The sequence below is a fragment of the Ictalurus furcatus genome, chromosome 19 (genome assembly GCF_023375685.1).
Source record: "Ictalurus furcatus strain D&B chromosome 19, Billie_1.0, whole genome shotgun sequence".
Taxonomy (NCBI): Eukaryota; Metazoa; Chordata; class Actinopteri; order Siluriformes; family Ictaluridae; genus Ictalurus; species Ictalurus furcatus.
This window is the reverse complement of record NC_071273.1, coordinates 1,173,894-1,245,982: the sequence shown is the minus strand read 5'-3', so window position 1 is coordinate 1,245,982 and position 72,089 is coordinate 1,173,894. Positions and strand designations below refer to the sequence as shown.

General features: G+C 40.7%; 2 protein-coding genes across 4 annotated transcripts; both read left to right on the top strand.

Annotated features, from left to right (window-relative positions):
• Positions 1–23,964: 23,964 nt before the first annotated feature.
• LOC128623043 (gastrula zinc finger protein XlCGF26.1-like) lies at positions 23,965–35,421 on the top strand. 2 transcript variants are annotated; one of them, XM_053649901.1, is made up of 3 exons: positions 23,965–24,481; positions 24,572–24,666; positions 31,568–35,421. In XM_053649901.1, the coding sequence occupies exons 2-3, from the start codon at positions 24,598–24,600 to the stop codon at positions 33,014–33,016; spliced, it is 1,518 nt and encodes a 505-aa protein (XP_053505876.1). In that variant the 5' UTR covers positions 23,965–24,481; positions 24,572–24,597; the 3' UTR covers positions 33,017–35,421. The 2 variants fall into 2 exon arrangements, with proteins under 2 accessions (XP_053505876.1, XP_053505877.1); XM_053649902.1 differs by having other exon boundaries at positions 23,965–24,525; positions 24,608–24,666.
• Positions 35,422–46,848: 11,427 nt separating this feature from the next.
• Positions 46,849–57,191, top strand: LOC128623048 (zinc finger protein 239-like). Of its 2 annotated transcripts, XM_053649909.1 has the most exons (4): positions 46,849–46,942; positions 47,033–47,121; positions 55,503–56,277; positions 56,934–57,190. In XM_053649909.1, exons 2-4 carry the CDS (start codon positions 47,059–47,061, stop codon positions 56,939–56,941), a joined length of 846 nt encoding a protein of 281 aa, XP_053505884.1. In that variant the 5' UTR covers positions 46,849–46,942; positions 47,033–47,058; the 3' UTR covers positions 56,942–57,190. The 2 variants fall into 2 exon arrangements, with proteins under 2 accessions (XP_053505884.1, XP_053505883.1); XM_053649908.1 differs by having other exon boundaries at positions 55,503–57,191.
• The last annotated feature ends 14,898 nt before the right edge of the window (positions 57,192–72,089 follow it).

The following is a 72,089-nucleotide window of genomic DNA, read 5'->3' as shown; positions in this document are numbered from 1 at the left end:
GTAAGGCCACCTCAGCGTTGGTGGGCAAAGCCTATGAGGCAGCGGGTCTTGCTTGTGGGTCACTGCATACAATGGCAGTGTTGCAGGCCTACCAAGCAGACCTGCTGAGTGAGCTCGATACTGGGGACGGAATTAGGCCCGAGGCAGTGGCAGAGCTGCGCCGTGCCACAGATTTATCTCTCCGGTCGACCAAACAAACAGCCCGTCATATTGGCCGTTTAATGGGTAGCCTGGTTTTGGCGGAGAGGCACCTATGGCTCAACCTCTCAGGGATGGGGGACAAATATAAGGTCTCCTTGCTGAGTGCCCCTGTTAAACCTTCTGGCCTGTTTGGCGGCATGGTTAATGCCATCGCCGACAGGTTTCATGAGGCAAACCAGCAAACGGTGGCGTTCAGCCAGTTCCTTCCCCATCGTGTCGAGTTTGCCCAGGCCTCCATGAGTGGAGCCTGGGCCAGCGCTAGTGTGAAGGAGGCGCAGAAGGCGAGTGTGGCGGCCCGCCTTACCCCGTAGAAAGCCAGGGGGACCGGGCAGCCACAACCACAGCCTGCTAAGAGGCCTGATCTAAGAATGATCATAAAAGCAAAGCAGGCAAGGAAGGAAAAGTCCTGATGGGCCACGGAGGGACGTATCAGGGGACATGAGGTTTTTAGGGCAGATATCAACCAGTGCTACTGTAGGGCCTGTCCTGGCCAAGGCCATCTCACGTTTTCAGCCTTCTCTGGTCAGCGAGCGGTCACAGGGCGAAGGAAATCTGATGCTTTCCCTCCAACGAAATGTGGAAAAGCTAACATCACTGAAAGACCATGGGTTCTGTCTACCATAGAAAAGGTTTACCAGGTCCAGTTCAGAGCTCGACCCCCCCGGTTCAGAGGTATGCTCACCACAGTTGTCAGCACAGAGCAGAGCCCAGTGTAAGCACAGGAAGCAGGTTCCCTTTTGGACAAAGGGGCCATAGAACATGTACCCCTTTCTCTAAGGGAGGGAGGTTTTTACAGCCGTTATTTCCTTGTCCGCAAAAAAGATGGGAGTATGCGGCCAATTTTAGATCTGCATCATCTGAACCGTACTCTTCGGACATACAAGTTCAAGATGCTGACGCTCAAACTTATCGTGCCACAGATTCAGTCCAACTACTGGTTTGTGATGATAGATCTGAAAGATGTGTATTTCCACATAGGAATATCGCCCAGTCACAGGAAGGTCCTGAGGTTTACGTTTGGAGACAACACACACCAATTTTGGGTTCTTCCCTTCGGGTTAGCTTTATCCCCTCGCACCTTCACAAAGTGCATGGATGCTGCTCTGGCTCCCTTGCGACTCCAGGGCATCTGTGTACTAAACTACCTGGATGACTGGTTAATTCTAGCCCGATCCAGGGAACAGGCGGTTCAACATTGAGATAGTGTTCTCGCCCACATAAGGAGCTTGGGGCTCAGGTTGAACCTCAAGAAAAGTATGTTTTCTCCACTGCAGAGGACAACTTTTCTAGGGGTTATATGGGATTCTACTATGATGAGGGTGTTTCTATCCCCAACACGTGTAGGATCAATCCTATCAACTTTGAGCAAGATAAAGCTAGGTCTGGGCATCCCCTCCTGTGTCTACGAGAGACTGTTGGGCCTTATGGCAGCAGCAGCCAACGTCATACCGTTAAGCCTATTGCACATGAGACTGTTTCAGTGGTGGCTGAAAAGTCAGGGGTTTCATCCAAGGATGAAACCTCTGAGAGTAACCTCTGAGTGTCACGCAGCGATGCCTACTTGCTCTGAGTATTTGGAGGTGCTGCTGGCTCAAATTTTGCCTATTACCTGAAGACACTTAACACAGAAACAGATACTCACATATTCAATTGGAGCAAAAAAAGAAGACACCAGCCGTGAGTGAGAAGAAGCAAGGGTCCAGGTTTATTCATTCCGTTCCACCACACAAGATCCCCACAGTTTGAGATGTCCCAAAATGCGATTTAAAAAAACCAGAGCTGAAGCTCTTCTATTTATACAGTTTTCTTAGGGTCAGGATGACCCAGACACCAATGTGTTTTAGAAAGAGCCCTCCCACAATAACATTATGTTTTAGAAAGAGCCTTCCCCGAACACCATTAGGTTTTCGAAAGAGGACTTTCCGAATACCATTAGGTTCGAAAGTGGAGAGAGACAAAAAAATTTAGAGAGACCTTGGTCTCACTGTTATCTCGCGGGGGCAGGTTGACTCAGCTACCCTTATAAATGGCTCCTCATGGTTTTCTCTTAAAATTAAGGCCTTGCGAGACAAGAATCTTCACCATCTGAATTATGAGTAAGTTACATTTTTCTGTACTTCTGGTTTATAATTTATTTTCATATTTGCTCTATATCTCTATTTTATATATAGTTATACTGCTTGCAAAATGGTTTACTGTACTTCCTACTTAATATCATTGTATTACCCTTCTACTATCCTACATATCCTACTACTCTTTATTTTTATAGAGTATATATTTTATTATTGTAAGATATTACCCTTATAATATCTTAATACTCCTTTTTATTATTCTTATAAAGTTATAATGTTATGTGTGTGTGAGAAAGAGAGACAGAGAGTGTGTGTGTGTGTGTGTTATGTCTTCATGCCTGCCCTTGACTGTACGAGAGTGTGTGTGTGTGTTTGCACTCCCCAGCTCTTATACTTCTTTTTAACTAATAAACCATAGTGTGTTACTCTTAAAAGATCTTAAAGTGTGAATCCAATTCGTCAATATCCGCCTAATACCGCTTCTGTGTGTCTAGGTGCCCATCGTCATTTTTCCTTCTCTCTGGATTTGAATCTGACCATTCTTCCCTCTTCTCACCAGTCAGTCCGCCGTACTCTCAGTGGTCTCCTTATTTCACCTTTGCTGACTATCCCATGTCCCCAGGACACACCCCATTTTCTTCCCCCTACCGCTCTCCTCAAGATTACGCACCCACCAGTCCTGTGAATTATCAATAAAATTACATATTACTCATACTAGGTCTCCCTCATGTTTATGTCATGTCATTTTTATCCACAACAGTGCCCACAGTTTCTAGCCTCGGGTCACACTCTAGGGGCGTCTCTTTACGGCAAGACGGTAATGACAGATGCGTCTCTCATGGGCTGTGGTGCAGTCTTAAATGGCTGTCCAGCTCACGGTCTTTGGAGCGGCCTTCATCTGGATTGGCATATAAATTGCCTAGAGACGTGGGTCGTATTCCTAGCACTGAAATTCTTTCTTCCTCAGTTGAGAGGTCACCATGTGCTAATTGTGTCAGACAACACAGAGGTGGTCTCATATATCGACCACCAGGGAGGGTTACGTTCACGCCCCCTGTTCAGGCAGGGGCAACTAATCCTTCTCTGGGCAGAGAGAAAGTTTTTGACAGTGAGTGCAATTTATATTCTGGGCAGCCAGAATGTAGGGGCAGACATCCTTTCGAGGCAGAGGCTGAGGCCCGGGGGTTGGAGGCTCCATCCACAAGTGGTGGAGTCCATATGGCGGAGGTTCGGACAAGCGGAAGTGGATGTGTTCGCCTCCGAGGAGACAACACACTGCCCGCTGAGGTTCACCCTCACATCTCCCGCACCATTGGGGCTGGACGCCATGGTGCACACATGACCCAAGTCACATCTTTATGCTTTCCCCCCGATCGCTCTGCTCCCACAAGTTCTAGTGAGAGTTCGCCAAGACCGTCTCCATCTGCTGCTAGTAGCACCTTATTTGCCAGCTCGAATATGGTTCTCAGAGATAATTCCCCTGCTCGATGGTATTCCTTGGGAGATTCCCATTCGTAGGGATCTACTGTCTCAAGCCGGAGGGCTGATTTATCACCCTCGGCCAGAACTATGGAAACTGTGGGTCTGACCCCTGAGGGGCACCAGCTCATAGATTCTGGTCTCACAACTCAGGTTGTAGAGACCATGTTAAATGCTAGAGCACCATCCACAAGGAAATTGTATGTGCTTTTTGTCTTAGACCCAGTGAACTGCGCAATAGCTACAGTGCTGGAGTTCTTACAACAACGTTTCTCAGCAGGGTTGGCTCCTTCTACAATCAGGGTTTACGTGGCCACCGTTTCGGCCAGCCACGCCCCTGTTGATGGAGCCTCTGTGGGGCAACATCCTTTAACTTCGAGGTTCATGCGTGGTGTCAGACGGCTGAGGCCAATCTGCAGGCCGTGCATACCTTCCTGGGACCATTCTGTGGTCTTGGAAGGTCTGTCAGGTGCCCCATTTGAACCCTTAGAGTCAGACTCTGAGAAGCTTCTGACTCTAAAGGTAGCTCTTCTACTGGCCCTGACATCTCTCAAGTGAGTGGGAGATCTACAAGCTCTCTCTGTTGACCCTTCCTGCCTTGACTTTACCCCTGGATTAGTCAAGGCGTTCCTGTATCCTAGGCTGGATTATATTCCTAAAGTGCTTACATCGGCTACCCACCCTGTGGTGCTGCAGGCTTTCTACCCTCCTCCTTTCCTCACACCGGAACAAGAGAGGATGCACCTGCTGTGTCCAGTAAGGGCTCTCTGTACTTACGTCCACTGCTCCGGCCAGTGGCGTAAGTCGGAGCAGCTGCTGGTCTGCTTTGGCGGCAACAGTAAAGGTGATGCTGTGTCAAAGCAGCACATCTCTAATTGGATAGTGGAAGCAATCTCTACGGCTTATGAGGCGTGCGGTCTCGCCACGCCTCTGGGCATAAGAGCTCATTCCACTAAGGCGGTCGCCTACTCGAAGGCTTTGTCCAAAGGTGTATCCTTGCAGGATATGTGTGCTGCTGGAGGATGGTCTATGCCACACACATTCATTCGTTATTACAGCCTGGATAATCATTCCACCCCGGGCTTGAGTGTCTTACAGTGACCCTCGGGCTTGGGTCTTTTTGAACAGGCTGTAATCTCGGTATGACGGAGTGGGTATTCCCGTTCCCATACTGTTATGCTAAATGCAATGTTGAAGTTCCCTTTGAAAGGGAACATCAGGGTTACGCATGTAACCCTGTTCCCTGAGAAGGGAACGAGACGTTGCATAGCTTTGTCATACCAGGGCAGGCCTGTGAATTGCGTCTTCGCTTGAGATAATAGAGGCTGGCGGCGTGGTTCACAGGTGCCATATATACATCATGTGACGCGGTTAATTGCCATGTCACCTGATCATGGCAGGCCTGTAAGTAGAGGCATGATTTTACTCAAGCTTCCGATACCGGTCACGTGCGCAAGGGCACTTCCCATACTGTTATGCTAAATGCAACGTCTCGTTCCTTTCTCAGGGAACAGGGTTATATGTGTAACCCCGATGTTTTTTTCCAACCGATCAGACATTTGTTGTTGATACTTTGAAGTTTTTTTTCTTCTTGGGAACACACACAACCAGATTCTCTTCCAGAAACAACCCTAAGCGGAGATGAAGTTCTTCTGGTGTTTGTGCTTTCAGGTCAACAAATAAATACCCATAAGGTCTAGAGATGGCATCGAGAAAGCATTCTAAAAAATACTTGCTGTTACCCCGATACATTTGACAAGCCAGTATGCTGATCTGTAATTTGTCTCTAGGGTTTTTAAAAAGAACCAAAGAATCAGGGATTCCTTAAAGAAATTTTATATTTATTCTGATAATCAATTCATCGTACAGAGGTTGCCAACACGCATAACACCAGACAATGTTTTCGGGAACTACCGACATTGCCTCTTTACAGTTTTCCAACAACATTTTGATAAAACAAGATTTTCCGCTATTACTCGATCCACATACGATACATGAAAAGGAAGTTGCATCCTAGAGTCAAAAGCAGTTACGTTCATATTTTCCATTACAAAACACATCAGCAGAAACAGTACGCATATATATATATATACATACACACACATACATATATACACACACACACACATATATATATACACACACACACACATACACATATACACACATGAATAGTCTTAATTACTCTAAGGGAGAGTTGTAAAATCAGATAATAAAACACGCTTATCATACACAACCCTGAACCTTTTTAACTGCGATTTGTTTCTCAAATGAAAGCCCTTTTTATCTCTTACGATTTGGTTATGCATGGTTACGAGTTGACCGGTTTGATCCGGATTTTTCCCTCGCTCATCCACCAGGTCTGTCAGTGATTTCAAATGGACAATTTCAGAATTGATACAATTTAAATTAATGCCTTTAGCTTTCATAATTGCTTTTCCTTCTACGGTTTTGTAACCATAGGTTTTAGGGCCTGAATTTACGAATTCTACGATTTGATCACCACCATCTAGTTCGCTGGTATGAGCACCCAAGTAATCGCTTAAGGGCGGCATCCAGTCACCTTCCTTACTTTTAAAAATAACGCTGTCGGTGTCTGTGTGCAAACAACCAATTCAATCGATCCATCAAATTGTACAGTTCATGTGGGTTTAAATGCTCAGGAAAGTCAAAGTCTTTCAGAAAGTTTAACACACACTTGTCGTTTTTCTTCAGTTCAATCCACTCATGTTCCCACATCAATGTGTCTTGCAAATGCTTCATTTTCTCCATCAATTTTTGACAGACATCTCCGAAGGTAGCTTTGGATGAGCTAAGAGGATGCAGAGTCATTGAGGGAAAAACACTTTTCACACCCGGGATAAAACATCCAACAAACTCAAAAGCCTTACATTTTTGTCCATCTTCACAGTAACCATCTACGTAATAGTTATCAAACCTGACTTCACCTTCGTTCAACATGTGTCGAATGGGTAGGTTTTGCGTGTTAGAAATGTATTCGGGCCATTGTATGGAAGGTGTTGATAAAGATTTCTGTCTGGTGAAGTAATTATCAAGCGGCGGAATAGCTAAAGTGTCTTTACGCAGGAACTTTGTTCTAAAGATTTTCATGCACACAGATGTGATTGTTATGCATTTAAAAGGATCGACCTTTGTACTTTTCAGAATTTCATCTCTGAAAGCTAAACAGTCCTTTCTCAAAACGTCTACGTTGTTCACACAGTATTCGGCCATCTCTTTCTTGAAACCAAAGACTTTTCAGAAACCGTTCTGTACCACTTAAAGAATTCTTCTCCATCCTTAAGCATCATGCCATCTACACCATAAAACTTAGACTCAGGATACAGTCCTACGTAATCCTTATGTTCTACAGTGTTCCAGCCTTTCTTGGTTTCTGAAAAAAGCCCATGGCTTTCGGGATGCTGTTCAACTTCATGGGTAAGAACGATAGGCCATCAATGAAGGACTGGCAAAATTCTGCATCGATGAAACATAAAATTTTACTGCAGTGTGCTATGATTTCGGGCGTGATTCCTTCTTTCCCTAAATGATATAAAAAAAAAGGTATGAATCGAACCCTTTAGCATTATGCATGATAAACGTATAACCCTTGTATGTATTACAATGAAACTTCTAAAGAAGGCACTGATGCAATCATCCCCTTCAGCCACCCACTCCTCTCCCTCAAAATCAATACAGCATATAATCGCATTTATGTTTCCATAAAACGTCAAGCCCCGAGTGACAACATGATTCGTTTCTAAAAGTCCGGTGATACTTTTAACCCGATGATAGTGGTTGCCATGCAAAAACAAGTAAATCGTTTTTCATGGGGAGTTTTGCTAGTTTGGGGAAAAAAAAAAAAAAAAAGGATCCTGCTTTGCTGGCAGAAGTGTGTACTATTACGATTTTACAATTCAAATGTCTCTCAAATCTCAATAGGTCAGCAAAGCTGACTGCGGTGTTTACAGATAATCCCACATCATGTAATTGTCTAGCGATTTGTTCAGTTTCAAAATCGTTTTTTTTTTTCCACAATTCAAAAGTTGGGTAACGCACAAGGCAAAACATGTCTCTGTTGTGAAAAATGTGTAGATGCTTCATTTTCTTCTGTATGGTTTCTGATTTGAATATACAGTGCATCTGGAAAGTATTTACAGCACTTCACTCTTTCCACATTTTGTTATGTTGCAACCTTATTCCAAAATGGATTAATTCATTATTTTCCTCAAAATTCTACAAACAATACCCCATAATGACAACGTGAAAGTAGTTTGTTTGAAATCTTTGCAAATTTATTAAAAATAAAAACCAACAAAAGCATATGTACATAAGTATTAACAGCCTTTGCTCAATACCTTGTTGAAGCACCTTTGGCACCAATTACAGCCTCAAGTCTTTTTGAGTATGATGCTGCAAGTTAGCACACCTATTTTTTGTCAATTTCTCCCATTCTTCTTTGCAGGACCTCTCAAGCTCCATCAGGTTGGATGGGGAGCGCTGGTGCACAGCCATTTTCAGAGCTCTCCAGAGATATTCAAGCGGGTTCAAGTCTGGGCTCTGGCTGGGCCACTCAAGGACATTCACAGAGTTGTCCTGTAGCCACTCCTTTGTTATCTTGGCTGTGTGCTTAGGGTCATTGTCCTGGTGGAAGATGAACCTTCACACCAGTCTGAGGTACAGAGCACTCTGGAACAGGTTTTCATCAAGGATGTCTCTGTACATTGCTGCATTCATCTTTCCCTCAATCCTGACTAGTCTCCCAGTTCCTGCCGCTGAAAAACATCCCCACAACATGATGCTGCCATCACCATGCTTCACTGTAGGGATGGTATTGTCCAGGTGATGACTGGTGCCTGGTTTCCTCCAGACATGACACTTGCCATTCAGGCCAAAGAGTTCAATCTTTGTCTTGGTCTGAGAGTCCTTCAGGTGCCTTTTGCCAAACTCCAGGTGGGCAGTCATGTGCCTTTTACTGAGGTGTGGCTTCCGTCTGGCCACTCTACCATACAGGCCTGATTGGTTTAGTGCTGCAGAGATGGTTGTTCTTCTGGAAGGTTCTCCTCTCTCCACAGAGACATGCTGGAGCTCTGTCAGAGTGACCATCGGGTTTTTGGTCACCTCCCTGACTAAGGCCCTTCTCCCCGATCACTCAGTTTGGCTGGGTGGCCAGCTCTAGGAAGAGTCCTGGTGGTTCCAAACTTCTTCCGTTTACGGATGATGGAGGCCATTGTGCTCATTGGGACCTTCAATGCTGCAGAAACGTTTCTGTACCCTTCCCCAGATCGGTGCCTCGATACAATCCTGTCTCGGAGGTCTACAGACAATTCCTTGGACTTCATGGCTTGGTTGTGCTCTGACATACATTGTTGACTGTGGGACCTTATATAGACAGGTGTATGCCTTTCCAAATCATGTCCAATCAACTGAATTTACCACAGATGGACTCCAATCAAGTTGTAGAAACATCTTAAGGATGATCAGTGGAAACAGGATGCACCTGAGCTCAATTTTGAGTGTCATGGAAAAGGCTGTGAATACTTATGTACATGTGCTTTTTTTTGTTTTTTATTTTTAATAAATTTGCTAAAATTTCAAACAAACCTCTATCATGTTGTCATTATGGGGTATTGTTTGTAGAATTTTGAGGAAAATAATGAATTTAATCCATTTTGGAAAAAGGCTGTAACGTAACGAATGTGGAAAAAGTGAAGTGCTGTGAATACTTTCCGGATGCACTGTATGGCCTGTTTTCCTTCTAATTGCACCACCCCGAGGTGGTCGAACGATTTGGATGACTATTTCAAGAGTATTATCCTTAAAAATTTTGCGTTTACTCTAAATTGCATTTACAAACATTGTCAGAAAAGAATGCAAATCAATGACACCATTGTCTAATTGAACGTGTGATGAAACATTGATTGTATCACCCGATTTAAAAGGTGACAACATCCTCAGAAGTAATTACATTATTAGCGATTTCAATCCCGCTGTTTAAAATCTCTAAAACATAATTATAAAAATCTGCAAAAGCTGTCGACATTAGCGATCAAAGAAAAATTCACTCTCCTCCTAATCTCAGTGTTGCTGAATCTTTCATGATTAATTATTCTAATATTAGGATCTAACCCATCACCATCGTGCTCATCTTGGATATCAGGCAATTCCATGTTTTCCATTGAACAGTTGTACTCATTATCGTTTCCCGAATTTTGTGGAATATTGGCAGGGGATTCGATTAAGTTAACCAGACTGTCATTTATCCTCATAAGACTTTGATTAAGTTCGTATAACATATCATGAGAAGATAACGGTCTAGGTTCCTGAGCGATTTCTGGAGTTGAGATGATTGTGATCGGGAGATAATGCCATATTTTCATTGAGTTGATTCACTGCATCTATTAAACAAGGATGTATCTGCATGAATTGTCTTTGTTCATTTAGGTTATTTTGTAACTCTAACAGACATTGATTTAATTTGAAAAATATGTCGTACGATGTCACTGGCGTTCTTGATACAGTTTGACTGGAATTTCGGCTGGGATTATCATTGAGTATTGCTCTGATCTGACGATCTTATATTTTCATTCAACTGGTTGACTGCATCAGGGTTTAATTGTACGAAATGACCGTGTTTATTTAAGTTAATTGTAACGCTAACAGACATTGATTTAATTTAGAAAATATGTCGTATGGCATCACTGGTGTGTTTGTTATGTTGTAATTTGGACTCTGAATAGGGCTCTATTGACTAACAACCTGGTGTGATGGAATTAAACTTTCATTCAGCCGGTTGATCGCTTCAGTTAAACATGGGTTCAGAGTTGTGTACGGATCATAATGTAACAGACCATTTGAAGAACTCTGGTTTCCATCATAACACAAATCATAGGGTAATGGAGTATTTTCGGTTCTCATTTTTTTAGGCTCTGTATCTGAACTGCATTTCGGTCGGTTCTGCGCCGTATCTATCATACAATTTTCTAACCAACTTTATGTTTACTGTGAGGCATCTATTCAAATTTTCAAGTATATTGTACAGTAAAGGGACAAATTCCATACCTCAATCAGATTCAAATGTATTATCAAGCTGTCCAAAGTTTTCCATTAAAGCAGTCTTTACTCTGAAGAATTCATGCCACGCTGTGAAGATCTCCTCTAATTCGAGGTCGAGTTGAATGTCAGCTTCCGAGTTGAATTCCTCTTGTTCTTCTATAGCACCACCATTTTCGAAATCACTCGTCTCTATAAGTCACAGAACATATGAGAGAGCTTTTGTCGCCGGGGACAAATAGAAGGTAAAATATACGCTAACCAGTGATGCTGCAGCAATGTGCAGCTGAGGACCTGCAGGTTATAAACTGCTACACAGTGGTCCAGATGGTCCAGGTTCGATAAGGAGGTGGGGATGGGTGTCAGCATTCACAGGAGACAAGAGAAAGGTAAAAGTAATTGGCTTTACTGATATAAAAGAACAAACATAATATAATTATACAATCATGTGCATGAAATGGCTCAAGGTCAGTTTCAAACTTTACTTCCTATTAATTAGACTATTATATGAATTATGAAATTGGACTCACCCCTTTGTGCCCCATAGGTCTGCATTAGCTGACGTCACCAAACTGTGGACCACAAGAGCAGAGTCTGCCATTTAGGACAGAGCAAAAATTGAACACAGCTGAAAGCTTCACGTCATAATTGATGACATCATTACAGGAAACCAACACAATGGCGGTTGGCATCACTGGGTTGTGACTGAAGCCATGATGGTCTGAAATGGCATAGAGGCCAGAAGTGACTCAAATATGGAGGAAAACATAGATGGTGGGGAAAATGGAAGAAACTAAAATAGCAAGTGGACTTTAGTTGAAAAGTGCAAAAGAAGGAAAGATTGGAGTCAAACATCAGGTACGCAAAGTGAGAAAGATGATATCCAGTCTATAAGAAGAAAAGAGTATTATAAGGTATTGGTGAAGTTTGTTAGAAGGAGTAAATAATGCGAATCCTTTAAAATTTACAAAAACATTTAAAGAAGCCATTGTGTCAGGTTACAAAGTTGGGTACAGATGCAAGTGTGGATTTTCAAACACTTAATAACAAATAAACAAAATACTAAACAACAACAAACATATAAAACACTGTGGCAAGAATTAAACACAGCAGCATAAACAAAAGCATAGAAAGTCGACAACGTGACACAAGGAAGCAGTGCAAAACAGTGGCTATATATAAGCGTGCTCGTTAAACAGGAAGTGACTACAGGTGCAGGTGATCATGTGACTGAAGTGTGTGGTGCAGTGGCTGCTGAGAACTGGAGTCTAGAGTTCCTTCCCTAATACATGACACATTGGAAACATTGAAAGTGCTAAGATGTTGCAAAATGGTAAAATGATCCTATTCTGTAAATATATCAACAACAAAAGGCAGCTTTAGGGATAAAGACCTTATTAGGAAAAAAATAACATGTAATGTTAGGGGAGGAAAGAAATGGATGAGAGGAGTAATCACAGGAATACCTACTAATGTTTCTATTGATACAATTAAGAAAAGCTTGTCAGGAGCAAACGTGATGGATGCAAGCAGAGTGAAATATACTTGAAACAAGGAGAAGATGGGTAGCCTATCAATGATGTTACATTTTGATGAGCAAAAGTTGCCAGATTTTTAGGAGTTATGAGATACACAGTTCGACCATATATCCCACCCCCACTGAGATGTTTCAAGTGTCAGAAGTATGTTCATGTGGCAACAGAATGTAGAGAAAAACAAAGATGTGCAAGGTCGGGGGATGGGGACCATGAATATGGAAAGTGTGAGGAAGGTACCAAGCCAAAATGCTGCAACTGTGGGGGAGAATATAGCATGGGATACGGAGGATGTCAAGTAAGGAACAATGCTACTAAGGTACAAATTGTTAAGATAACAGAAGGATTAACATATGCCGAAGCAATCAAAGGATTTCAGATGACAGAAAAGAAAGAAGTAGAGAAGATAGATGCAGTCCCGAGGATGAGAAACAAATGTCTGAACCAAGAAAAGGCAAATGAAAATAATATCATGGCAGATAAGTTTGCATTCATTACTTTTATTGCTGAAGTGAACTGCTCGGGCTAAAGTGTGTAGAACAGAAAAAATAAAAATAATCATACGAGCAGCAGATAAGTATTTGAATGTAGATGGAGTAACAGTTGATCAGATAAATGAAAAGCTAAAAATGCAAGTTACTAATACCCAGACTGCATGTGGAGGCTCATAATGGTGATGATTATCTTGCATTGGAATAGAAGAAGCTTAATATCAAATGGGCAAGAATTTAAAATATATAGATAATTTCAAGACTAAACCTCATGTAATATGTGTACAAGAATCTTGGTTAAAATTATATTTAAACTTTGGGGTTCAAGGGTATTTGGCAGTGTGCAAAGATAGGATTAAAGGAAATGAAGGGGAGTAGTAACTTTTATTAAATAATGAGTAGCATACTGGGAAGTGGGTGTGAATGAGGAATTTGAATTGGTAGTGGTTGAAGTATGAGCTGGAAATCAGAGTATAAGGGTGATACATTTTTTTTATAATCTGTGTAAAAGATTAAATAAGGACTTAATTAAAAACATTGGAGGAGAAAGAAACTTTACATTAGTGCGGACTTTAATGCGCACAGTACATTGTGGGGAAGTGAATATAGTGATCAAAATGGGAATGCTGTAAAACAAATGTTAGATTGTAATGATCTGGTGTGTCTTAATGATGGAAGTAAGCTCTGCTTCAGCACCACAAGTGTTTTGGAAAGCACAGAAGCACGTGGCTATGAGGCGGGGCGGCAGAAACACACACAGCTAGTTCGAACTCGGAGTTCGATGGAGTAAGACGCGAAGTTGGAGGCTCCTGCTGATTTCAATTAAAATTGTAATTAATTAGCGCTTTTTGGTCATATGGTATATTTTGACTTATTCTACTTCTTTTCCTTGTTTACACTTTTAACTTTGTGGCTCGTTAAATGTCTGGAAAGAACACGAAAACCCGTGGTAGCATTCAGACACAACTGAGGCCTAGGGTGCGCGCCGTGAGCGAGCCCCCTTCTCCCCCTGAATCTGCATCCGCATTGCCGAGCAGTGACCCTGACTTCGCCGCACTCAAGCTTGAGTTGCTGGCTTCACTGAGGAAGGACATTGCTGATATTTTTAAAAAGGAGTTCCAGGAGATTCTCAGGGACGCACTGTCTACTATCCAGCTTGACCTGCAGGCCGTGAAAACACAGCAGGCTAGTGATAAAGTTGCTACCAAGGCTACCATATCAACACTGAAAGGTACTGTTGGGGAAATGGAGCACGCGCCCTCCGGTTGCACCAATGACATAGTTCACATGAAGACTACTATCGAGTCTCTCACTGCGACCGTGACTCAATTACAGAATAAATGTGAGGATTTGGAGTCGAGGTCACGGCGCAATAATGTTAGGATAGTGGGAGTTCCAGAGGGCGCTGACACCTGTACAACTGCTGCTGTAGCGGCCTTGTTAAAAGAAGCGTTTGGTCTGGAGAAGGAGCCGCTTTCGGACCGGTCCCACCGGACCCTTCAGCCGAAGCCCAAGCCTGGTGAACGACCACGAGCTACTGTGTGCAGATTCCACTATCACAGTGACTGTGTTGACATTTTACGCCGTGCGAGAGAGATCCAGTGGATTAAAATGATGGATTTGACCATCTCCGTTTTCCCTGACTACACATCCAAGACAGCCCGGGCCATGTTTAACGAGGTTCGGCGTCAACTTCGTGGTATTGAGGGCGCTCGCTATGGAATACTTCACCCAGCTCGGCTTCGCATTACATATAACGGTGTCCAGAAGGACTTTATTTCAGTGGAGGAAACAGGAGACTATGTTAAACTCTTGATATTGGGGTTAACTGCATCACCTATGTAGTGGAGTATTTTTTTTACTTTTCTTTTATTATTTTTTTGCACTCAGCCTTCCAGCTCTACAGAATTCGGATTCTTATTAAAGATATTGTCGAGGAATTACTTCGTCTAGATTTTGCGGTCTCACTCCTCTTAAATCTACTTCTGTATTAATGTGCTTCTCTGTTTTGTTGCTCTGACTGGGTTAGAGTTTCGGTTTATTTAACTTTATTAGTGTTATTTCCTCAACTTTACGTGCTACACTGTTATATTATTTGTTACAAATCTTTAATTGGTAAGAACATTATATTTGTTAATGTGTGCAGACTATTTATCAGATTTTAAGTCAGTAGGGGTCTTTTCTCTTACTGGAATTTTTTTTTGTTTAGGTAATTTTGTTTGTTAGTTCAGCTTACTCTTTGAGTTGTTTTCACATTGTGGACAACTCTTGGTGGGAAACACTGCTGTCTCCCTTGTTTTATGGAGACTTTGGGTGTGTGTTTGGGGGGTTGGGGGGAGGTCCCACTTCGGCTCTAATTGGCTATTTATATTCCTGTGGTTTACTTTATTTAAATGGTTAGTAGTAATATGGACAGGCACACCTTTAAGATTTATTAGTTGGAACGTCAGAGGTATGGGTAATCCTGTCAAGAGATCTAAGGTTTTTACACATTTGAAACGTTTAAACTCCAATATAGTATTTTTACAGGATACGCACCTACGTATTAAAGATCATCAAAGGTTACACTGCCCTTGTTTGAGTCAAGTCTTCCACTCGAACTTTAATTCAAAAGCAGGAGGGGTCGCTATTTTAATTGACAAAAGGTTACAGTTTTCGGCCACTAACGTTATCGCTGATGTGAACGGTAGATATATTATAGTTGCCGGTACTCTAATGCAAAGACAGGTATTGATGGTAAATGTATATGCTCCAAACTTTGATGATGTGGAATTTGCTAATAGAATGTTGAGCAATCTCCCTTTCTTAAATACTCACCTGTTGATTTTCGGTGGGGATTTAAACTGTGTAATTGACCCAAACTTAGATCGGTCTAATCCCCATACTCTGAATCAATCTGCAATGTCTAAAACATTTTCCGATTTTATGTGTCAGAATGGTCTCGTTGATCCCTGGAGATCCCATAACCCCTATCTTAAAAAGTTTTCTTTCTTCTCCCAGGTGCATCATTCCTATTCGAGGATTGATTATTTTTTTTATAGACAGCACTCTTGATTCTTGTGTAGTTTCTTCTGACTATTTGGGTATTGTAATTTCTGACCATGCGCCTCTACAATTAGATATTCATTTTTCTATTTATAAATGTAGCCCACCGCCTTGGAGATTTAATTCTCTTCTTTTAGCAGACAGTGAATTCTGTGAGTTCATTTCTACTTCTATTGATGACTTTCTTTTTTTCAATCAGAATGACTCCACCTCTTATTCATTGTTATGGGAGACACTTAAATCCTATATCAGAGGGCAGATTATTTCTTATTCTGCTCGCTGTAAGAAAAAATGCACTGCTAGGGTTAATGAACTTACATCTGCGATCAGTAACCTCGATCAAAGATGTGCATTGAACCCCTCTCCAGATCTTCTTAAACAGCGTCTTGACTTGCAGGCAGAATTTAATCTTATTTCGACTATAGAGGCGGAACGCTTATTGTTACGTACTCGTGGTTCATACTATGAACGTGGCGACAAGCCGAGTCGTTTACTGGCACATCAGCTACGGCGACAGGCCACTTCCCTACCCACACCTAGTATAAAAAACACTTATAATATTGTCACTACAGATCCCATGGAAATTAATGCTACTTTTAAATCGTTTTACACTTCGCTTTATAAGTCCGAATTTCCTGCAGACAATACTAAAGTGAATGCATTTCTTCAAAATCTTTGTAACCCTGTTATTGATTCGAATACTGCTATGCAACTGGACTCCCCACTCTCTCTTGAAGAAATTTTAATTTCAGTTAAAACGATGCAATCTAACAAAGCTCCTGGACCAGATGGGTTTCCAATTGAATTTTTTAAAATGTTTATTGGAAAATTAGCTCCATTGCTTTTGGCTATGTTCAACGAATCTTTGGAATGTGGGTCTTTGCCTCCAACACTGACACAAGCCACGATAGTTCTGCTTCTCAAGGAGGGTAAGGATCCATCCTCCTGCGGTTCTTATAGACCGCTGTCTCTACTTAATGCAGATGTAAAGGTGTTGGCGAAAGTAATGGCATCTCGTTTAGAGAATGTACTCCCTTATATTATATCTGAGAGCAGAACGGTTTTACAAAGGGACGTCAATTGTATTTTAATACCCGCACACTCTTTAATATAATTTATTCAAAGCATTCGTCTGTGCTCCCTGAGATTGTGATTTCATTAGATGCTGAAAAAGCATTTGATAGGGTTGAGTGGGAGTATTTGTTTGCAGTCTTGAGGAAGTTCGGATTTGGGGATGAGTTTATTTCTTGGATTAGCCTCCTTTACTTATCCCCTAATGCCAGGGTTCAGACAAACAATATTTATTCGGATTATTTTGCTCTCGGACGAGGGTGTCGTCAAGGCTGTCCTTTATCCCCTCTGCTTTTTGCTGTTGCTATCGAGCCTCTGTTTATTGCACTAAAATCTTCTCCCTTGTTTAAAGGAATAGTTCGATACGGGGTAGAATACAAATTGTTGCTATATGCTGATGATTTGTTATTGTATATAACCGATCCTATTGCCTCTATGCCAGCTGTCTTGGGTGTTCTGGAGTCCTTCGGTGTTGTCTCTGGTTATACATTAAATTTAGATAAAAGCGACTGTTTTCCTGTCAATACTGCAGCATTTTCTCTCCAACAGTCAAATCTACCATTTCGATTTAGTCAGTCAGGTTTTAAATATCTAGGTATCAACGTGACACATTCTTTATCTAATCTTTCATAAGCTAACTTCACTCCCCTTATCTCAAAGGTTAAATCTAACATTTAGAGTTGGGGTAACTTACCCCTTTCTCTAATTGGCAGGATCAATGTCATCAAAATGAATATATTACCGAAGTTTCTTTTCTTGTTCCAGCAAGTGCCTCTTTCTCTGCCAAAATCATTCTTTGATTCATTGGATAAGATAATTAGTACATTTATTGGGGTGGGAAGCCACCAAGGGTTCGTAAATCTTTATTGCAGAAATGTAGACTTAGTGGAGGACTTGCATTACCCAATTTTCAATTCTATTACTGGGCTGCGCACATTCATAAACTTTGCTACTGGGTTAAATCTCCTGGATCTTCTTGGTCTAAATTGGAACTATATTCTTGTAGGGAATCCTCTTTACCTGCTTTGCTTTATTCCTCTTTACCTACAAAACTCTCCCTATATACTGATAATCTAGTTGTCCTCAACACACTTAGGACTTGGTGTCAATTTAGACGGCGCTTTAAGTTTGTAGGTGCATCCTCTTTGAGTCCTTTAGTCAACAACCATCTATTTCCTCCATCGTGTTTGGACTCCACATTTTCAGTATGGTATGACAAGGGTATTAAACAAGTTAGAAATCTGTATGCCGATGGTGTGTTTGATAGCTTTGCCAATCTGGCATCCACTTATGACCTCCCTGTGATGCATTTTTTTTCGGTATTTTCAAATTCGGAATTTCGTTTCTAGATGTTTTCCTGATTTCCCCTCTGCACCTCCTGAACAGGCTTGGGAAAGCTTGTTTTCAAACAATCCGCATCAGAGAGGAATGATTTCTAGGATTTATGATTTTATTCTGGCGCTAGGTAGTGAGTCGAGTAACAAAATTAGGAATGTGTGGGAAACGGAGTTAGGAGTACAGATAAGTGAGGAGTGTTGGGAACATGCTATAGGGAGGGTACAATCTACCACTTCTTGTGCTCGTCTTGGACTTATACAGTTCAAAGTTTTAAATAGAGTCCATCTATCCAAGTCGAGACTTTCTGTGATGTATCCGGACGTAGAGGACAAGTGGTAGATGTCGTAGACGTGTTCAGCAGAAATGTTCAGCAGAAATGTTTAGTTCAGCAGAAATGTTCGGCAGAAATGTTCAGCAGAAATGTTTAGTTCAGCAGAAATGTCTAGCAGAAATGTTCAGCAGAAATGTTTAGCTCAGCAGAAATGTTCAGCAGAAATGTTTAGTTCAGCAGAAATGTTCAGCAGAAATGTTTAGTCCAGCAGAAATGTTCAACAGAAATGTTCAACAGAAATTTTCAGCAGAAATGTACAGCAGAAATTTTCAGCAGAAATGCTCAATAAAAATGAAACTGGAAAAAAAGAAAAACACACACAGCTGGCAACCAATGAGGGGAGCGACCTCACGTCCTCACCTTCCCTATTCCTACACGTACTAAAATCAAAGTATTTCCTGTTTTACCTGTACTCTGTCTGCACTGTTAGACATTTTGTTGCATTTTTGCGGTAACTTACTGGCAGCACTATTGCCAGTAATTTACTGTAACTGCCCCTTTACAGTAGCTTACCTGTAAATGTATTTTACAGTATGAGGCCCTTACCGCAAGATAATTTTACAGTATGAGGCCCTTATTGTGCTCTCACCAAAGCAGTTTTTTAAAAAGGACATAATACAATGGATTCAATCATAAGCCTAGAATCAGAAGTTAGAAAGGCAATGGTGAATAAATAAATCTTTAGTAGGAGTGTTTTTGAAGTGGAAAAAGCATATGATATGCTATAGAAAGAGGGACTCCTAATCAAATTAGATAAGATGGGAATTAAAGGTAAACTATATAATGGATAATGGATTTTCTAATAGACAAGACCTTCCAAGTAAGGGTCGGTACAAAGTATTGTAAGATATATAATATTGACAATGGTACACCACAAGGAAGTGTTTGTAGCCCAGTTATTTTCGACATTATGATAAATTAAATCTTTTCAGGAATTGGATAAGGAATGGGTAAATCCCTTTATGCGGACGATGGTGCATTGTGGAAAAGGGGAAGAAATGCAGCATATGTGGAAAGTAGTATGCAGAAAGCAGTTAACAAAGTAGAAAAATGGGTGAATAATTGGAGCTTCAGATTGTCAGTAGAAAAAAAACAAAATTGATGTGTTTTTCAAAGAAAAAGAAATCACCAATAATTATGTTCAAACAATATGGTCAAACATTGGAGCAGGTTCAAGAAATTTTCTAGGAGTATGGATGGATTCAAAACTAACCTTTGCATCTTATATAAAGAAAGTAGTAGATACATGTAAAAGGGAATATATATACTAAGATGTCTGACGGGGTAGATTGGGGTGCAACTAGACAGTCATTGAAAAGAGTTTATTGTGCAATGATAAGATTAATAATAGATCATGGTAACATGGTGTATAGCTCAGTGCCAGAATCTATACTAAAGAAAATAAGTGGCATACAGTCTCAAGCCCTAAGAATAGGATGTGGGGTGTTTAGAACATCTCCCATCTCAGCTATACAGGTGGAAATTACAGAGATGTATTAATTATTAAATGAGTGTGGGGAACATGAGTATGTCAATTGTAGGATTTTGGAAGGCATGCTGATAAAGACACAAAGAAAATAGGAATTGACTGTATAGAATGAGCCCTACGGTGGTTATACCTGTGATTCCTCCTTGACTGTTTCAGATGCCAGTGGTTGAGTTCCAGCTGCACAGTAAAATAAATGATAAGGAAAGGATTTTGCCTAAAGATGAAATAGTGACACAATATCTGAAGCAAAACTACTACTATGGATTGAAAGAACCAAGTATGAAGCGATTATTGACCCAGGCGAACAGTAACTGGTAAGTGTTTCTTTCTGGATTTTTTAGTTGAAACTAGTTTTAGCACCGATTGTCAGATAGAAGCTGTAACTGTGCTTCCTTGTTGCTACGAGCTGTACACTTGTTGCTAGATTAAAGCAAATTCCGGTATTCAGTTTCGGTTTCGGTCGGGAGTCGCTCGTTCACGGGACTAGTCTTTGTTTTGCTAATTAAAGAGGCGTGCTCAGCTGAAACACATCAGTATTTATTAATTAAGAAAAGCTGAGGCAGAAGCGTCAGCCCTTGTCATGTGAAGACCGAGCTCGTGTAAAGACCTGCGAGTCTACCTGTGCGAGTCCATCGAATAAGGACACCGACAAGACACCACACGTGCTGCTAAGTATACTTTTTCTCCCATTATTCCTCTTGCTGTTACCTGTTTCCACACACTAACATGTGTCATCAGTTCATTCCTGTTATTTGCCACAGGCACAGACCGTGGCATTCTCCCAGAAACGTACGCAACTTGGACAACCTACGCTCTCTGAATGCGGCCTCTGCAGGTTCCATCTCATTCTCAGTCGGACTTTGGAACTGCCAATCTGCTGTCAACAAGGCAGATTTCATTTCTGCATTTGCAACCCACTCCAATCTCAGCGTGCTGGCTCTGACTGAGACCTGGATCCATGCTGAGAACACTGCCACACCCGCTGCCCTGGCCTCCAACTTCAACTTCTCCCATACCTCACGCCCCAACAGACGAGGGGGTGGTACAGGTTTGCTTCTCTCCAAAACATGGAAATTTACCTGTCTTTCTCCCTCTTGCTCATACATGTCCTTTGAATTTCATGCTGTTACAGTCACTGACCCTGCCAAAATGCACTTTCTTGTTGTTTACCGTCCTCCAGGTCAACTGGGGAAGTTCATTGATGAATTTGATACGCTACTGTCCACCATCCCAGATGATGGAACTCCTCTTCTGGTCCTTGGTGATTTCAACATTCATCTAGACAAGCCACATGCAGCTGACTTTCTTGCTCTTCTTCCCACATTCGACCTCAAGCAGTTCACCACACCAGCAACCCACAAAGCCGGTAAACAGCTTGACCTCATCCTCACATGTAATTGCACTACACATAATCTTCTCATTACTCCTCTCCACACCTCTGACCATTTCTTTATCCAGTTCTCTATTTCTCTCCCCTCACCACCATCAATGTCTCCTCCCTCTATCTCTTTTCGTCGCAATCTTCGTTCCCTTTCCCCCTCACATTTCTCCTCCGTTGTCACAACCTTACTTCCCTCCGAAAGCCACCTTTCTTCACTTGACTTAAACACCGCAACCGGCATGCTATGTTCCACTCTAACATCTTCTCTTGACAGCATATGCCCCCTAACCTCCAGACCTGCTCGTACATCACCCTCTAGTCCTTGGCTCTCAGAAGCTCTGTGTAACAACTGGGCCAAACTAAGAGCATCTGAATGCTCTGAATGGCGCAAATCAAACAACCCAATTGACCTAACCAATTACCAGACACTTCTCTCTTCTTTTTCCAATAGCATCTCCATTGCTAAAGCCACATTCTACCAAGAGAAGATTCTTAGTTCTCCCAACACCCGCATTCTTTTCAAAACCTTTTCCTCTCTACTCTGTCCCCCTCCTCCCCCTTCCCCTACTTCCCTCACTGCAGATGACTTTGCCACTTTCTTTACCAACAAGGTTACATCAATCAGGAACCTGTTCTCAGCCCCAGACTTGCATAGACTGACTCCTCCATGTAACTCCCAACTGACTTCCTTCTTTCCCCTCTCAGAGACTGATGTCTCTAATCTCCTCCTCTCTAGCCATCCCACAACCTGTCCTCTTGACCCTATCCCTTCTCACCTTCTTCAGTCCATCTCTCACACACTATTACCTGCACTCACACACATCTTTAACACATCGCTCTCTACTGGCACATACCCTACCTCATTTAAGCAAGCCCGGGTTACCCCACTGCTTAAAAAACCATCGCTCAACCCTGGTATAGTTGACAACTACAGACCTGTTTCCCTACTCCCTTTTCTTTCGAAAACTCTTGAAAGAGCCGTTTTTAATCAACTCTCAAATTCTCTCACAGAGAACAACCTCCTGGACACCAAGCAGTCTGGCTTCAAGAGCAACCACTCCACGGAGACTGCTCTGCTTTCCGTCACTGAAGCCTTACGACTAGCAAGAGCAACCTCTAGATCATCTGTCCTCATCCTACTTGACCTCTCTGCTGCTTTCGACACTGTGAACCATCAGATCCTTCTGTCAACTCTCTCCAGCCTGGGCATCACTGGAACGGTTCTGCGCTGGGTGGAATCCTATCTCTCTGACAGATCCTTCAAGGTATCATGGAGGGGAGGTATTTCTGAAACTCAGCAACTCACAACTGGCGTTCCACAGGGGTCAGTTCTGGGTCCACTCCTCTTTTCTATCTACACTACATCTCTAGGGCAGGTGATTGAGTCTCATGGCTTCTCATATCATTGCTATGCTGATGACACCCAGCTCCATTTGTCCTTCCAGCCTGACGATCCATCCGTCTCTGCACACATCTCTGCTTGCCTTTGGGACATCTCGGTCTGGATGAAGGAAAACCATCTTAAGCTTAACCTGGCAAAATCTGAGCTTCTCGTGATCCCGGCCTGTCCCTCAATCAACCACAACCTCACTGTACAGCTCGGCTCACTCACACTCATGCCAACCAGGACGGCCAGGAACCTTGGGGTGATTCTTGATGACGGCTTGACCTTTACAGACCATATCTCAGCAACTGCAAGGTCCTGTAGGTTCATCCTTTACAACATCAAGAAAATCCAACCCTTTATCACCAAACAGGCTACACAGATACTAGTCCAGGCTCTTGTTATCTCTAAACTGGACTACTGCAACTCACTGCTTTCAGGCTTCCCAGCCAGCTCCATCAAACCCCTTGAGATGATTCAGAATGCTGCAGCGTGCCTCGTCTTCAACCAGTCCAAGAGAACCCATGTCACACCCCTCTTCATCTCCCTCCACTGGCTTCCTGTAGCTGCCCACATCAAGTTCAAGGCCTTGATGCTCACCTACAAGACCTTGTCAGGAACAGCACCCTCCTACCTCAACTCTCTCCTGAAGGCCTACGTTCCCTCTCGCAATCTGCGATCGATTAGCGACCGACGTTTAGCAGTTCCAACTCAGCGTGGCGCAAGGTCCCTTTCCAGAACCTTCACACTAACTGTTCCTCAGTGGTGGAATGCACTTCCAATCTCAATCCGGACCGCAGAATCTCTCACCATCTTCAAAAAACAGCTAAAGACCCACCTCTTCCATGAACACCTAACCAACTCATAATAAAAATTAAAAAAAAAAAAAATGCACTTACACCTCTACTCTGCACTTTGCTTCTTCTGGAATTCAATTAATAGATCTTGTATGGTAGCACTTCTTGTATTGTTCTTTGCTTGATATATCGCTTTGCTTGTATCTTTCTCATTTGTAAGTCGCTTTGCATAAAAGCATCTGCTAAGTGAATAAATGTAAATGTAAATGTAAAGTATGGGATCAGAAGGGAAGATACTCTAATATCCAGGCTCTGTATAGGACATACTCTCTTAAATTATTATTACATTTTAATTTCACATTTTACATTAATAATACACTATAGGAAAAAGTGAGTCAGATCGATGTATACATTGTGAAATGTCTAAAACAGTTGAGCATGTGATACTGCAGTGTGAGGCATGCAATATAGAAATAATACAATTTGTGGGAAAATTAAGGGATCTCGGAATATATACAATAACATTAGAAAATATATTTCAATGTACATTGAGAAAGGTAAGAGTATACTGCATTATCTTTAAATACTTGCGGGACACAGGTTTGATTAATAGGTGGTTTAATTTTTTTTTTTCTCCAGCTAAACGTTACACTCCATCCCAGTAGGTGGCGGTAATGCACCTTAAGCTGGTTTGCCAACCGCCATAAAACAATAAAAGAAAAAGACGAAGGAAACTCACACACACACTTGGTCTCGGAGCTTCCTTGTCTACACGGGCTTGGAAGCTCTGTTCTTCTCTGTGACATCACTTAAGGTGAGTTCATCTGAAACTTACCACCTGACCTATTCGGTTAACAGGTTAGTGGAGATTCTGGAGTCATGAATCTCTGTATTTTTCTTCCAGTGTCCTGATTATTAACACCTCTTATAATGAAATCAGAGTCCAGACGGCGCTCTTTAAGAAAATCTCCACAGACTCCTGCTGCTACTGGCTCAGAGGTAAAGTTTAGTCATGTGTCTGATTTCTCTTTTCATTTTTAAACTCTGAGAACTTGTTTATAATTAAGTAACGATTACAACGCTATATACAACAAGCAGAAAACTTCCCCGCAAACACCGCGCATTCTGATGACGTCACCAGTTAGTCTCTTTTTGTCAGTTTAATATTACTTTATGAAAACGTTGTTACTTTACCACGTCTTGGTAACGTTTATTTTTTATATATAATCTTGGCTAACGGTCCAGAAACGTCGTGGCCACGTCCTCAAAAAACTCTCTAACTAGTCTCATTAAGAACAATGTGAAGACGTGTTTTTATTTATTGTTTACAACAAAATTGGCAACTTATTCATGAGCTTTTTTATATAACAGTCTGAGGACACAATCATATTTGCATAATTCAAAACAAAAGTAGAAAAGAAACAAAAGAAATCAATTAAAATAAGAGATAATTTGTAGGGGTTTGTTATGAGTTTAATCTTGTCTAATAATGAAACAGGTTTCTGGCTTGGGGAATAATCTAGTTATTATTTTCAGATGAGTCCACATATGTAGATAGTTCTGTGCAGTGTATAAGTATCATTATCCTTGCCTGTAATCCATTTTCCAAAAAAACTTGTTTATAGTTTAAACAACGCATAATTCTTTTAAAATGTCTTTTAAAATGTCTTTACCTCCTAAAAAACCCTATTTAGAAGGTATAATAAATATTTTTCATTTCTTTGGACATGGACATAGTCTCCGCAAAGAATAACCCAGATGGTTTAAGTGTTCTTGGTTTTATTTCAGTAAAAGACAAAAACGGTATCATAACATCGAGGGACTGTAGAAATTTTATACACATCAATGTTTTCTCAACAATATAATCAACAAATCTTTCAATTATTTCACAAATAACATTCTGTTCATTTATGTCCACAATTCTAATACATCTACCACATCAATCATCATGTATTTTCTAACAGCATAGTTACACAAAACGGATCGACCGCATTAATACAAACGCATCATAGCTAACCATTCGATACACTTTTCTTACATCATCCATATTCACCCAAACCATGCTTAAGCTTCAAATTAAAACAATACTTGCCACAAAAGGTAATTTCAGAAACAAATTCACTTGTACCACAAAATGCATACATTGTGTGTGGATTAAAACTGTAAAAAGTAGGGTTCACACCACATTCATTAGCAGACACATCCTAAGCATTTTCTGGTCAACAAAACCATGAAACTCCATTATGTCACACACACACAGGCAGTGGCCAGTAGCACACACATACGTTGAGATCCATAGGTCGTAAATCACACGCCCCTACAGAACTGTCAGTCAGGGGGACATGGAAGGGTCATAAATCAAACAATTTAACAAAGTTCATACAGCTCTGCCAGCAAAGAGTACGATCACTTCCCTGTGACGATCAGAAACCCATCTTCCCACATGGTGCACGATATCTACGGCCTCACCATGATTGCAGCATAATGCGGGGTTATTTTTGTAAGAAGTTGAATTAATTTTTCCCTTATCTGTTCTTTCGGCTTTTTTCCACCCTTTTATATGAAGACACTATCTTCTTTTGTATGTTTCTTGGTCCAATATGTGACCTTTCAACTCACTGTTTTCTTTTATGACCATTTCCTTTTCATTATCAAACACTTTGTTCTTTTCTTTGCATCCTTTTATTTCTTCAAAATTATTAGTTCAGCTTGGGCTACGCTTGCGATCATGGCACTTTGCTGTTTCGTTTGTGAGTTTAGCTCCTTGTGTCGCTCTTCGGCTTTGGCACCAAGCACTTGGATTGTCAAGATGGATTTACACTCCAGCTCAGGAGGTGTTTTTTTTTTTTTTAAATAAACATTTTACAGTTTTTTTTTTGTTTGTTTGTTTTGTTGTGTTTTTTTACAGCAAAGAGAAAAGTGGATGTTTAAAGACATTGTTCTACTTAACATCCTATGGGGAAAATCCTTCACAGAAAAACAGTGATTAAAGACTCCCTAATTTACGATAACATAACCTCAGTAAATCATTTAAATCAGCACATCATGTAAAAAACAAAACAGAACAAATCACAACATTTGATCCAGCTATTTTGATGATCAGCAAACTTGCTATCTTGTGGTTACAACACATGTCAATAACATGTTACTTGTTAATTCAATATAACAAAAAACTAGTTCAGCTTTACAGTGTCTCTCGCCATTCATGATCCGAAAGGTCTGAGATTAAGATGAAGACTCTTGGGTTCACTGGAAGTCGCTTTTTGTTCTTCTTCTCCTCTACTTTTGTGCCCTTCTCAGGATTTATGATGAAAAAACATATTGGAAAAGAATGAATGATTGTGAAAATTCTGTAAATGAACCTACATAGTAAATGAACCCCGCCTCCACCCAAATAAAAACTTCTTTGCCTTTCCTTTACAGGAACTCGATCACTGAGGCCAGTTCTGGGGCCACTGAGGCCAGTTCCTCCTCTGGCTAATACTGGCAAAAAGAGAGAGAAGGGGGGATGGACATTTTAGTTATCAAACACTGTCTGACAGTGACTAATAAAACAGTGCTAATAACAAGGGCGTGCACTCCTAAATGCGTGCACACACACCCCTTATACTCTGAATGCAAGCATTAATTTAAATTCACTGATTTTGTGGCAGGCCAAAAAGATTTATTAAAAGCATGAACATTTGAGTAATTATTAGTGACATTAGGCTACATTTAGCTGACAGGACACGGGCTGAATGGCGATGCATGGTGGCCCATTAGGAGGTAGTTTATAACATTGCAATGCGTTCGCGTCGTTAACAAATAACTGGCTATCGCAAATGTTACATAACGTTAGCTGGTTTCACGGCTACAATGCCAGCTACCTAAAACAAACATAATATAGGACCGTCTTTCAGGTGCTTCGCCAAATTCCAGGGGTTTCCTCGCTTTGAAATGAACGATAGCATCGGTTGCACACCGGCAACCGATGCTACCTTTCCTCTCAACGAGCTTTCCTCGCTCTGCCTTGTAGGCGTTCTTCGTCGTCTTTACCACTTGTGGACCGACTAAAACACTTGCGTGTATTTGCTGCCCCCATCAGTTCTGGAAGAATTGCCACCTCTGTACCTTCATAACCAACGGTACCTAAGCAACTGCAGAAAAACAAGTACTGTCACGTTTTAAGAATGTTGGTATCAACTTGGTACCAAAGTGTCGGTTCTCGTGACATCCCTACTAAGCACATTTTCTGTCTTTACGTTACATTTTATTTTATTTTTTTTGTTTCAGTTGTTCTTTTTAGATGGGTTTCCCAGTACAGTGTTGCCTTGTCTGCTGATAATATTGAGTTATTTTGGGGGATTAAACCAAAACTTGGAAACTGGAGTTGACCTTTCTAGTGATATCTGGCAACCGTGAGTTTAAATTAGTGAATGCGCTGTTAGTTAGTGAATGAAGAGCGGCAGTGTACTGTATGTTTACAGACTTAACAGTTGCTACTCTTGATTATGATTGGTGAGGAATTATTTAATAAAGAAGTTTGAATTAAAACCCACCTTGTAGTATTAACATTATTATTATTATTATTATTATTATTATTATTATTATTATTAATATTAATATTCCGCTGTGTCTACACAAGCAGGTCGCAGTCGCAGGACATTTTGCGGGATTAATAAAAGATGGCGGTTGTGAGATCGGAGAGTTGAGAGAAGTAGATGATTTACAGAGTTACTCTTGTCATCATAATGGCTTCTCTGCAGTATTTACACACTTGTTCGGTTGACTGAGTAGAGGAAACGCAGTGTGAAAGTAACTGGAGTTTTAGTTTCTATTCCGATTATATTGTACAACTATGAACAGGTCCCTCGCACCGGTGCTCCTAAATATTTTTTCAGTCGCACAAAGAATTTTTCAGTCGCAAATGTGAGTGAAATGGGCACACTGTAGAGCCTTTGTTGTCACCTGCAATACAAAAAACAGTTCCTTTAATTGTGTTTTCTGCCACAGTAATGCCATTTGTCATGGCCAAAGTGTGTAAAATCTTTTTCTCGACACATTACAAGTGACATGTGATCTGTATTTGATCTTATATGTGGTGGTAAATTAGGCAGAGAAAGATACACAGCTCGTACTTTGTGCTTGCGTTTTGCTGGGCCTAATGGGTTCACCACCTCAAAAGCATCTTGATATAGAATTAGTTTAAGATATGCTGGGTTTTGAAGGAAAATCTTGTTGTTTTTGTATAGCTGACCATCACCGACATCACAAAACACATCTGCACATGGCACATGTGTATGCTGTGCAGCATACTTCTGCCATAGGTCAGACTCCAATAAACATTCAAAGTCTCCTTTACAGGAACATAGTAGGCAAACCTCACTGACCTCTCTTCCTAAGTAAACCTTTACAGGTACTGTGTATTTGAACATTTTTTGTAAAAGAGTTCTTGAATAAATGGTTCCCAGACCTTGATGACAAATGGTGTATAGGTCAGATTCACAATCTGATTCACTTCACAGCATCACATATTCTACCAATGGCATCATCCATTAATGATAAATCATGTTTCAGAAGTACATTCAGTTTATCCATAAGTGTATGTCTGTTCCAGTTCATGTATGCTCTGCATCTCAACAATATTTTGTATAGTTGAAGCTGGCAGAAGAAACTGCCGAGGTTCGAATTCGGTGTTCGATGGAGTAAGACGCGAAGTTGGAGGCTCCTGATGATTTCGATTAAAATTGTAATTAATTAGCGCTTTTTGGTCATATAATATATTTTGGCGTATTCTACTTCGTTTCCTTATTTGCACTTTTAACTTTGTGGCATGTTAAGATGTCTGGAAAGAACACGAAAACCCGTGGTAGCATTCAGACACGACTAAGACCTAGTGTGCGCGCCGTGAGCGAGTCCCCTTCTCCCCCTGAATCCGCGTCCCCGAGCAGTGACCCTGACTTCGCCGCACTCAAGCTTGAGTTGCTGGCTTCACTGAGGAAGAACGTTGCCGATATTTTTAAAAAGGAGTTTCAGGCGCTGTCTACTATCCAGCTTGACCTGCAGGTCATGAAAACACAGCAGGCTGGTGATAAAGTCGCTACCGATGCTAACATATCAACACTGAAAGGTACTGTTGGGGAAATGCAGCACACGCTCTCCGGTTGCATCGATGACATGGTTCATATGAAGACTACTATCGAGTCTCTCACTGTGACCGTGACTCAATTAGAGAATAAATCGGGGTGAACTGCATCACCTATGTAGTGGAGTTTTTTTCACTTTTATTCTTTTTTTGCACTCGGCCTTCCAGCTCTACAGAATTCGGATTCTTATTGAAGATATTGTCGAGGCATTACTTCGTCTAGATTTTGTGGACTCGCTCCTCTTAAATTTACTTTTGTATTAATGTGCTTCTCTGTTTTGATGCTCTGACTGGGTTAGAGTTTTTCATTTTATTAGTGTTGTTTCTTCATCTTTATGTGCTACACTGTGTTATATTATTTGTTACAAGTCTTTAAAAGGTAAGGACATTATATTTGTTAAAGTGTGCAGACTATTTATCAGATTTGAAGTCAGTAGGGGACTTTTCTCTTGCTGGAATTTTTTTTTGTTTAGGTAATTTAGTTGGTTAGTTCAGCTTACTCTTTGAGTTGTTTTCACATTGTGGACAACTCTTGGTTGGAAACACTGCTGTCTCCCTTTGTTTTATGGAGACATTATGTGGGAAAGGGAAGGGAGGAGAGAAGAGAAAAGGTAAATGAATCACATGAAAATGAATAAATAAATTAAAACAAGGAAAAAAAAAAAGAAGAAGAAACTGCCCGTGTAATTTCAAGTAGAAAAGACAAATATTTCTGAGAAACAGATCACTGAAATTTTCTGAAAGATGTACTTCGCCTTCATCAATCTCACTACATCTCTCTTTAGGGCTTGTAACTTCCGGTTCAGTTACAGAGAAGTAGGAAACTGTCTCCTTATAAAGGTCACTTATATTGTGCACAGAATACTGCCTGTGCTTCCTGGACATGTAGATAGTAAATGATGATTTTTACAGTGAAAGTACTGCTGCATCCTGTCACTGGTCAGTTTACAACATGTCCTTCCACAGTATCTTCCTTTAAATGAGTCGTTAGTGCTTTGACATCGTAGTACTGGAGTTGGCACATAGATATATTACATGGAAACACTGCAAGTACATCTTTGGTAGCAACGTGTATCTGTCTTGTTTACCTTTCATTAAGTACCCCAGACTGATTCAGAGGTGAGCTCCGAAAAGCCACTGCTAAATTTTTAGATTGGGAAACATTACGGCGTGCTGCATGTGATTAGTATTAACCAATCAAACTCCTTGCCCCAGAATGCTGCTTAATGGGTGTCATTTATTCCACTCCATTCTACTTCCACAGACAAAACAAAAGAATAATGCCAGCAGATGAAAAAAGTCAATACTTTTGGCCTTAACAGTTACAAGAAACTCTGTGAACTTCTGTACGGATTAATTATATCGAACAAGTCTGGGGATCGCCATACAAGTCCCCAGGGATGCGGTGTTAGTGGAATTTTAAGAAGAATGCATGTGGCATGAACTATAACTTCACAACTGACAGATATTCAGATTCTTTTTTCAACAGAGAACATGTTTTGATTACATTAATGCTTTAAACCATTGTATTTGGAAACACAAAGTTCTATGTTGATTTCCCAGAGTCTAAACACATTCAGTGCTTCACCTTGAAAAAACATTGACGCCCAGAGTAAGGTTATCTTTGTAGAGCTAGTCTACAGCCATTAAAGGTGGGTGATTGGGTGGTCAAACCGTATTACAATATTGTAGGAGGCGTTTCCAAAAACAATTCCATAAACACATGGGGACAAAATCTAAAATACGCATCTTGAATAATTTTATTGTGTTTTCCAGATGTACCACTGCTCAGATTGTGGGGAGAGTTTTACTAAAGGTCATCAGCTCAAAGATCACGAGCGGATTCACACAGGAGAGAAGCCATTTTACTGTGGACAGTGTGGGAAGAGTTTTACTTTTCAGAGTAATCTCCAACAACACGAGCGCATTCACACAGGAGAGAAGCCGTATCACTGTGGACAGTGTGGGAAGAGTTTTACCCAACCATGGACTCTCCAACGACATGAGCGCATTCACACAGGAGAGAAGCCTTATCAATGCTCGCAGTGTGGGAAAAGTTTTACTTTACGGTGTAATCTCCAACGACACCAGCGTATCCACACAGGAGAGAAGCCGTATCACTGTGGACAGTGTGGGAAGAGTTTTACTTGCCAGCGTACTCTCCAACGACATGAGCTCATTCACACAGGGGAGAAGCCGTATCTCTGTGCACAGTGTGGGAAGAGTTTTTCTTTTCAGAGTAATCTCCAACAACACGAGCGCATTCACACAGGAGAGAAGCCGTTTCACTGTGGACAGTGTGGGAAGAGTTTTACTCAACCATGGACTCTCCAACGACATGAGCGCATTCACACAGGAGAGAAGCCGTATCACTGTGGACAGTGTAAGAAGAGTTTTACTTGCCAGAGTAATCTCCAACAGCATTTGCGCAGTCACACAGGAGAGAAGCCGTATCACTGTGGACTGTGTGGGAAGAGTTTTACTTTTCGGAGTAATCTCCAACAGCATGAGCGCATTCACACAGGAGAGAAGCCTTATCACTGCTCGCAGTGTGGGAAAAGTTTTACTTTACAGTGTAATCTCCAACGACACCAGCGTATCCACACAGGAGAGAAGCCATATCACTGTGGACAGTGTGAGAAGAGTTTTACTTGCCAGCGTACTCTCCAACGACATGAGCGCATTCACACAGGGGAGAAGCCATATCTCTGTGGACAGTGTGGGAAGAGTTTTTCTTTTCAGAGTAATCTCCAACAACACGAGCTCATTCACACAGGAGAGAAGCCGTATCACTGTGGACAGTGTGGGAAGAGTTTTACCCAACCATGGACTCTCCAACGACATGAGCGCATTCACACAGGAGAGAAGCCGTATCACTGTGGACAGTGTAAGAAGAGTTTTACTTGCCAGGGTAATCTCCAACAGCATTTGCGCAGTCACACAGGAGAGAAGCCGTATCACTGTGGACTGTGTGGGAAGAGTTTTACTTTTCGGAGTAATCTCCGGCAGCATTTGCGTATTCACACAGGAGAGAAGCCGTTTCACTGCTCGCAGTGTGAGAAACGTTTTCGTGACCAGAGGACCCTCCACAGCCACCAGCAGAGACATACAGGACAGAAGCTGTACCTCTGTGGACAATGTGGGCGGAGCTATACACTTTCAAGTTCATTAAGGACACACAAGTGCTCTAACATAAAACCATCAGACATTAATTTCTCAAATTAAGATGTGTTTTTAATTTTCATTTTTTTAAAGGGAGGTAAAGAGACATTCAGGCATTAAACTATAATATTATATTATTTGTCATGGACTGTAGTATTCTGTTCCATGGGACTTTATTGCTTCCTCCCTGGATTTTAGCAAAATTCATGACTTTATTTTGTTTTCCTGTTTTTCTCCAAATGCTACAGTGAGCACTGGCTTGCTTTATACCGGAGAAATTTTTGGCTCGTACGGAAACCCTCCAGACTACGACCTCTTTCTTCACTCGATTAATTATTTTTTGACAAAGAACTGTTGCAAAATAAAATTTAACCCTGTACAAGTTCAAAACTTTACTTCCGTTTGCTGAAAAACAGTGTTTTTTCTGTCACAAAGCTAAAGGTTATTCGTTTATCCGTATTATGTCTATGTATAGCAAAGATTTATATAGAAATGATAATGTTGTCTTTTTTTTTGTTTAAAAAATGTACCTTAGAGTAAATAAAAAGCATTCCTTTACTTTTGTACAATGTGTTAACTCTCTAGATATGTTTCATTTGCATGTGTAGTGGAATATTAAATGACAATGCTTCACAAGAAAATTGTTGATGCAAAGTTATTTTATTGAAATAAAGGGTAACACAATATAACATTCTTTGTCCCTCATCATTTCTAAAACCAAACCAGTCAGAACTGTTAAAAACAGGAGATTTGAAAATTGGCTCAGAATCATAGTCTTTGCTTTTAGGTGGGGGAAAAAGATGAGCGATATCTTTAGATCTTTTTATGTCAGATATTTTGTGTCGAACACCTCAGTTAGGTATTGCTGGAAAGGGTATATTTAGGTTGGCTATTTTCTGTAAGACCTCTTTCCAGCCTAAAGGCCTCCAATCGTCGGATACTCGATATGGTGCCGTGAGATTTTTTTAAGCAAATCCACCATGTGAGATCCTTTGATAGTGTTTCCTTTAAAAATAAATTCACCGCTTTTGTTACACAAAGCACCGGCTTTTAAAAGTTTTTCCATAACGTACGAAGCATTTCTTTTGTTTCTCGCAGAAATGCTAGCAAGCACCTCTTGTACGATCTCGTCTTTGGGCGGTTCGATCACCATTGCTTCCGTTTTGCTTTCCAGTATTTTAGGTAGGGACAGGTTCAGTTGAGCAGTTTCCTGTTCTACTAGTTTAACCAAGTTCAAAAAATTTTGCAGCACCGGCGTGTAGAGTTTCGCCTTATCATAATCATTCAGATCAGTCCTTGACAAAATACCTCGTATTGCATCGTCCAAGTTGTTTTTGACAGTCTTTCTTAAGCTTTCCTTCTCTGTGGTGATGTTTCTAAGTTTATCGAGCTGATGTTGAGGGACTAAATACATTTTCTCTGCAGTCTCCATGTTAACTGTTGCGGGATGCGATTAAGCTGCTTATAAAATAAATGGCTACACAGAGCAAAGGCAGAAGAAATCCACCGGATTGATTAATAACTTTCCTTTTTCTTTCTACAGACACTCTTTTATCCGCAAATAATTTGATCCATTGTTTGTTTTTTTAAAACCTGGTATTGTTTTGTCGTCAGCGGTATGTTCCCTCTGAGTACGTTTAAAGCTAGTTCACATATGCTCAGGATGAGATCTGTGGGCACATCACGTAATATATCCTTTCTCCTTCGGGGTGGCGGCTGGTGTGATGAATTCAGCAATGGGAGGGTTTTTTTTTTTTTTCCAATCGATCAGACATTTGTTGTCAATACTTTAAAGGTTTTTTTTTTTTGTTTTTTTTTTTTTTTTTTTCCAGAACATACACAACCAGATTCTCCCGGAAACAACCCTGAGCAGAGATGAAGTTCTTCTGGTGTTTGTGCTTTCAGGTCAACAAATAAATACCCGTAAGGTCTAGAGACAGCATCGAGAAAGCATTCTAAAAAATACTTGCTGTTACCCAGATACATCTGACGAGCCAGTATGCTGATCTGTAATTTGTCTCTAGGGTTTTTAAAAAGAACCATGTAGTTGGTGTTCAGGTTGATTGTTCTGCTAGTCTTGCCTTGAAAAAACAAGTTTGGAATGAGATAGATGATGCTCAGTCAGGTGGGTGTATTTTGTAAAAACCTTTTCTACTTCGTTTTTACTTGCAGATTCCATCAACTCATCGATTACCAACAAGTTTATTTTATTGGGAGGAAATAGTTCGTCATCACACAAAGAAATCTTCCTTGAAGAAATTTTATATTTATTATGATCATCAATTCATCGTACAGAGGTTGCCAACACGTATAACACCAGACAATGTTTTCGGGAACTACCGGCATTGCCTCTTTACAGTTTTCCAACAACATTTTGATAAAATAAGATTTTCCGCTATTACTCGGTCCACATACGATACATGAAAAGGGAAGTTGCATCCTAGCATCAAAAGCAGTCACGTTCATATTTTCCATTATAAAACACATCAACAGAAACAATATGCATATATATATATATATATATATATATATATATATATATATACATGAATAGTCTTAATAACCATAAGGGAGAGTTGTAAAATCAGATAATAAAACACGCTTATCGTACACAACCCTGAACCTTTTTAACTGCGATTTGTTTCTCAAATGAAAGCCCTTTTTATCTCTTACGATTTGGTTATGCCTGGTTACGAGTTGACCAGTTTGATCCGGATTTTTCACTCGCTCGTCCACCAGATCTGTCAGTGATTTCAAATGGACAATATCAGAATTGATACAATTTAAATTAATGCCTTTAGCTTTCATAGTTGTTTTTCCTTTTACGGTTTTGTAACGGTAGGTTTTAGGGCCTGTACTTACAAATTCTATGATTTGAACGCCATCATCTAGTTCGCTGGTAAGACCACCCAAGTATTCGCTTAAGGGCGGCATCCAGTCGCCTTCCTTACTTTTAAAAATGATTCTGACGGTGTCTGTGTACAAACAACGCTGATCTAATCGATCCATCAAATTGTACAGTTCAAGTCTAGCGTACGCTGTAGTGAAAATGCCGATGAATACATTAGCATTCAGGGGTTTAATCAGTCTCTCATCTGCATACTGCCACTGCACCATCGCCACTTTCTCATTCAAAAAAGAGAACTGACACATTATAAATATCGGAGAACATGAACTGTAAAAACACGACAGGATCGCGGATTAAGATTGTGTTTGACCTGTCTGGTCTTTGACACATCTTACCCCACAACGAATTTAGCGCGAGTTTAGCCACGGATCTTTTGGCAGGATTAACGGTAATACAGTGCGGATCCAACGTGATCCCTTTGTTCTCCTTATATTTGTGAATGTACTCACGTTTAGAGGATTCATCAACGGCCCAGAATGGATATCCTGAACTTTCCTGTTTGGTCTTGAGAAACATTTTAATATATTTCGTAAAACGCTCATCAGACCTTTTAGGAAAGTGCCACACTTCAAACCCTTTTAGAATTTTGTAACCTTTTTCGACAGCTTTCTCAGTTTCGACAGGAGCCCATGTTCCGGTAAGAGCACTCTCCTGATCTGTATGGTCAGATTGTTTTTGCTGATGTTCGGTGCACGTTCTACATAGAGGAAAGAGAGGTTTGCTTTTTACACGAAATGGATGAACAGGTTCCCACAGACCCCTAGGTGGTAATAGTTTTGCTCTGACGATACCGATTTCGGTGGTTTAAAGTCACGATAAATGATGATAAGGTGATCGATCGGGTACGTCTTTGTCTTATTTACAAATGGGTAAAGAGAGGTAAAATCTAAATATTCAATTCTCTCACCAGGCTGAGCTACATAATGCAAATGTAACACATTTGTTTGACCGCCATAAAGATCATCTCGTGGGTTTAAATGCTCAGGAAAGTCAAAGTCTTTTAGAAACATGCAGTTGTCGTTTTTCTTCATTTCATTCCACTCATGTTCCCACATCAGTGTGACTTGCAAATTGTGAGTGTCTGGCAAATTCTTCATTTTCTCCATCAATTTTTGACAGACATCTCCAAAGGTAGCTTTGGATGAGCTAAGAGGATGCGGATTCATTGAGGGAAAAACACTTTTCACACCTGTGATAAAAACATCCAAGAAACTCAAAAGCCTTACATTTTTGTCCATCTTCACAGTAACCATCTACGTAATAGTTAGCAATCTGCTGGCCCAAATTTAGCCTATTACCCAAAAACACTTAAAATTCAACATAGAAGCAAATACTCACATCTGTAAACCCAGTTGGAGATAGAAAAAAGGACACCAGACGTGAGTGAGAAGAAGCAAGGGTCCAGATTTATTGGTTCCATTCCACCACACGAGATCCACACCGATGAGAATTCTCAGAAGTGATCTGACACCTGGAGCTCAAGCTCCAGTATTTATACTGTATTTACACAGTAGATAACCAATATACTTCAGAAAGACTATGATATCAATACCAATAGGGTTAAAAAAGAGCTCATCTACATTACCATTATGTTTTGGAAGAGGCTTATCAAATTTACCATTATGTTTTGAAAGAGGACTTTCTGACTACCATTAGGATCGAAAGTGGAAGAGAGACAAAACAATTTAGAGAGACCTTGGTCTCACTTTTATCTCGCAGGGGCAGCTTGACTCAGCTACCCTTATAAATGGCTCCTCATGGTTTTCTCTTAAAATTAAGGCCTTCCTTGCGAGACAAGAATCTTCACCATCTGAATTATGAGTAAGTTTCTTTTACATTTTTCTGTATTTCTGGTTTATAATTTACTTTCATATTTGCTCTATATCGATATTTTATATATAGTTATACTGCTTGAAAATGGTTTACTGTACTTCCTACTTCATAATAGCATTATATTACCCTTCTAATATCCTACATATCCTACTACTCTTTATATTACCCTTATAATATCTTAATACTCCTTTTTATTATTCTTATAAAGTTATAATGTTATGTGTGTGTGAGAGAGAGAGAGAGAGAGAGAGAGAGACAGAGAGAGTGTGTGTGTTTGCACTCCTCAGCTCATACTTCTCTGTGAAAACCATAGTGTGTTACTCTTAAAAGATCTTAAAGTGTGAATCCAATTCGTCAATATCCGCCTAATACCGCTTCTGTGTGTCTAGGTGCCCGTCGTCATTTTTCCTTCTCTCCTCACCTGTCAGTCCGCCGTACTCTCAGTGTTCTCCTTATTTCACCCTTGCTGGCTATCCCATGTCCCCAGGACGCACCCCATTTTCTTCCCCCTACCGCTCTCCTCAAGATTACGCACCCACCAGTCCTGTGAATTTTCAATAAAATTACATATTACTCATACTAGGTCTCCCTCATGTTTATTTCATGCCACAACAAAACCTGACTTCACTTTCGTTCAACGCGTGGCGAATGGGTAGGTTTTGCGTGTTAGAAACGTATTTGAGCCATTGTATGGAAGGTGTTGAGAAAGATTTCTGTCTGGTGATGTAATTATCAAGCGGCGGAATAGCTAAAGTGTCTTTACGCAGGAACTTGGTTCTAAAGATTTTCATACATACAGATGTGATTGTTATGCATTTAAAAGCATCGACCTTTGTACTTTTCAGAATTTCATCTCTGAAAGCTAAACAGCCCTTTCTCAAAATGGCTACGTCCTTCACACAGTATTCGGCCATCTCTTTCTTGAAATCAAAGACTTTTCAGAAACCGTTCTGTACTAATTAACGAATTCTTCTCTATCCTTAGGCATCATGCCATCTACACCGTAAAACTTAGGGTCAGGATACGGTCCTACGTAATCCTGATGTTCTATGGTGTTCCAGAAATGGGGAAAATAGCCTTTCTTGCATTCCGAAAACCCCATGGCTTTCGGGATGCTGCTCAACTTCATGGGTAAGAACGATAGGCTATCAATGTAGGACTGGCAAAACGCTGCATCAGTGAAACACAAAATTGTACCGCCTTGCGCTATGATTTTGGGCGTGATTCCTTCTTTCCCTAAATGGTTTAACAAAAGGTATGAATCGAACCCTCTTGCATTATGCACGATAAACGTATAACCCTTGTATGTATTACAACGAAACTTCTTAAAGAAGGCACTGACGCAATCATCCCCTTCAGCCACCCACTCCTTTCCCTCAAAATCAATACAGCATAAGAAATTAGCTACATGAGTTCCTGTTTCCTGTCTAGTCTCGAAATCATAAAACACATCATTCTCATTGGCGTGTTCTTTCCTAGTCGGCTGTATAAAGTATCTATGTTCAATATCCTTATCGAGTTTTTGGCCACGGAGTATGCATTTGGAATCGGTGCGCATGTGTTCCTTACGTTTAAAAGTAAATCGTTTCTTCATGGAGAGTTTTGCTAGTTTGAAAAAAAGAGTATCCGGCTTTGCTGGCGAAACAGTGTACGATTACGATTTTACAATTCAAATGTCTCTTAAATTTCGATACATCAGCAAAAGTGACTGCGGTGTTTACAATTTTTTTCATGATTCAAAAGTTGGGTAACACAAAAGGCAAAACACATGTCTCTGTTGTGAAAAATGTATAGATTCTTCATTTTCTTCTGTATGGTTTCTGATTTGAATATATGGCCTATTTTCCTTCTAATTGCACCACCCTAAGGTGGTCGGACGATTTGGACGACTATTTCAAGGGTATTATCCTTAAAAATTTCACGTTTACTCTGAACTGCATTTTCGAGCATGGTCAGAAAAGAATGTAAATCTATGACACCGTTGACTAATTGAATGCATGATGAAACATTTATCCTATCACCCCTGATTTCAACGGTGATGACATCCTCAGCAGAAATTAAATTGTTAGCGATTTCAATCACACTGTTTAAAATCTCTAAAACATAACTATAAAAATCTGCAAAGCTGTCACTGTGCCTCTTTCACCCATTGACACACACTCTCACACCAATGGTAGCAGAGCTGCCATGCAAGGCGCTAACTTGCCATCGGGTGGCAACTTGGGGTTCAGTGTCTTGCCCAAGGACACTTCGGCATGTGGAGTCACGTGGGCCGGGAATCGAACCGCCAACCCTACAATTAGTGGACAACCCACTCTACCAACTGAGCCACAGCCACCTTTATAATGCTCATCTTGTATATTATGATCTAGCCCATCCCCATTTTGCTCATCTTGGTTATCAGGTGATTCCATGTTTTCCATTGGACAGTTGAACTCATTATCATTTCCTGGATTTTGTGGAATATTGGCAGGGGATTCGATTAAGTTAACCAGACTGTCATTTATCCTCATAAGACTTTGAGGACTTAACAACCTGGTGTGATGGAATTAAACTTTCATTCAGCCGGTTGATCGCTTCAGTTAAACATGGGTTCAGGGTTGTGTACGGATCATAATGTAACAGACCATTTGAAGAACTCTGGTTTCCATCATAAAAGAAATCATAGAGTAATGGAGTATTTTTGGTTCTCATTTTTTAGCCTCTGTATCTGAACTGCATTTCGGTCGTTTCTGCGCCATACCTATCATAAAATTTTCTAACCAACTTTATGTTTACTGTGAGGCATCTATTCAAATTTTCAAGTATATTGTACAGTAAAGGGACAAATTCCGTACCTCAATCAGATTCAAATGTATTATCAAGCTGTCCAAAGTTTTCCATTAAAGCAGTCTTTACTCTGAACAATTCATGCCACGCTGTGAAGATCTCCTCTAATTCGAGGTCGAGTTGAATGTCAGCTTCCGAGTTGAATTCCTCTTGTTCTTCTATAGCACCACCATATTCGAAATCACTCGTATCTATAGGTCACAGAACATGTGAGAGAGCTTTTTGTGCTGGGACAACTAGAAGGTCAAATAATAATATAGTATATTATATATGTAATATAAGTGTATTGAAGATTAAATTTTAGATATAGTCCCGTACCAAATTACATAATGACCGGATAAGGATAATGATTGTTATACTCAGAAAGGTTAGGGTTAGGGTTATATCAATATCAGTTTCAATTGGATAATTACATAAACATTCTACTTCAATTTATAATTAACTATTTTAATTGTTTAAAATACATCTTCTTACCTGCTGAGAAATACATGGTGTCTGGAAGTTTTGAAGGATAGAGTCTGGAAATTCTTTCGAACCTTTGCTGATTTTCCAAACTCTCCGGAGTGTTAGCCTTTTATAGACAGGGTCGTGTGTGGGTGTGTGTGGGGGTGGGTGTGGGTGTGGGGGGGGGAGGGGGGGGGGTGGGTATGCACCAGAAGCAGATTTAAAGTTTACTACTGATAATAATCAATTAGCTATGACCTAAATATTTAAACAGATGTGAGGGAACACAACAGATTACAACAAACCTAACACATGTAACATTATATATTGTCGCGACGGACCAACAGCCGGCGCGCATGAGAAGAAAGGCGCTCCTTCCCCAACTGCCGCACCTGCACGAAGCGGACAGCCTCGTGCCAAACACACCAGCAGCCGGAAGGACCGTCACGGCGGGGCGGGGCTGCTGACGCTACGCCGGCCGGTGATTGGGGAGTCAGGCGGGAAAAATCCACCACTCAGGCGACAGAGGAGGAGGATAAAAGGGCGCGCTTCCGGCCATACAGGAGGGTGAAAGATCGGCGGTGATGAGACAGAATCTGTGCGTGCTCTCCAGCGGCCTACAGACGCGCAACGCGGAGCACCCCGGTAATATTGATCCACGCCGACCACTAACACCTCTCTCTCTCTCTCTCTCTCTCTCTCGTCTCTCTCTCCCTCCGAAGGTGTGAGCGCGGACGAGGCCACCGGGCGGTGAAAACACACACACCGGTAGATGACGGCACGGAAGGACACGCCCTCAAGAAGGTCACGCGACAGCCACACCCCCACGGACCCCCCCACACACTGAGTTAAAATAAAACACCCTTAACCCCTGCATTCCGTCTCTTGTGGGTCTGTGCTCTGCCCTCCCCCTGAGCTAACTCCCTACACTATCTTTAACTACGCCTGTCAAGATCTGTGATTAATCTATGGGAATGAACATGTAACATTACATCTTTAAGTACACCTGTTAAGAAAAGGACGGTTGGTGATAACCTTATCCTACATCTGTTAAGATAATGATGGTTGGTGATGACCTTTGACCTACACCTGTCAAAATAAGGTTACAAATCATAAAACCACTCCTCTCTCTCTTGCTAACTTTTACACATTTAGTGCTTCACATTTTAACAGTGGGAAAAAGAGCAGTCTACTTATTTTAATATTTATAATTATTTAATATTTTAACCTAATAAAAACATGATGAGCCAATCATGTGAGTCCAGAACGACTGACAGGTGAATTATTAACGGGTAAATGATCAACTGGTGAATGATCGACAGGATTAGCAGGTGTTTGGTGTCTCCCCTTGAAAGATGCTCTGATGTGGCGCCCTCGCTTTGTGCCACAGGAAATGGAGATTTTAATTTAGTTCATTGTGAATGTGAAATAAAATCTCTCAATGTGTTCAACTTAACTATCATTAAATACTTATATACTAACAGCTTAGTAAGGGCACATGGTGGCTAAGTGGTTAGCATGTTTGCCTCACACCTCCAGGGTCTGGGGTTCGATTTCTGCTGGGGCCGTGTGTGCAGAGTTTGCATGTTCTCCCTGTGCTGCGGGGGAGGTTTCCTCCCCCAGTCCAAAGACATGCATGGTAGGCTGATTGGTGTGTCTAAAGTGTCTGTAGTGTATGAATGTGAATGTGAGTGTGTATGTGATTGTGCCCTGCCACCCCTTTTAGGGATGCCACTGGAATATTTCTGTCAAAAACGTCACTTTCAGTTTTATTATTTTTTACTGTTCTAAACAGTAAAAAGGGTGAAAAAAATTTTAATGGAAAAAACATTAAACAGACCTACAATGAAGTGTGAAATCTAATCCTGCATAAATAACACTGATGGGGATTATAACTGGACAGTGATTTAAAACACTGTTTGTGTGCTTTTCTCTACTGCACTGCGGTTGTGAGAGTGTGTATCGCTGCTTGAGATTTCAGATTAATAGTTTTCTAACCAGTAATGCTGCAGCAATATTTAGCTGAGGACCTGCAGATTATAAACTGCTACACAGTGGACCAGATTGTCTAAGTTCGATAAGGAGGTGGGGATGTGTGTCTGCATTCACAGGAGACAAGAGAAAGGTTAAAAGTAATTGGCTTTACTGATATAAAAGAACAAACATCATATAATTATACAATCATGTGCATGAAATGGCTCAAATTTCCCTTTTTGTTCTTCTCAGGTCAATTTCAACCTTTACTTCCTTTTAGTTAGACTATTATATAAATTATGAAATTGGACTCACCCCTTTTGTGCCCCATAGGTCTGCATTAGCTGACGTCACCAAACTGTGGACTCGGAGGAGGTCCACAAGAGCAGAGAGTGTCATATGGGACAGATCAGAAATTGAACACAGCTGAAAGCTTCACGTCATAATTGATGACATTATTACAGGAAACCAACACGATGGCGGTTGACATCACTGGGTTGTGACTGAAGTCATGATGGTCTGAAATGGCACAGAGGCCAGAATGACTCAAATATAGAGGAAGACATAGATGATGGGGAAAATGGAAGAAACTAAAATAGCAAGTGGACTTTAGTTGAAAAGTGCAAAAGAAGGAAAGATTGGCGTCAAACATCAGGTACAGAAAGTGAGAAAGATGATATCCAGTCTATAAGAAGGAAAGAGTATTATAAGGTATTGGTGAAGTATATGTCAGAAGGAGTAAATAATGTGAATCCTTTAAAATTGACCAAAAAAATGGAAAGAAACGATTGGAAACATTGAAAGTGCTAAGATGTTGCAAAATGGTCAAATTATCCTATTCTGTAAATATAACAACAACAAAAGGCAGCTTTAGGGATAAAGACCTTATTAGGACAAAATTAACATGTAAGGTTAGGGGAGAAAAGAAATGGATGAGAGGAATAATCACAGGAATACCTACTAATGTTTCTGTTGATACAATTAAGAAAAGCTTGTTAGGAGCAAATGTGATGGATGCAAACAAACTGAAATATACTTGAAACAAGGAGAAGATGGGTAGCCTATCAGTGATGTTACATTTTGATGAGCAAAAATTGCCAGATGTTTAGGAGTTATGAGTTACACAGTTCGACCATATATCCCACTCCCACTGAGATGTTTGAAGTGCCAGAAGTATGGTCATGTGGCAACAGAATGTAGAGGAAAACAGAGATGTGAAAGGTGGGGGGATGGGGACCATGAATATGGAAAGTGTGAGGAAGGTACCAAGCCAAAATATTGCAACTGTGGTGGAGAATATAGCATGGGACACGGAGGATGTCCAGTAAGGAAAAATGCTGCTAAGGTACAAATTGTTAAGATAACAGAAGGATTGACCTATGCCGAAGCAATAAAAGGATTTCAGATGACAGAAAGAAGTAGAGAAGATAGATGCAGTCTCGAGGATGAGAAACGAATGTCTGAACCAAGAAAAGGCAAATGAAAATAATATTATGGGGGATAAGTTGGCATTCATTACTTTTATTGCTGAAGTGAACTGCTCGGCCTAAAGTGTGTAGAACAGAAAAAATAAAAATAATCATACGAGCAGCAGATAAGTATTTGAATGTAGATGGAGTAACAGTTGATCAGATAAATGAAAAACTAAAAATGCAAGTTACTAATACCCGGACTGCACATGGAGGCTCATAATGGTGAGGATAATCTTGCACTGGAATAGAAGAAGCTTAATATTAAATGGGCAAGAATTTAAAATATATAGATAATTTCAAGACTAAACCTCATATAATATGTGTACAAGAATCTTGGTTAAAATCATATTTAAACTTTGTGGTTCAAGGGTATTCGGGAGTGCACAAAGATAGGATTAAAGGAAATGAAGGAGAGTAGTAACTTTTATTAAACAATGAGTAGCATACTGGGAGGTGGGTGTGAATGAATTTGAATTGGTAGTGGTTGAAGTATGAGCTGGAAATCAGAGTATAAGGGTAATACATTTTTTTATAATCTGTGTAAAAGATTAAATAAGGACTTAATTAAAAACATTGGAAGAGAAGGAAACTTTACATTAGTGTGGACTTTAATGCAAATGTGAATATAGTGATCAAAATGGGAATGCTGTAAAACAAATGTTAGATTGTAATGATCTGGTGTGTCTTAATGATGGAAGTAAGTTCTGCTTCAGCAACACGAGTGTTTTGGAAAACACAGAAGCACATGGCTATGAGGCGGGGCGGCAGAAACACACATAGCTGGCAACCAATGAGGGGAGTGACCTCATGCCCTCACCTTCCCTCTTCCTATATGTACTAAAATGAAAGCATTTCCTGTTTTACCTGTACTCTGTCTGCACTGTTAGACATTTTATTGCATTTTTGCAATGGTGAATAAAGAAATCTTAGTAGGAGTGTTTTTTGATGTGGAAAAAGCATATGATATGCTATAGAAAGAGGGACTCCTAATCAAATTAGATAAGATGGGAATTAAAGGTAAACTATATAATGGATAATGGATTTTCTAATAGACAAGACCTTCCAAGTAAGGGTACAAGGTAATCTACGATATATAATATTTACAATGGTACACCACAAGGAAGTGTTTGTAGCCCAGTTATTTTCGACATTATGATAAATGACATCTTTTCAGGAATTGGACAAGGAATGGGGAAATCCCTTTATGCGGACGATGGTGCATTGTGGAAAAGGGGAAGAAATGCAGCATATGTGGAAATACAGAAAGCAGTTAAAGAAGTAGAAAAATTGGCAAATAATTTGAGCTTCAGATTGTCAGTAGAAAAAAAAATTGGTGTGTTTTTCAAAGAAAAACAAATCACAAATAATTATGTTCAAACAATATGGTCAAACATTGGAGCAAGTTCCAGAAATGAGGTTTCTAGGGGTATGGATTGATTCAAAACTAACCTTTGCATCTTATATAAAGAAAGTAGTAGATACATGTAAAAGGGAATAAATATACGAAGATGTCTGACAGGGGTAGATTGGGGTGCAACTAGACAGTCATTGAAAAGAGTTTATTGTGCAATGATAAGAATAATAATAGATTATGGTAGCATGGTGTATAGCTCAGCGCCATAATCTATGCTAAACAAAATAAGTGGCATAAAGTCTCAAGTCCTAAGAATAGGATGTGGGGCGTTTAGAACATCTCCCATCTCAGCTATACAGGTGGAAATTACAGAGATGTATTAATTATTAAATGAGTGTGGGGAACATGAGTATGTCAATTGTAGGATTTTGGAAGGCATGCTGATAAAGACACAAAGAAAATAGGAATTGACTGTATAGAATGAGCCCTATGGTGGTTATACCTGTGATTCCTCCTTGGCTGTTTCAGATACCAGTTGCTGAGTTCCAGTTGCACAGTAAAATTAATGATAAGGAAAGAATTTTGCCTGAAGATGAAATAGTGACACAATATCTGAAGCAAAACTACTACTATGGATTGAAAGAACCAAGTATGGGAACAGAAGGGAAGATACTTTAATATCCAGGCTCTGTATAGGATATAATCCCTTAAATTATTACCTATACACTATAGGAAAAAGTGAGTCAGATCGTTGTATCCACTGTGAAATGGCTAAAACAGTTGAGCATGTGATACTGCAGTGTGAGGCATACAATATAGAAATAATTCAATTTGTGGGAAAATGAAGGGATCTTGTAATAGATAGAATAACATTAGAAAATATATTTCAATGTAGATTGAGAAAAGTAAGATTGTATAGCATTCTCTTTAAATACTTGCGGGACACAGATTTGATTAATATGGTTTAAAAAAATGTATTTTTTTTTATCTCCAGCTGAACTTTACACTCCATCCCAGTAGGTGGCGGTAATGCATCTTAAGCTGGTTTGCCAACCGCCATAAAACAATAGAAGAAGAAGACGAAGGAAACACACACACACACACACACACGGTCTCGGAGCTTCCTTCTCTACACGGGCTTAGAAGCTCTGATATTCTGTGTGACATCACTAAAGGTGAGTTCATCTGAAACTGACCACCTGAGCTACTCGGTTAACAGGTTAGTGGAGATTCTGGAGTCATGAATCTCTGTATTTTTCTTCCAGTGTCCTGATTCTTTACACCTCTTATAATGAAAACCAGACGGCGCTCTTTAAGAAAATCTCCACAGACTCCTGCTGCTACTGGCTCAGAGGTAAAGTTTAGTCATGTGTCTGATTTCTCTTTTCATTTTGAAACTCCGAGAACTTGTTAATAATTAAGTAACCATGACAACACTATATACAACAAGCAGAAAACTTACCCGCAAACATCGCGCGTTCTGATGACGTCACCAGTTAGTCTCTGTTCGTCAGTGTGATATTACTCTATGACAGCGTTGTTACTTTACCATGTCTTGGTAACGTTTATTTTTATATATAATCTTGGCTAACGGTCCAGAAACGTCGTGGCCACGTCCTCAAAAAACTCTCTAACTAGTCTCATTAAGAACGATGTGAAGATGTGTTTTTATATATTGTTTACAATAATTTATTGTATTCAGTGTTTACAACAAACTTGTCAACTTATTTATGAACTCTTTTATATAACAGACTGAGGACACAATCACATTTGCATAATTCAAAACAAAAGTAGAAAAGAAATAAATTAAGAGATCATTTGTAGGGGTTTGTTATGAGTTTAATCTTGTCTAATAATGAAAACAGGTTTCTGGCTTGGGGAATAATCTAGTTATTATTTTCAGATGAGTCCACATATGTAGATAGTTCAGTGCAGTGTATAAGTATCATTATCCTCGCCTGTGGTCCATTTTCCAAAAAAACTTGTTTATAGTTTAAACAACACATAATTCTTTTAAAATGTCTTTACCTCCTAAAAACCCCTATTTAGAATGTATAATAAATATTTTTCATTTCTTTGGACATGGACATAGTTTCCACAAAGAATAACCCAGATGGTTTAAATGTTCTTGGTTTTATTTCAGTAAAAGAGAACAACGGTATCATAACATCGAGGGACTGTAGAAATTTTATACACATCAGTGTTTTCTCAACAATATAATCAACAAATCTTTCAATTATTTCACAAATAACATTCTGTTCATTTATGTCCACGATTCTAATACATCTACCACATTCAATCATCATGTATTTTCTAACAGCATAGTTACACAAAACGGATCGACCGCATTAATACACACGCATCATAGCTAACCATTCGATACACTTTTCTTACATCATCCATATTCACCTAAACCATGCTTAAGCTTCAAATTAAAACAATACTTACCACAAAAGGTAATTTCAGAAACAAATTCACTTGTACCACAAAATGTATACATTGTGTGTGGATTAAAACTGTAAAAAGTAGGGTTCACACCACATTCATTAGCAGACACATCCTAAGCATTTTCTGGTCAACAAAACCGTGAAACTCCATTATGTCACACACACAGACGTTGAGATCCAAAGGTCGTAAATCACACGCCCCTACAGAACTGTCAGTCAGGGGAACATGGAAGGGTCATAAATCAAACAGTTTAACAAAGTTCATGTTATTACTACTAACGTAATATCCGCTTCACATATATCTTTAAAAATACTGTCAATTGTTGGAATATCCTTCTTCACTTCTTCGAAAAAAATCAAAATAATCTTCAGCCACTTGCAAAGAAGAATATAAATTAGACTAGAACTGAAACGACTCTTTAGTAATTAGTCTATGATCAGAGTTTTCTTCCTGATTTACTATTAAGCTACTAATCATTTTCTTTCTTGTCTCCTTTTTTCCTGCTTGATGAAATATGAACTGTTCTTTTCTCCCTTTTCCATTCATTTAGCTCTGGATCTTACATATGCACCTTTTTGTTTTCCTAATGTATACTTCATCTAGCTCGGATTGTAAATAAATAACCTTTTCCTTGTCTTTGTCTCGTAAGAATGGTTTGCAACAACAATGATTTATATCTTGAATTTAAATTCTTTTTCCTTTTTCATTTATTCAAATTTTTGCTAAATGTAATTGCATATTCTCTAATTTTGTATTTAATATATTCCCATTTCCTGCCACTGGACATATCTTTATTTCTAATCTCAGTAATCATTCGTTTAATATAGGAACGATAGTTTTGTTTTTTTTAGCAGCTCGGCGTTAAACTTCTAGTAGCCTTTTGTTCTTGAAGGTTTTTCCTTTGCTTTTATATCAAGATTAATAATATAGTGATCTGTTAAAGGGGCATTAGAAATGATACACAATTGGTAACCAAATTGGAGATCTCACTTGTACCTAACCAATAATCGATTCTTGATCAAGCGTTTCCATTTGGTTTAATCCACGAGAACTGTCTGGAAGTGGGATTTAGTTCTCTCCAAATATCTACCAGTAAATTGGAGAGACAGAAATCTCGCAAAATTCCCTTCACTTGCGAATTACTACATTTAGATGGAAGTCTATCTAAATATTCATCAGGCGTTATATTGAAATCCTCTCCTACCAAAACATGACTGGGGGGTTAGTTTCTTTTAAAGACTTTTACCCTCAGTTATTGTCAATAATAAATTCTTATTCTGGAAATGGTTATTAAAACCGTAAACATTTACCAAAATGATGAAATTCCGTCTAGGTGAAGAAACGTACCAATCCAATGTCCATCTTTATCCACTCTGTGTTATCTTTTTCCCTGGACATTTGTTTAAACAGATAGCAACTCGATTTGATCCATGATTAATCAGCATGTCATCTCTCCGTTGTCTTTGCCAAAATATGGTATCAGAAAACTCAAATGAGTTCCTTGTAAACATATAAATGATCTGTGACTTTTGATTTTTGCAAAACAGAAAAATTGTCTTCTTTTTAACATCTTTTAGACTCAGTTTAACAAAGAAAAGGAAACATTTGAATTCAATGAGAACATTAAACCTATTGAACGATTAAAACAAGATATATAACTAGTACAACAAAATTCTCTGTTACCTACAACTCAGCAGATAGTGCAAAAGAGAATAAAAAGAAAAGTGCAGTTTCAGTCTCCTGTAACATCAGTCCTCCATCTCACCTGATCGCACATGGAACTTGTTAATACCGGCCCATATAATACGTTTACCATCTATGTAAGGAAGCCTGCAGATTTCCCCTCCTTTCTCGCCTGCTTGATTTTTGGCCATAATTCACGTCTCATCAGCATGTCTTCCCTTGTCAAATCTTCCGTGAATCTGATGCCGGCTTCTTTACACACCCCCGGAGTCTTGGTTCTTGTCCACACCTCATCCTGTACAGCTCTGCCAGCAAAGAGTACGATCACTTCCCTGTGACGATCAGAAACCCATCTTCCCACATGGTGCACGATATCCACGGCCTCACCATAACGGCAGCATAATGCAGGGTTATTTTTGTAAGAAGTTCAATCAATTTTTCCCTTATCTGTTCTTTTGGCTTTTTTCCACCCTTTTATATGAAGACACTATCTTCTTTTGTATCTTTCTTGGTCCAATATGTGACTTTTCAACTCACAGTTTTCTTTTATGACAGTTTCCATTTCATTATCAAACACTTTGTTCTTTTCTTTGCATCCTTTTATTTCTTCAAAATTATTCGGACACCTTTGGTTACGCTTGTGATCATGGCACTCTGCTGTTTTATTTGTGAGTTTAGCTCCTTGTGTCGCTCTTTGGCTTTGGCACCAAGTACTTGGATTGGCAAGATGGATTTACTCTCCAGCTCAGGAGTTTTTTTTGTGTGTGTGTGTTTTTTCCACTTCGTGATTTACACTGCGTAGGTGGATTAGACTCAGTACCATGTTTTCTTTTGTTTGAGGCCCCAGAGATTTCCATCATGTAGCAGTGCTTCTCCATATTTTTATTTATTTATTTTTTTGTCAGTCAGATTCGTTTCACTAACACAAATTTTTATTTATTTGAAGGCTCCTTCAGTGCTGGATATGCTCGCGTGATCTTGTAGTAGGTAGAGATTTAGATTAAACTGTCAGAATTAACTCGAACAAAAGAAGAGTGCACAAAAAGTTGACTGTTCAGTCTGCCATCTTGCCCGGAACCTGTGAAGATGTGGTACCCTGGTATCCAGATAACTTACTGTCATTTTATCTTTGTAGAGATATGTTCCATTTGAATACAATATTGGAAATTTACTAACTGTATCAAACATTGTATGTAAGTAAATGAATCCATGTCTGAATTTTATTATCTTTTGATGTTATTTGTCACACATCAATGGCAAATATCTGCCACCAAAAGGCAATTTACAACAACTACCAAACATTTTGCTTAGTAAATGGTGATTATTCACAATATTATATTTTTGTGAATGAAGGCACGAGACTTCTCTTTGAATTTTAAACTGTGAACAGTGTGCAGAATCAGATTTTTGGAGTACTGCACATGCACCTAATTTTGCCAGTAACCGCCATTTTTCAACAGACAGACGCACGCTGAAAAGGTAAGCGCTACAAATCTATCTGTATGCATAAATTTAGCCCCATGTAATGTTTAATGTCACTCTAGGTGTGGAATGTGTTGTATTGTTATGTCTAACTTAATTTTGTAATTAAATGCCCTGTTTTGTTAATTTGCACACAAACGAGAGAGTTGTGAGGTGGCCTGAGGTAAAATCTGAGATAGATTTTACTTCCCATTTAGTATTAAATTGGCCACATAGTTTAGTTTATGACATTATCTCGTTTTCTAAACTTTAGCACTGGTCGAGTGTTTAATTTTACATTGTGACTGCCACTTGCACTTGATCCATGACGCTCACACGAGCTTATGCACATGTGTCGGGCTTGAATATGTTAAAGATGTATATACAGTGTAATTCACCCGTTTTTTTAAAGCAAGCAACATGATTATAGTCACCAAAATCAACATTATTTCTTTATGGAATGTTGCAGTGTTTATTATAAAATGTTTATTATAAATATAAATATTTATTCATGCACATAAATATTAAAAAGGGTACTTCATAATCTTTAAATAAAAACATTAATATGTCCACCCCCTCTCAGTGACTGTTCTCCAATGACGTGTACGCTGGTGCGAGGACTGGTTTGATCCCTCTCCACCAGCACCCTGTCATAAAACTTGTGTTTGTAAGCATAGCCAGCCACTTTCTATGATCCAATCATCAACCGATAGATAAAAGCAAGTCCCGCCCTGCAGTTTTTGTAAATACGTCGCAATACAGAAGTACGAGTCGGTCGCAGCAGCCGTTGCATGCCGACTTTAAGCCAACGCTCTTGTTTAAAGGGGAAATGAAGCAGTCAATCAAGTTAACATGATTTACTACGTGGATTTCCAATCTGATCAGCAATTATAAAATAAACATTATATCTATAGATTTTCACAGATGTGTAAGGGATAAGTGTGGTTTTGTCTTATAACAAATTAGTTGGAGAAAAACTTGAACAAAAACGTCACAATTGAGTCAAATGTGATATTTTATCTTTGCAATTTAATTTAAAATGTCAAATACATATGAATTGGTAAAATATTAATATCAACTGTAAGTACCTACTTACGTATAGCAAGTCATTCACATGTTGATTTGTTGCTGTTTGTGTCCACTGCAGTTCTTTCACAGACACTCTACTCCACTCGATGTAACATATTTATGAAGTTTACATTTATTATTAACTAATTAATGAATACATTTATTGAATAATAGTATATAAGATGTTTTTGTAAGAATGTTTCTTGTGTCAGGATTTTACATAAAAAATACTCCTTCTATTTAATTAACTATTACTGTTAATCAGATGTCTATAATTATTTTAATAAATTAAGCTTCATCATTTTCACCTACTTGAAAGGCCAAATTGTTTCAAAAAGAGTCCCTCTTATGTTAAAATGAAAAGATGCATGCTGTCCTTATCAATTAAATATTTTTGTCTGTTTTAATTGGAAACACTACTGTAATAATAATAATAATAATAATAATAATTATTATTATTATTATTATTATTATTATTATTATTATTAGAATGAGCTATGCTTGGAGAACCACGAGGCAGGCATTGACCAGATCTCCATCTCACCTGGAGATTAATCCACAGGTTTATGTTTGTAGAGTAATTTTTTTTTTGTTCTGCATATGAATTTGTTGGTAAGACTTCAAAATAATTATTTAGCTCAATGGTTATTTATTAGCTTAGTATGTTTGGGGGGGGAATGACAAAATTCTGATGAATAAATGCTGTAAATGTGTTGCTGATTGTTGCTTGATGTTACTTGAGGCACAGGTGTGTCTTAATGAGTACATTTTGAGATGATGGGTCGCATAGAAATTCCACAAAAAATACCATTATAATTGTATTGTTTTAATTGCTTCCATCAAAACCAATACAATTTCCATTAAATACATTTGAATTTGAAGTCAGGGATTGAAAGTCAGTCCTAGATGGGTTTAAAGTAAAGAAATTTGCTTGCTGTCCATAAAGGAATGGACAGAATCACATATCCACCCCTGACCAAAGGAGTGAGATGTTAGAAACAAAGGTGGAGTTGAGTCTGAATAATTGTCATGGGAGACAGGTAAGTGTAATTGTCAGTAATTGTCATGGGAGACAGTTATAATCTGTAACATCACCACGACGAATATGGGAATCATGAGGTTATGTGGTTGGTACGTTATTTGGAATGTCGCTGTGACTAATATGGTCTGGTGCTGTTACTTTACAACGTACCAGTTTGGTCATTGGAACATGCTTGCCACATTCCAATAACGTACAACTATAACATTGCCATGAATATTGGAATCAAGGTTACATGGCTGGAATGTTAATTGGTACGTCATTGCAACAAATATGGTTATGTCTATACAACGTAACTGTGTTAGCTGGGTTCAGGTCAGGGCTCACACTTCATGTGGGCGTTAGATTATTAATACAGGAACTGATTTCATTTCTGTTGTAAATTCTGAAACAATTTGCATAAATGTGTAACACTTATGCTTACTCCACTTGTGGAATCTTCAGCAAAAAGCGCTCTAAGAGTCTCGGGTTCTTGATGTCTAAAGAGAGACTTTATTATTCAAACAATAAAGTCGAGCAGGTCTGCGGATTAACTCCCTTGCTTATCCTCGATACATGCTTTTATACAATTCTAAATGTTGATCTCATCAGGCGGGTTTTTTTCCCTCTTTTTTATTTTATTTATTCAGACCTCGGTCATGCACCACCATTATTTCTAAGACTTGGGCCTCCCTCCTTACGTTGTTTAATGGTGGTGTAGTACATCCAGCTCTCTTTTTAAACAGAATACTATATTCCAAAAAGATTACATACATTGCGAGCACGAACAGGTACCAGTATACTGATTAATATTTGGTTATACTCTTTAAGCATATGTTTTAATGGATTAACTCATTTATTGATTATAACATGCTGATGCTTTGGTTATACATGAGTGAATTATACTTTGATTAAAATATTCCATAATAGATGTGGGCAAAAATGGGGTCTTATTAGTGTTTTATTCAGAAGACTTTGTTTGTTTGGGGTGGAACAGAAGATTTATGCACAAGTTCAAAACTAATGTTTATAGTTTCATAGCAATTCATAAAAATATACATTATCATTAAATGATTTCCGTCATTGTTTCAGAAACATCAATAAAAACCAGTGTGATATGATTCTAGTGCTATAAACTTAGGTTTCTAAATAATAATCCACGTGAGTTTGTGGTCTGAGCCAGAGTGCTGTAAACTTTCTGCCACTTTGGGGTAATATCCATTTTTTTTTCAGCTCTTTTCATAAAGATGAGCCAGAAAAGAGTGCTGCTTAATGGGTGCCATTTACTCCACTCCATTCTACTTCCACAGACAAAAACAAAAGAATAATGTGTGAGCCAGCAGATTAAAAAAGCCAATACTTTTGGCCATAACAGTTACAAGAAACTCTGTGAACTCCTGTACGGATTAATTATATCGAACAAGTCTGGGGATCGGCATACAAGTCCCCAGGGATTACTGGAGTTTTAAGAAGCATGCATGTGGCATGAGCTAGAACTTCACAACTGATTGATAGTCAGATTATTTTTTCAGCAGAGAAAGTGTTTTGATTATATTAATGCTTTAAACCATTGTATTTGGAAACACAAAGTTCCATGTTGATTTCCCAGAGTCTAAACACATGCAGTGCTTCACCTTGAAAAAACATTGACGCCCAGAGTAAGGTTATCTTTGTAGGGCTAGTCTCTGAATTTTATAAACATATATATATTTCCTCAACTATTTCTGTGTGATTAGTGGTGAGAAATTATGTGTACGGTCAACTGACTTGTTCATCTTGGCTCTTAAAAATGATCAGTCACAGTGGTTTTTGTATTACTAAAATTGGGCTGCAATCAATGGAATTATGTTACAAAACTAAAATGTCAATTTTATTACACAAGTGGTTACAAATCGCAACGTTACAAATCTAAACGCTGTTATAGCCATTAAATGTGGGTGATTGGGTGGTCAAGCCGTATTACATTATTGTAGGAGGTGTTTCCAAAAACAGTTCCATAAACGCATGGGGATAAAATCTAAAATACGCATCTTGAATAATTTTATTGTGTTTTCCAGATGTACCACTGCTCAGATTGTGGGGAGAGTTTTACTAAAAGTCATCATCTCCAACAGCATGAGCGCATTCATACAGGAGAGAAGCCTTATCACTGCTCGCAGTGTGGGAAAAGTTTTACCCAACGATGTAATCTCCAACAGCATGAGCGCATTCACACAGGAGAGAAGCCTTATCAATGCTCGCAGTGTGGGAAGAGTTTTACTTTTCAGAGTAGTCTCAAACGACACCAGCGTATTCACACAGGAGAGAAACCATATCACTGTGGACAGTGCGGGAAGAGTTTTACTTTTCAGAGTAATCTCCAACAACATGAGCTCATTCACACAGGAGAGAAGTCGTATCACTGTGGACAGTGTGGGAAAAGTTTTACTCAACCATGGACTCTCCAACAACATGAGTTCATTCACACAGGAGAGAAGCCGTATCACTGCTCGCAGTGTGGGAAAAGTTTTACCCAACTATGTAATCTACAACAGCATTTGCGCATTCACACAGGAGAGAAGCCGTATCACTGTGGACCGTGTGGGAAGAGTTTTACTTTTCAGAGTAATCTCCAACAGCATTTGCGCATTCACACAGGAGAGAAGCCGTATCACTGTGGATTGTGTGGGAAAAGTTTTACTTTTCAGTGTAATCTCCAACAGCATTTGCGTGTTCACACAGGAGAGAAGCCATATCACTGCTCGCAGTGTGAGAAAAGTTTTCGTGACCGGAGGACCCTCCACAGCCACCAGCAGAGTCATACAGGACAGAAGCTGTACCTCTGCGGACAATGTGGGCGGAGCTATACACTTTCAAGTTCATTAAGGACACACAAGTGCTCTAACATAAAACCATCAGACATTAATTTCTCAAATTAACATATGTTTTTAATTTACCCTTTTTAAAGGGGAGGTAAAGAGACATTCAGGCATTAAACTATAATATTATATTATTTGTCTTGTATTCTGTTGCATGGGATTTATTGCTTACTCTCTGGGTTTTAGCAAAATTCATGATTTTATGTTGTTTTCCTGTTCCCCAAACGCTACAATACCACTCATGGAATACACATATTAGCTTTTTAAAATGTCGCGTAGTGCATACTATTGAACTGAACACCTTTTTTAGTGACAGGATACAAATTCTGCTAGATTTCCTAATGTTTGTGAGATTACCAGCCAAGATCAAGGTGTAGTCACAGAGTTTGAGGGTGTAGTCATCAAGTCCCAAAATTAGTCAGTGACTGGGAAATTGGGCTTAAATTCATGTAGTGTGCACTAGGTTTACTGTCTCCTCTATTGCTAATGCTGAATAATAGACCTTTATAACCTTTATAACATTGAAAATGATTCAAATATTCTGTTCGCAATAAGATCTTATCAAACATATCTAGATTTAACTTTATTTGTCTCCTCCTGGATATATTTGTTTCTGTGTTTCGACTGTAGATAGTTAACTAGCAGCAGACCTGTTCACAAGTCCCTGAGGTCCAAGTCAAGTCTCTGAGGTGGAGTCCAAGTCAAGTCTTTGTTCTGTTTTTCGCAACAGTGTATGAGGCTAAATCAATTTTGAAATATTAAAACTGATTACTTCTACAATATGTCTTGTTCATTTATTCAAAATTGTCTAATAAAGCACACAAGGTTTTACTTAAATCATTATTTCAAAATTAAATCATTAATCAAAAAACTTTTCAAATTATTACATTTGATCCAAATGTTCCCCAAATAATTACAAGAAAACAGAACATTCATAGAAACTTCAGGAAAGATTACTTTTTTGCCATTTAGTGCAAAATGCCAGTGTGCTGTGTATTTTGAGCTATTTGAGTTGCTGTACTTTGCTGTAGTTCTCAAGCAATGATGGGTAAAGTAGACTTCCACTGTAACAAAACCCGTGTCAATAGTGAAAACGGCTTCCAGTGCGGCACTGGATGTAACTGAGCTGGCCGAGACAAAACACTGAAGTGATCATGCATAGAGTGTATTTAACCTGGTAAACATGGATATTATATGCATATGGTATCTAATACTTGGGGGGGAGACATGAAAAGGATATGGAAACCTTTTGTACTTCTTGAAAATGGACAGCAAGCAAGACCCTGACAGCTGTGTAACACCGCAGCTTCCCTTCAGATTAATTGATTGCTTTTCAAATTAAATGACATGAAGATTATCACAAGGTAAGACTTGGCTATATTGTTATTGTTTGTGGTTAATTTATGTAACATCACTTTTGCAATGGGTGATGAACTCGTGCCTTCCGATATGTCACGCGTGTATATAATAATGCTGGCTCTGTGTGTTTAGAGATGAATTGTTGTGATATTTGCTGCTGCAGCACTTATTGATAGGGAATGAATGAATGGGGAATAAATAGAAAAATATAGTGTTTGATGCTGTCGTGTGGGGTCCCGTAATCGGGAATGTCAAACCAAAATTCTCATCACTAATGGGTAAAAATATAAGGGTAGCTGAGTCAGGCTGCCCCCCCCCCCTCCCCCCGTGAGATAATAGTGAGACCAAGGTCACTCTAAATTGTTTTGTCTCTCCACTTTTGAACCTAATGGTAACTTGGAAAGCCCTTTTTCAAAACATAATGGTAACTTGGAAAGCCCTTTTTCAGAACCTAATGGTAAATTGGAAAGGACTTTTTCAAAACATAATGGTAAATTGGAAAGGCCTTTTTCAAAACATAATGGTAATGTAGATGAGCTCTTTTTTAACCCTATTGGTATTGATATCATAGTCTTTCTGAAATATATTGGTTATCTACTGTGTAAATACAGTATAAATACAAATAAAATTGAATTTAATTGATACATCTGGACAACACAATAAAATTATTCAGGATGCATATTTTAGATTTTGTCTCCATGTGTTTATGGAATTGTTTTTGGAAATGTGTCCCACAATACTGTAATACAGCTTGACCACCCAATCACCCACCTTTAATGGCTGTAACAGCTTTGTAATTTTAGATTTGTAACATTCCGAATTGTAACCATTTGCAAATCTGGAAAGGCACCATCAATGCTGAAAGGTATATGCAGGTTTTACAGCAACATATGCTTCCATCCATATTCCATCCCATCTTTACTTCTGAGAGACTCTGCCTCTCTAAAATACTCTTTATATATATATATATAAATTGTCGCGACAGACCAACAGCCGGCGCGCATGAGAAGAAAGGCGCTCCTTCCCCAACTGCCGCACCGGCACGAAGCGGACAGCCTCGTGCCAAACACACCAGCAGCCGGAAGGACCGTCACGGCGGGGCGGGGCTGCTGACGCTACGCTGGCCGGTGATTGGGGAGTCAGGCGGGAAAAATCCACCACTCAGGCGACAGATGAGGAGGATAAAAGGGCGTGCTTCCGGCCATACAGGAGGAGAAAGACCGGCGGTGATGAGACAGAATCTGTGCGTGCTCTCCAGCGGCCTACAGACGCGCAACGCGGAGCACCCCGGTAATATTGATCCACGCCGACCACTAACACCTCTCTCTCTCTCTCTCTCTCTCTCTCTCTCTCTCGTCTCTCTCTCCCTCCGAAGGTGTGAGCGCGGACGAGGCCACCGGGCGGTGAAAACACACACACCGGTAGATGACGGCACGGAAGGACACGCCCTCAAGAAGGTCACGCGACAGCCACACCCCCACGGACCCCCCACGCACTCACACACACACTGAGTTAAAATAAAACACCCTTAACCCCTGCATTCCGTCTCTTGTGGGTCTGTGCTCTGCCCTCCCCCTGAGCTAACTCCCTACAATATATATATATACCCAATCATGTTACTGACCTGTTGCCAGTTAACCTAATTAGCTGTAAAATGTTCCTTCAGCTGTTTCTTTTTAGTAAAACTTACTTTTCCAGACTTTTGTTGCCCTTGTCCCATCTTTTGAGACATGTTGTGGCCATCAAATTCAAAATTACCTTATTTTTTTCTTAAAATGGTACATTTACTCAGTTTAAACAGTTGATATGTTTTCTGTGTTCTGTTGTGAATAACATATGGGTTTATGAGATGAATTGGTGTTGTAATTAAACTGATTGCAGCTCAATTTTACTAATACCAAAACCACTGTGACTGGTCATTTTAAGAGCCAAGATGAACAAGACGGTTGACCTTACACATAATTTCTCATCACTAATCACACAGAAATAGGTCATGTAAATATTTATATGTTTATAAAATTCAGAGACTAGCCATACAAAGATGACCTTGCTCTGGGCGTCAATGTTTTTTCAAGCTGAAGCACTGAATGTGTTTAGAAATAAACATGGAAGTTTGTGGTTCGAAATAAAATGGTTTAAAGCATTAATATAATCAATACATGTTCTCTGTTAAAAAAAAATAAATCTGACTATCAATCAGGTGTGAAGTTATAGCTCATGCCACATGCATGCTTCTTAAAATTCCAGTAACACCTCATCCCTGGATATTTGTATGGTGATCCCTAGGTTTGTGTGATATAATTAGTCCGTACAGGATTTCACAGTGTCAAAAATGCTTGATTTTGTTGTTTGTTTGTTTTTTTCAAAATTTGCAGGTTTTTTTTTTTGTAGTTCTTTTGCGGATAGCTGGATAATTGGTGAAATTGTTTGCACAGCCTTTCCCAAGGATGATTGTTTGTTAAATGAGACCTTTTAGCTGTATTCATGTTCGATGCACACGATGCACATGAATTGAAGAGGACTTTGACGGAATGCACGTTGTGATGACATTACATGATGGATCTTTATTCAGAATATTCTGGATTATTATTCAGAAACCTGTCTATAACACTAGAATCATATTACACGTTTTATTTATGTATCTGAAACAACACAGACGGAAAACGTTTGAACAATAATGTATACTTTTGTGAATTGCTATGAAACTATAAATATGCAAGGACATTGCTGCAAACAATATTGCACCTGAAAGAACCATTTACCATTTACAGAATTGTGTAACCACCAGTGAAGAGTTTGCTCAATACTGGTAACAGGTGGGTGTGAGTGCATCTGCACACGCAGTGAGGCGAAGACTTTTGGACAATGGCCTGGTGTCAAAAAGGGCAGAAAAGAAGCCACTTCTCTCCAAGAAAAACATCAAGGACAGTCTGATATTCTGCAGGAAGTACAAAGATTGGACAGCAGAAGACTGGTGCAAAGTTATTTTCTCTGATGAAACCCACCTCCGACTGTTTGGGACATCTGGAAAATCGACTGTCCGGAGAAGAAAAGGTGAACGCTATCATGAGTCCTGTGTCATGCCAACAGTGAAGCATCCTGAGACCATCCATGTGTGGGTTTGCTTTTCATCCAAGGGAGTTGGCTCGCTCACAATTCTGCCCCAAAACACTACCAGGAATAAAGAATGGTATCAAAATGTCCTGCAAGAGCAACATCTCCCAACAATCCAAGAGCAATTTGGTGATGATCTGTGCATCCAGCATGATGGAGCATCGTGTCACAAGGCACGTGTGATAATGAAATGGCTCAGAGATGATTACATTGAAATTTTGGATCCGAGGCCAGGCAACTCCACGGATCTTAAGAGTGGGAAAGCTGAAGCCCACAAATTGTGATCACCTTTGAGCAATAATAAGGCAACAATGGATCATCAGTCAGGATTTGGCCCAGAAGCTGATCTCCAGCATGCCAGAGCCGATTGCAGAGGTTATGAAGAACAAGGGTCTACACTATAAATATTGACTTTTTGCATATACTGAAGGTTTTTTGCCAATAAAAGCCTTTAAAACTTATGAAATTCTTTGCAAAAGACCAAATTTATACCAATACTTTTGGCCATGACTGTATGCAATCTTTTTGGAATGTAATCTTTTTTTTTTTTTTTTTTAAAAAAAAAAAGAGAACTGGCTGTACCACGCCACCATTAAAAACAATGTAAGGAGGGAGGCCCAAGTCTTAGAATTAATGGTGGTGCACGGCCGAGTTCTGAATAAATTTTTAAAAAAGAGGAAAAAAGCCCGCCTGATTTGTTGATCTGCAGCTCATCTCGGCTTTGTTGTTTGCATAATAATAATATTATTATTATTATTATTATTATTATTATTATTATTATTATTATCTTTTGACATCAAGACCCCGAGACTCTTAGAGTGCTTTTTGCTGAAGAAGATTCCACGACACTCTCTAACAAGTGAAGCAAGTGTTACACATTTCCATCTAATGAACGTTAGTTAGCTTGTCTTTTGGTTTGCTAATCTGCTAATAGTTTCAGAATTTACAACAGAAACATGCAATGAAATCAGTTCCTTTATTAATAATCTAAAGGCCACATAAAGTGTGAGCCCTGACCTGAACCCAGCTAACAGTTACTTTGTGAAGACGTAACAGGACCGAACCATATTTGTTGCAACAACATACCAAGTAACGTTCCAGCCATGTAACCTTGTGATTCTCATATTCGTCGGTGACAATATACAATCCCAATTCCAAAAAAGTTGGGACACTGAGTAAAATGTTAATAAAAACAGAATGCAACGATTTGTAAATTTCATGAAACCATATTGGCTCATCAGTTTGCTCCTCCTCCCATTCCTGCAGCAGCAGGGATGGCTAGGCCTCAACCACAAAACCAGTAAGGAGGTTTTCCACCTCCTCCCGTAGCGGGCCCTTCTCATGCTCCAGACTATTATTATCACAATCAATAGGGATGCCCACAGAGCTCTTGTGACCCAGTGTGCCGTTCATATCTAAACGTAGCCTTTAATTCGCCACAAATAAAGAAATTGCCTATGATTGAATTAAATGTGTCAAATATTGTTTATGCCTTTTTATTGGACACCGTGGCTGCTGGACTCCCCGCGAGTGGTGGCTGCCAGTGTTCTTCTCGTCACGGATGCAGAACGATTGGTATTATCACACCCTTTGGTTTTACACACCACACATCAGGTAAAACAAGTTCTCTCAAACATTGAAACACAACACATGACTGCTCAATGAAGAAGTGGTTATGAAACAATTCTTTGCTCTACTGCAAATCTAACTATTAAATGCTCAACCGCACAAGACACAATCGCACGTGTTCTCCATTGTCTGCCAAATTCACAAGATGACACCATGCCATTCCAAGAGAAGCATGATTGTTTAACAGAAATCGTAACTTTGTGTATAAGAAGTGCTTTATCTGATATTCCTCTCACCCAAAGTGAGTATGTTTTTGTAGACGGCTCATCTTCAAAACCGGCTGATGGTGTTTTTCTGTGTGGTTATGCTGTCTGCAATCTACCGGATGTGATACTCGAAGCGCACTCTTCTGCACAGGCTGCTGAGCTTTTTGCTCTTACTCGCATGTGTATGATACACAAAGGCCAAAGAGTGACAATTTTTACTGATTCTCGTTACGCCTTCGGCGTAGCACATGATTTTGGTCGTATATGGCAGCAGCGTGGTTTTATGTCCGCTGATGGAAAACCCATATCTCATTCTACTCTCGTTGAAAATTTGATTTCCGCTTGCGCCTTACCCGAAGCGCTAGCCATCGTGAAAACTAAGGCTCATCTAACAGGAAATACTTTGAGATACGGGGAATGCTTTAGCTGACCGACATGCGAAATTGGCTGCTCAGTCACAAAGCCCTTGCCCTTTCTTAGTGTCTGCTATACATTTTTACACCAGTACTCTTCTACCCGGGGTTGATTTTTCATTGATGCAATCTCATGCATCACCAAAAGATGCTGAATTCTGGCAGGCTCAAGGAGCGGCATCTGGTTTGATCAAGTAGGTCGCCTATGTGTTCCAAAAGCCAGCGCCCCATTTCTGATACGTGAGTTCCATGGTGTTTCGCATCGAGGTTTTGTTGTAAATAATGTGGTATACGGAATATGGAGAGCAAGAAAAATAACCACAGGACACAGAGGTTAAAGCAGACTACCACATTTATTGGGAATAAGGGGAGCTGGTAGGAGAGTAAGAGGGGCTGGTGGGAGAGTAAGAGGGACTGGCAGGAGAATAAGAGGGAGAAAAAGACTGATGGTAAGGGGTATGCCCTGGAGAGGGAATTGGGCTCAACGGGTCATCAGAATACTCCGAACTGGGGGAATCCATGTTCTCCATTGCCTCGTAGTCATCAGCAAAGTACAGAGAAGGTGTGTGGGCGACAGGACCCGTTTGAGTGGAGGCATCAACCAGAGTAACAGCTGGGCTGAGTCGATACCGCAAAGGAGGAGGAAAGGTAGACGTTGTAGATGGAGTGCGTAGGACGTCAACCAAAAGAGCAAGGTCTGCAAATAGGTGAGACAGCTGGTATCTAGTGTTGAGATCAAAGCCCTCCAGTCCCTCTAGGGCAGCAAAAAGGAAACCAAGTCCTGCGTTGTGAGCTGCATACCAAAGAACAGAGATAAGAGGGGCATGAAAAGTAGGCATTAACTCCTGGGATATGTGCACCTGGCTACTAGTAGCCAAAATAACACGCAGCATTAAGTAGTAAATGAGTCACCGAAAAAGGAAGGGAATGTGGCAGAAGCAGGGAGCTATCTATAGGTCTATGGATACATACACATAGAGAAGGTAAGGGAGAAAGATGAGAACAAGACCAGGAAAAGGGGTAATAACATGTGAAAGTTACAGATGTTACAGAGAAATGTCAATAATCTAGAACACTTACCCATATTTAATTCAGTGGGAAAATATCCAAAGACAAGCCAAAAAGCAACAGAGACCCTTTTTGTTCTATGACCGGAAGACAAGTGATGGGCAAAACGGGAAGTACAGTTTTAAAAAACCCAACCCGGGCTGGGTCGATCCTAAGGGGATTGAGAGAGGGCTAAAATAGGAACATAAGGGTCCGGGAAAATAGATAGAACACAATTATAAGGGTTGCTGAGATGGGGCAATGACGAAACATAAGGGTCGTTGAAACTGTACAAATACGGACATAAGGGGAACGGGGAGTAAAAATAGTCAAACCTATTGGTGTTGGGAAATAGAACAAGGGGGCGGAGGCTCATAAGAAAATTGTATAAAAGGGGAGCCCCGCTCCAGGTTAGGTAGATCACTCTTTGGGATATCTCAAACAGTTTTGGATCTCATGTATTGGGCTGAATAAAATTGGACCTTTGCTTTTCCTCACTCACTGATTCTGTGTGATATTTTTGAACCTGAAAAAGGAGACTTGGCTGAAAACAGCGTGAGTATACTTTACTAAAAATCTAACTCATGTTTTACCTGTACTGTGTAGTGGACGGCAAATCGTTCCACATTTTGGCGACCACGAAGGGACTGGGCTAAGACCCAAATATCCTGAATCCGGGTTGTGGGACTCGGTCCTGAGTGACAGCAAAAGGCCGTGTAGGGAAAAGGTATGACAGGTACCTGTTTAGACAAAGCCCTTGCTTAGATACTCTGCTGTCACTCGGGTCAGGCCCAGCGGGACGGAGGAAGGATAGAGTTGGTCTCCAGAAGAGCCCAGATTAACTATACTAGAATTGGGACACAGTTTAAAAGTGAGTGAGAAAAGGCAAAAGATGGTGTGTCATACTAAGAAAGTAAAAAGAACTTGATAAAGAAAAAGAGTAACGAAAGAATAAGTGAAATATGTGTTTGAAATGTATGTGTGAAAGTCCTGCAATACCCCTGAATTAATAGATTCAATTCTGCAATAGAGGCAGGTGGTGAGGCCTCACAACCCCAGATACCGGCCACAGAGAAGGTGGTGACTGCTTGGTGGGGACCCCTGGTACCGCTGGAGTGAGTACAGGTCTGCTCAGAGGGGTATAAATCCTGGGCCCAGGTCTGGGTAGAGCATACCCGGTGAGTGTGTGAGTAAATAAAAAGGTGTTTTGAGATAGGGAAAGTCAGGAGGAAATTGGAATGTGTTATATGTGAACTGTATGTATGGTAACATGTGAGCATTGTAGTATAAAGTCTTAAGAGAGCACGGCTGGACCGAGAAGATGGAAAGGAAGGGGAAAAGGGAGAACACGCATAAAAAGGGAAAGAGGGTGAAAACGGGAACAGATAGGAAAGAACGCATTCGGTCGATTAGTATGGCTGCTGCAATGGAGACAGGAAGGACAGCGCTGGACATTATAGTAGAAAAACACAAGACAGACGAGAAAGATATTAGACATTATTGCAAAAAATGGAATGAGAAAACTTGTGGACTATGGAAATGGCCTAAAACGGGCACGTTTGAGGAAAAGGAGTGTCAAAAGATGAAGGACGGAATTATCATCTGGGGAGAACAAAAGAAGGGACAAAGGGCAAGGGAAAAGCAAGTCAAACAGGAAAAGATAGCAGACTGGTTTTACCGAGAGGGAAGAGAAAGGAGAGACCGAGAAAAGGCTTAGAAGGAGAAAGAGGAAGCGGAAGAAAGCGAGAGGAAATAAAGAATGGAGAAAGAGATAGCAAGGAAGGTGCAAGAGACGATGGAAAAAGAAAGATCCAGGATTGAGAAAGAAGTAGACAGTAAGAGAGCGGAAGGGGTGCCCCAAGATGGAAAGCGAGGAGAATTGGGACCCCCGCCCCCATACAACCCCCAGTTTAAACCAGAGATAAAACCATGGAAAAAGAACCTGCCAGTGGGAATATACCCATTGTTGGGAACAGAAGAGGGAGAGGAGGAATGGGAAGAGGCGGAAGTGGAAATGCAAGGAGTTTTCAAAAGACTACAAAAAAAAATTACGCCAACCCGAGGAGAACAAACGGTGGCTGAAAAAATAGAAGGTGGAAGGAACATACACGGAGTCACCTGTGTAGAAGAACGAAGTATGGACTTTAGTATGCCAGACGTCGAAGACCGAGACAGGCAGAGAATGGTGGAAGACTACGTCAGGAGCCAACAAGGGACGCAAGAGGAACAAGCACAGAAGGACAGGTGCGAACAGTATCTACGGGAAGCGAAGCAATACGAGCAAGCACAAAAGAAATGAGTGAACTGGTATCTAAAAGAAGTAATAAGTGAGGGCGCCCATATACCGGGGATAAGTTGGGGGGGGGCCCCACCAGCACCCCGAAACCAGGTGCTCAAGCCAGATGAAGGGAAAAGGGGCAGCAAGGGGAGAAACAGAGGGGAAGGGACGCAGAGGGAAAGGAAGTCGGGAGATGTGAGGGACGACAGGACTTTGTGGATGGAGCCTGGGACAGAGTAGTAGAGAAAAGATGGATGAAGGGAAAAGGAAGGAAGGTGAGATTGGAAGGGGATGTTATAATAAACCCCTACCTGGGATCAGATGACGAGGAGATGGAAGATCGGATGGTGAGAGTAGAAGAAGTGATCATATATGATGAGGGAACATTGAATAGAATGGAGGAGCTGGCCGATCAGTCTAAGCAAATAGCAGACGTAGTTACAGGGTTGAAAACCCGACAGGTGGAAGAATTGAAGAAGTTACGGGAAATGGAACAGGTGCTGAGCCGATCCATGGCCCGACAGAGGGAAGGCTTGAAGGAAACCACTTCCAGTCTGGCCGCAGCAGGTGTACTGTCGGAGGGAGAAGAAAATATGGACCGGTACCAGCCAGTGGCAGAATTCGATGAGGAAAATAGAAGGAATACAAGACGAGAGAGTGGGGGGGGAAAGTGACAGGAGTGGCAAAGACGAGTATGGAGTGACCCAGGGAGAAACATCAGAGGAAGAGGAAGACAAAACAGAGAGGAAGCTGAGAGACAGAAAAAGCCTGAAACCCCCACTCAAATATCAAACGTATCCTGCCAGGGGGAAATCCATGAGCAACAAGCAAAGGGAATCACCAAAAATGCAGTATCCCCTGATGGTCATGGGGAAAACATTGCAGTACACTCCATGGAATTTCATGGATCTGACTGGATTAATACAAAGGTTACCTAGCATGTGTGAGGGAGGTCAGAAGTGGATCACGCAGTCTGAAGAAAAAATGGCAGGGCAACACCTGGCTGTAGGGGATATAAAAGCCATTCTATGTCAAACAGTGGGGAAAGGACGCGCTGAAGAGTTCTTGAAAACAGCCGGTATAGACGACTCACTGGACGACCCAACAATTGATTCCGTACCATTCGGTGGAATGCGGACGGCGATATGGGATGCTATTCAAGCAATATATCCGGCTAAAATGGACCCGGGGAAATTAGAAGTAATCAAGTTACAGGAAGATGAAAATGTATTAGCTTTTGTACAAAGCTTTCACGACAAGTGGAGAGACGAGACAGGAGCGAAATGGGACTCCTCGGTAGCGAGTGTAGGGCTGTTAAAAATGCTGTTGAAAAAGGCCCTACCAGATGAGGTGCAGAAGAAGCTGGAAGAGGTGGTAGGGCTGAGTTCAATGGAATGGAGTACAGTTATGGCACATGTAACACACCACGTACACCAGTACAGAAAGGCAAAAAAGGAGGCTAAAGACGCCACTGAAACCCTACTAACCCATCTATACAAGGCGCAGCTTGGGGAAATAACCAGGACTAAACAGGAAGAGAAAGAAAAAAGGAAAGAGAGTGCCAAGCAAGCGGCTATGATGGTGCCCGCGCAGCCAACAGTCTTCGCTGGACCAATAGTAGAAACAAAGGGAACGGACACCCAAGGATATCCTCAAATGCAGGCGACGCAAGGACCCGTGATGATGCATCCAAACCCCTATGACCAGACGTATCCAATAGGCCCCCCCCCATGTACCCCGGACAGCCATATTGGAACAGAGGAAGAGGATATGGCAGGAACAGGTTCATGCCTTGAGGAAGTAACCAAACTGAGGGATGCTGGGAGTGTGGCGCCCCCAGCCATTTGAGAAGAAATTGCCCGCACCTCTCCCGACCGACATGGGGTGATAGGGTGGACAGGGCTGAAAGGCGAGGGCAGGTGTTGGGGCCTAGAGTTCCCCAACCAATGCCAGAAGGCAGCAGAGCACAACCGCCATGGCAGCCCCAGGCCCCGGTACCTCCGGGAGGCCACATGTATGGCCCCGGTGGAGGACAGGGACCGAACCAAAGTTGAAGATGCCCAGAGAAGCCAGAGGGGGAGCTGATGCAGTATGCTACCACACTGCACCCCGAGCAAGAACCCACAATAACAGTAAAAATAGGAGACATGTTCTGCGCACCTTTTATGAACGATACAGGGGCCACCTATTCAAGCATCGGAAAAGAAGGCTCCCAGCTCCCCCTTTCACGTAAGGCAATACAAACAATGGGCTTCTCAGGGAAAACTCAAACCTTACGATTTACTGAGCCTCAGGAATTAACACTGGATGGGGTGACAGTCTAGGCCCCGCTCCTGTATACCCCAGATGCACCTGTCAACTTACTAGGAAGAGACACTTTGTGTAAACTAGGGGCACAAATACAGTGCGAAGCAACCGGCATATGGGTCACGTTTCCCAAGGCTAGGGCCATGCAGTGCCTAATCGTACACAAGGACAACATAGCACTGCGGGAAGTGGATAAGGTGTACTGGCTGGAAATACCAGATCTACATCAGTCAGAACTATGGAAGAAGTATCAAGAATGGCTGCCGTGGGTCCGCTACATGCGACCCAAGTACAGGGAAGCGAGTGTTCCACTGCACTGTACCATCAAGTACGACAGAGGAGGGCAGGACCAGGACTACGCACAATTATGGGAAGAAATGGAACAAGGGCAGAGAATGGATATCAAGACGCTGGATGTGATTTGTGGACCCCAAGGAGCGGCGGCAATGGTCAAACTCCCGGATAGAATAATGAATTGGTACCAGGAAGAAGAAGCCGCTCCCCATGTCACCCTCATGGTAGCACACGGTTTTGAGCCAAAAGACTTGAGACCCATGGTGAAGCAAGCGAAGGGGGTGAGGGAATGGACACCCACTCAAAATCAACACCTACATACGTCACCAGATGGGAAGTACATCCGCATCTCGATAGCAGCCATCGGCACAACATTTGCAGGAAGTATGGAGATACACCGGATGGTGGACGAACAGAGTAAGCAGATGGCTATAGTGGAGGCTGGGAGCAACGCTACACAGGATCTGCTGCAAGATATACCCGAGCAACTATGGACCAAGCACACAACGGACGTGGGATTGGTGAAATCAGCGGGACTAGCAAAGATAAAGGTCAAAAAGAATGCAAGACTGCCCTATCAACGACAATACCCGCTCTCGGTGCAAGCCAGGGAAGGCATAAAGCCAACCATACAGGGATTGCTGGAAGCAGGGGTCCTCGTTCCCACCAGCAGTCCCTGCAACACACCTATTTTTCCGGTAAAAAAGCCAGGCACAGACAAATGGAGATTAGTCCACGATCTGCGTGCCATCAATCAGATAGTGGTGCCAGAAACACCCATAGTACCGGATCCTCATACATTGCTGATGAACATCCCAGAGGGAACAAGGTGGTATACAGTCATTGACTTGTGCTCAGCCTTTTTCAGCGTACCCTTACATCCAGAATCACGGCACCTGTTCACCTTCACGTACGAGGGAAAACAGTATACCTATACAAGGCTGCCGCAAGGGTATTGTGAAAGCCCATCAATATTCAACCAAGTGCTGGCCCAAGATTTGGCCACTCTGGACTGCCAGAGCACGGTCCTGCAATATGTCGATGACCTCTTGATATGCAGCTCCTTGAAGGATGAATGTCAACAAGATTCACTAAAAATATTGAAGTTACTAGCAGAAAATGGCCACAAAGTCAGTAGGGAGAAGCTACAGTTTTGCAAAACCAAGATGGAATACCTAGGTCAGGTATTAGAGGGAGAAAGCCGCACAATAGCTCCCAGACATGTGGAGTCCATTAGTAAGGCCCCGAGGCCGCAGACAGTACGATAGATGTTGGCCTTTTTGGGTATGGCAGGATTTAGTCGCCCGTGGATATGCGAGTTTGCTCTGAGGGTCCAACCCTTGCGAGATATGATTAAGGCAGCAGACCAACCCTTTCATTTGTACATTTCAGAAAGGAAGGGGTATGCGACTGCTGTACTAACCCAGCAACAACAAGGCAAGGGGAGACAAGCTATAGCCTACTATAGCACAGCCCTTGACAACGTAGAGAAAGGCATGTCGCCATGCTACCGTTCCTTGGCGGCAGCGGCATTCGCATACCAAAAAGCATCCTCAATTACGATGGGGCATCCGGTCATCCTTTATACGACTCATGCTCTGCATGCACTCCTGACCAGTCAAAATTTCGTAATAACCAATTCGCGACGTACAGGGTATGACTCCATACTCTCAGCCCCTGAACTGACTATAGAAAGGTGTACTACGGTTAACCCAGCAGATACGATGATGACGCCCCTAGACGGAGATCCACATGAATGTGTCAGTGAGTCTGAAAAATTTTTAAAGGCGCGACCTGATCTAGAAACCGACGCTCTACACAATGCGCAGTACACATTTTTTGTTGACGGGTCCTGTTTCCGTACAAACGAAGGGAATCGGGCGGGATATGCAGTCATAGAAGCAGACAAAACTCCCCCGGCATTTAGGGTAGTTTTGAGTGTTCCCCTTCCGCAACCGTGCTCGGCCCGGCTGACAGAGATAAAAGCTCTTGCAGCTGCTTGTAAACTGGGCAGTGGGAAACGATGCAATGTGTACACAGACTCTGCCTATGCACATGCGGTATGCCATGTTTTTGGTCCTATATGGGCACAGAGGGGATTCCAGCGCGCTGACGGGTCCGCTGTGACCCGTGGAGAAGCGATCTCGGACTTGCTGTATGCCATGAATTTACCATCAGCGGTAGCTATCATCAAGTGTAAAGCACACAAAACAGATGGTTCTTTCATTACCAAAGGAAACGCGTTGGCAGATGAAGCCGCCAAGAAAGCTGCAGTAGGACCAGCCCAGATGATGGCGCTCACGCAACCAGAAGAAACCCCAGTCCGCCACCCGATGGAGGACAATGTAGCACGCATAGTGGAAGTGCAAAATACAGCCGGAGAAGCGGAACTCTCCACATGGATAAAACGGGGGGCGAAAAAGGATACGGGAACTGGTCTTTGGCGTAGCATTGATGGCATGAGCGTAGCCCCCGCCAGTCTTCTACCGTTATTGATAAAAGAAGCCCACGGTCTTGATCATACCAATAGGGTGGAGACAATCCGAAAGATAAGACAAGAGTGGTGGTCACCGTATCTGGCCAGTGCGGTGGACCAAGCGCTCAACAACTGCGAAACGTGCATAAGAAATAATGTGCGGAAAAACTTCACCACACCTCTAGGGCACATTCCTCCGCCAATGGGTCCGTTTAGACACTTGATAATGGACTATGTGGATATGTGGGTTGAAAATAGGAAGGAATCAAAGCGCTACATATTTGTAGTAGAGGACCGGTTTAGCAGATGGGTGGAGGCTACGGCCACTTCTAGAGAAGATGCTAAATCCGCAGCCAAGTTCCTCTGTCATGAAGTCATCCCACGTTTTGGTATCCCCGACTATCTGAGCTCCGACAACAGAGCTCACTTCGTCAATCAGACCATTGAATTGATTACCAAGGCACTGGGGATCGAGTATAAATTGGGCTGTGTATATCATCCCCAGTCCCAAGGTATGGTAGAGTGGGCCAACGGCATATTGAAAAGTAAGTTGGCAAAAATATGTGATAGCTCACGACTAACCTGGGTACAGGCCTTACCCCTAGCCCTGCTTAAAATGCGCTCTCAAACTAGCCGAGTGACGCACCTCACGCCCCACGAAAT

What these genes read in the sequence shown, in the direction of transcription:
- LOC128623048 (XM_053649908.1), top strand. Translation starts at nt 47,059, where the DNA reads ATGAAAACCAGACGGCGCTCTTTAAGAAAATCTCCACAGACTCCTGCT. An exon ending in CTGCTGCTACTGGCTCAGAG is followed by an intron (nt 47,122 to 55,502) that starts GTAAAGTTTAGT and finishes TGTGTTTTCCAG; the next exon opens with ATGTACCACTGCTCAGATTG.
- LOC128623043 (XM_053649901.1), top strand. Translation starts at nt 24,598, where the DNA reads ATGAAATCAGAGTCCAGACGGCGCTCTTTAAGAAAATCTCCACAGACT. An exon ending in CTGCTGCTACTGGCTCAGAG is followed by an intron (nt 24,667 to 31,567) that starts GTAAAGTTTAGT and finishes TGTGTTTTCCAG; the next exon opens with ATGTACCACTGCTCAGATTG.